Below are 72,089 nucleotides of genomic sequence, written 5' to 3' on the forward strand. Positions count from 1 at the left end.
AACCCTCCAATGAACCTTCACTGAAGCAATGTTCTTCGACCTTAACTTTCGGACCTGCCTATCTAAAATGGCCACTGACTCCTCAACATAAGATAAATCCTTGTCCAACTAGACTGAGTTGATATCCAACACATGAGACGGATCGATGTGATACTTTTGGAGTGTAGAAACATGGAACACTGTATGATCTGCAGCTAGACTAGGTGGTAGTGCAAGCTTGTAGGCCACCTCTCTAATCCTCTCAAGAATCTCGAAAGGTCCGATATACCCAGGGCTCAGCTTGCCCTTCTTCCCGAACCTCATAACACCCTTCATGGGTGAAACCTGAAGCAAGACCTGCTCCCCAACCATGAATGCAACGTCGCGAACCTTCCGATCCGCATAACTCTTCTGTCTAGATTGGGCTGTGCGAAGTCGATTTTGAATCAATTTAACCTTTTCCAAAGCATCCTGAACCAAGTCTGTACCCAATAGCCTAGCCTCACCCGGCTTGAACCAACCCACCGAAGACCAGCACCGCCTCACATACAAAGCCTCATACGGAGCCATCTGAATGCTCGACTGGTGGTTGTTGTTGTAGGCAAACTCCGCAAGCGGCAAGAACCGATCCCAAGAACCCCCAAACTTTATCACACACGCACGAAGCATATCCTCCAGTATCTAAATAGTGTGCTCGAACTGTCCATCTGTCTGAGGGTGAAATGGTGTACTCAACTGCACCTACGTGCCTAACTCACGTTGTACGGACCTCAAGAACTGTGATGTAAACTGTGTACGTCAGAGATGATGAAGACCGGCACGCCATGAAGTATGACAATCTCGCAAATATAAACCTGAGTCACCTGCTCTAAAGAGTAAGTAGTCACCACTGGAATGAAATGAGCTGACTTGGTCAACCTATCCACAATCACCCAAACTGCATCGAACTTTCTCTGAGTCCATGGGAGCCCAACAATAAACTCCATACTAACCCACTCCCATTTTCACTCGGAATCTCTAGCCTCTAAAGCAATCCACCTGGCCACTAATGCTCATACTTCACCTGCTGCAATTTAGGCACCGAGCTACATACTCCACAATGTCCTTCTTCATTCTCCTCCACCAATAGTGCAGCCTCAAGTCCTGATACATCTTGGCGGCACCCAAATGAATGGAGTACCTCAAACTGTGAGCCTCCTGAAGAATCAGCTCACGTAAACCGTCTACATTGGGCACACATAACCTGACCTGCATCTGTAACACACCGTCATCCCCAATAGTGACCTCCTTGGCATCGCTGTGCTGAACCGTATCCTTGAGGACAAGCAGATGGGGATCGTCATATTGACGCTCTCTGATACGATCATAAAGAGAAGACCGAGAAAACACACAAGCCAAAACTCAACTCGGCTCCGAAATATCCAATCTAATAAACTGGTTGGCCAAGGCCTAAACATACAAGGCTAATGGCCTCTCTGTTGCTGGTAGATATGCTAAACTGCCCAAGCTCTCCGCCTTGCGACTCAAGGTATCGGCCACCACATTGGCCTTCCCGGGATGATATAGAATGGTGATATCATAGTCCTTAAGCAACTCTAACCACCTCTACTGCTGGAAGTTAAGATTCTTCTGTTTGAACAGATGTTGTAGACTCCGGTGGTCGGTATAGACCTCACAAGGGATACCGTACAAATAGTGCTGCCAAATCTTCAAGGCATGAACAATAGCTGTTATAGTCAAAGTTGTCTTGAGATTATGAAAGCTCTTCTCACACTCCTCAGTCCACCTGAACGGAGTACCCTTCTGGGTCAATCGGGTCATAGGTGCATAAATAGATGAGAAACCCTCTACAAATCGACGGTAATACCCTGTTAAACCAAGGAAACTCCGGATCTCAATAGCTGAGGATGGTCTGGTCCAATTCTGTAGTGCTTCAATCTTCTTCGTGTCCACCTTAATTCACTCACTCGACACTATGTGACCCAGAAATGCCACTAAATCAAGCTAGAATTCACACTTTGAAAATTTTGCATATAACTTATTTTCTCTCAAAGTCTGAAGCGCAGTCCTCAGGTGCTGCTCATGATCCTCCTGGCTCCTGGAGTACACCAAGATGTCGTCAATAAACACAATGATGAATGAGCCAAGATAGGGCTGGAATACATTGTTCATCAAATGCATAAATGATGCTGGGGCATTGGTCCGCCCAAATGACATCACAAGGAACTCGTAATGACCATACTGAGTTCTGAAGGCAGTCTTTAGAATATCTGGCTCCCGAATCTTTAACTGATGATAGCTTGAACGCAATTCAATCTTGGAGAACACTCTGGCACCCTGTAGCTGATCAAATAGGTCATCAATGCATGGCAATGGATATATGTTCTTCACTGTAACCTTGTTCAACTAGCGGTAGTTGATACACATGCGCATAGAACCATCCTTCTTCTTCACAAACAAGACCGGAGCACCCCAAGGTGATACGCTAGGCCGAATGAAAACCTTATCAAGCAACTCCTGCAATTGCTCCTTTAACTCCTTCAACTCTGCTGGGGCCATACAATATGGTGGAATAGAAATAGGCTGAGTGTTCGATAACAAATCAATACCAAAATCGATAACCCTGTCGGGCAGCATTCCCGGAAGATCCGCCGCAAATACATCTAGATAATCCCTCACTACCGGAACTGAATCAACGATAGAAGTATCAACACTGACATCCCTCATATATGGTAGATACGCATCACATCCCTTTCCAACCATCCGTTTTTCCTTAAGGAAAGACTCCACCATGCTAGGAACATTATCTAAAGTACCTCTCCACTCTAACTACGGTAAACCTGGCATAGCCAACGTCACCGTCTTGGCGTGACAATCAAGAATAGCATGATAGGGCGACAACCAGTCAATGCCTAAAATAATATCAAAATCTAACATACTGAGCAACAATATATCGGATCTGGTCTTAAAACTACCAAGAACAACTAAACACAACTGATACATACGGTCAACAATAAGAGAATATCCCATAGGTGTGGACACATAGATAAGAGAACTCAAAGAATCACGAGATACACCCAAATATGGAGAAAAGTAAGATGATACACAGATATAAGTGGAGCCTGGTTCAAATTAGACTGATGCATCTCTATGACAAACCAGAACAATACATGTGATAACTCATTCGGATGCAACTGCCTCCGTCCTAGCAGGAAGAGCATAGTATTTGGCCTAGCCTCTCCCTCTAGGGAGACCTCTACCTGCCCGACCTCAATCTTGAGCTGGCTGTGCAGGTGGAGTGGCAACTGGTGTGGTAACCATGTCCTGAGGACCCTATGGAATACGTGGGGCCTGAGTAGTCTGTGGAGGTACACCCTTCCTGAGTCTGGGGAAATCGACGAACTCGCTCTCTAACAGTAGCAAACAAGGTTGGTGCATGCCTAGGAAAATCACTGAACAGAACTGCATACTCCGATACGGTCGTAGAACCTTGGAACAACTGCTCAAACTTTGCGAGCCATGCATCCCTAAGACTCTGGAATAAACTCCCTCAAGAACATCTCTGAGAACTGATCCCAGGTGAGTGAAACTGCCTTGGCCGGGCTACCTAACTCATACGCCCGCCACCACTGATAAGCTTCTCCCTTAAGCTGGAACGTACTGAAAGCAACCCCACTCAACTCCACAATACCCATAGTACGGGGGATACGGTGGTACTCCTCAAGAAATCCCTAGGCATCCTTTAAAGCCAACCCGTTGAAAGTAGGATGGTGGTACTTCTTGTACCTCTCGAGCTTGAGATACTCCCCCTCAGAAGTTGTCGCCCTAACCTCGGTCTGAAATAGGGCAACCGACTGCACTGGTATGACCTTTGAGACCGGGTCAACCTGGACCTGCTGCTCTGGTGTATGGGCGGTGGGAGTCTGCAAGTGGGATCAACCCTGCCTAAGCTAAAGTGCCGAACATGCTCAGAAATTGGGCGAGACTCTCCTGAAGTTCAAGGGTAGTAACAGGCCTCTCAAGTGCCTGCTCTCTAACTGGAGCTACTGGTGGCTCCTCTATAGTAGCTCGTGCAGGTGCTCTGGCGGCACCATGTGGACGTCATCGGCCTCTACCCCATCCCCGGCCTCTCACAGAGTCTCGCGGATCGGTACGGAGACGTCTGTACTTATCTTCGGGAGGCTATGGAAATATAAGGAAAATGTTTCACTTTTTTGATTCCTTATCATGCGAATTTGTTGACTTCGGAATTCTAAATCTCTGTCTTTCTAGCAGGGGGTGCGGGTGTCCGGTCATCAGATCCAATTGTGCGTCTCCTCACCATCTTTGAGAGAATAGAAAGACAGAGATTTAGAATTCCGAAGTCAACAAATTCGCATGATAAGGAATCAAAAAAGTGAAACATTTTCCTTATATTTCCATAGCCTCCCGAAGATAAGTACAGACGTCTCCGTACCGATCCGCGAGACTCTACTAAACTTGCTTGTGACTCATAACGCCTATGAACCTAGAGCTCTGATACCAACTTTTCACGACCCCAATTTCCCTCCGTAAGATATCGTGACGGCACCTAGTCTCTAAGACAAGGTAAGCCTAAACAACATTCGAAAATAACTGAAACAATAATTTAAAATCTCAAAACCCAACATCTAATATAAGGAAAAGTCTTCACAATCCAATGTATATACCATTGCCCAAAACCCGACGAAATACAAGTCACAAGCTCTATGCCAATATCAAAGTCATCCATATCCAACTGTATCTAGTAAAGAAGGAAAATATAGAAATGGATAGAAGGTGACTCTAAGGCTTGCGGACGCGGGCAGGTATACCTTGAAGTCCCCAAATGCGAACTCAGCTTACTGGTGCCGGGACTGATAGGAAATACCTGGATCTGTATAAAAATATGTGCATAAGCGTAGCATGAGTACACCACAATGGTACCCAGTAAGTGCCAAGCCTAACCTCGGTAGAGTAGTGACGAGGTCATGTCAAGGCCCTACTGTAAATAATAAGAAACAGGACAAAATATTTAGCAATATAATAATAATGACAAGGAAATGAAACAAGCAAGGAGTAAACCAAGAGTTAGCTACACAAAATCAAGGCAAATAATACATCACATAAGGAAACAAAACAACCAAATACAAGTACAACAAATAGAGAAAGATCAACAAGGGTCACTATTGAGGTACCGCCTCGTAGTCCCAAATCACAAGAATAAATCACAATATGTCCTTATATCACCGCGGGAGCCTTTACATTAAGTTTTTAAAATTATTTTTCCGAAATAACATCCCGCGTTTTAGCCCACCTTATCACACCGCATGACTTCTAGTAGTTCCCCTACTAGCCACGCATATCAAGACCACCTTATCTCATCGCATGCGTTTCAACCCCAAAACCTTATACCACTGCATGCGTATCAATATCACAACGTACCACAGATCGCACCTCAAATGCCCAATATCATAACTTGCTAGAGAAACCAAACAATAACAGAAATTTCACAGTAAAAAGCCCATGGTTCAACCACAAAGTACACAAGAGTATCAACAATAACAACCGGAATGAACAACTCAGCAGAATTGTATTTCACAACTTAATACTTTACCTCAATGTGAATCATGGCCTTTATATCTCAATACCAATTTCAACAACAAGATATTCCATGATTTAACAACTTCAAGTAAAGAGTTCAACAATTAAATAATGAATACGAAATAAAGGAAACAAGAACCTCAACTAAACATGTAAGGCAATTAGCATGTAAGAGGATGAGACAAGTAGACATGTGAAAATAAACTAAGAATGATGAATATGACATGTTGAGATAACTCAATAAAGGCATGAAAGGAATCTACATAGCTAAAACCGGTAATTTCCACATTCAGCCCATGCACACCCTCGTCACCTTCTGTACACGGCTTCCACACATCACAATTATCACAAACAACACCAATCCTAAGGGGAGATTCCCCCACACAAGGTTAGGCAAGTCACTTACCTCAAATCACGCTAAATCAATCCACTAGTACGCCTTTCCCTCGATTATCCAACTCCAAACGGCTTGAATCTAGCCAAAACAACTTCATACTATAAATATAAATTATAGAAAACTAATTCGAATAATAAAATTATGATTTTTTGCAAAGAATTAAAAAGTCAACCCGGGCCCGCGCCTCGGAACCCGGCCAAAATTACAAAATCCAAACTCCCATTCGATAACGAGTCCAACCATACAAGAATTACTCAAATCCGACCTCAAATCGTCTTTCAATTCCCCAAATTTTAGCCTAAGAAGTTTCACAAATTTTTCCCAAATTACCAACTCCAAAACACTAATTTAATGATGAAATTAACAAAAGATTCCTGTCAATTGACCAAAACCGAGTTAGGATTCCTTACCCCAATGATCTCTCTGAAAAACCCTCGAATAATCGCCTCCCACCGAGCTCTCTAAGTCCAAAAATGGATTATGAAGATTAACCCTCGTACAAGGCCTTTCTGCCCAGTGATCCTCGCTTCTGCACCGCACCTGCGGAAAACCCATCGTAGGGGCGGATTCCACTTAAGTCCAGGAGTTCTGCTTCTGCGGAGAAGGATACCACACCTGCGGTCCTGCCCCCAAGCCCCTCCTCCAATTCCGCTTCTGCGGAGCAAATGGCCGTACCTACGGAGGCGCACCTGCGCCTAGATTTTCGCACCTGCGAGCCCAGCCCTGGGCTCTCCTTTCGCTTCTGCGCTTCACCTTCCACACCCGCAATTTTGCACTTGCGGTCAAACCGTCCACATGTACGATGACACCAGCAGGCCTGGGACTTCAGTAATGATGCTAAGTCCAAAATTGATCCAAATTCGATCTGAACAACACTCGGGGACCCCGAGACCCCATCCGAATATACCAACAAGTCCCAAAACACATAACAGACCTATTGGAGGCCAAAAATCACATCAAACAACATCGATTCTACGGATCGCATCCCAAATTCAAGCCTATGAAACTATAAACTTCCGAATTCCGAAACCAATGCCTACTCATACTAAAACAACTCTAATTGACTCCAATTTTTGCACAAAAGTCATAAATGACATTACAGAACTATTCCAACTTTCAGAACTGGAATCCTACCCCGATATCAATAAAGTCAACTCCCGGTCAAACTTTCCAAAATCTTCCATTTTTCTATTTCGCCAATTCATGCTGAAACGACCTACGGACCTTCAAATCAACATCCGGACACGCTCCTAGGACCAAAATAATCATACGGAGCTATTGGAGCCACCAAAACTCCATTTCAGAGTCGTCTTCACACAAATCAACCTACGGTCAACTTATACAAGTTAAACCTCCAACTTAGGGACTATGTGTCCCATTTCACTCCGAAACTCACCCGAAACCAAAACCAAAAACCCCGGCAAGTTACATAACTACCATATAGCATAGAGGAGGAAATAAATAGAGGATCAGGTCTAAAACACTCAAAACGACCGGCTGGATTGTTACATCATTGTTGCCCAAGGTTGTTGGATTAATTCCTCCCATGATAGAACTGAACAACTATTCTGTAATACAGGTAATAGAAATTATAGAATTTCGTAGAACTCAACAAATAACAGTAAACCATACTGTTGCTTATGTATTGATGTTGAAAACAATGCAGAAATGCATAAGAGAGATGGGAGAGTATGCAGATTTCGATGGTTAGAAAGTGAGGCTAAACCTTTGAATTTATAGCCAAACAGTTGGGTTGAATAGGTGTGAAGGTACCTGTTCACATGAGGTACCATTTCGGCAAAAAACATTTATGTTTGGTCGCAAATTTAAATTCAAAAACGACCATAATAGAATTAGGAAATTATCCGCGAAATAAAATCCGCGCAAAAATATCAGGAAAAAGAAAAAAAAATAATGAAAAATGGGAAATAAATTTGGTCCAAAAACTTATCAATCAATAATATCAATTGATTGATATGATATTTGATCCGAAGCCTAAGCCGAGCCGAGCGAGTGACGTCGACGACGGCGCGAGGCACCACTTCTTCTCAACTCTTTAAGAGCTAGAAGATGTGCTTCTCTATATAAGCACAAAGACTTTCTTTCCATTTTACGATGAGGGATAAAATGCATTAGTAAAGAAAACAACTTCAAACTTTTCGTTTCCCTCCAAATCTTTTCCCTCCATTTCTCATTCACACATTTTATCTAATTAGATAAAAACCCAAAAGATGATCAATCCCTAAATCCGTTTAGGAAAGTATTATCGAAAGGGTTTTTGCTTTCTTACTTCCTGCTAGACTAGAAGTCAGTTTCTTGTTTGCTTTCAGCCCAAGAAACACTTTAAATTTGGAAATTCACAACTTTTGATTATCTTATTAACGATAAGATAAAAAGTTTAAAGTTAAATTGTTTCTAAATAACGAAGTGTGATATTATTTTTCTAGAGTCCATAACTCAAACTTTCACTCAGCTATCTGAAATTACATACTAAAGTCATCTTTCTTTCACTTGTAACAAAAAAGTCATTTAACCATTTTGATTGTCAAATATCTATTTTACCGTCTAAATTATTAACTTTTTTTACTTATTAATATTATAATTTTTTCTCTTTTTTATTTATATTGTGAACTTACCTATAGACAAATAAATTCTATTTATAAAGTAAAAAAGTAAAAATAGTATTTAAGCATATATAATGTTGGAATAATAAAATATTGAGCATAGTAAATGTTGGCCTAAGTGTAGTTTGTATTGATGATTGACAAAGGAACTCAAGTATGAACCAGGTCCATACACAGTGTACATAGACACGGGAAGATTCAAGCACAAGGCATGTACGTGAAGGAGATAAGCTTAAGTGGTTATATCTGATATCTCCTGAATGAAAAGGTTGCATAAGTGATAAGGAGAAGAACTCCTTACTCGAAGAGAACTCTATCCTAGATAAGGGAGGAGTTAGAAGTTGAACATAACTAGAACTTATCCACCAAGGAAGAGTAAAGCATTAGAACTCTAGTTATTTCCTATTCTACTAATTCTATATATTGCAGGATATTCTCATTTTATAGTGACGCACAAACGCTGAAGTTAAACGTGACTTGAGAGCAAAATAGCAAGGCATTTTGCAAGCAATTCCTGTGTGATTCAAGTGTGTGAACCTGAAGCTACATGAACCAGATAGAAGAACCAGTTCTAAGTGTCTGTCTTTTATTCTAGTTTCATTGTAGTAGGGCTTTTGAGTTGTACCTTTCAGCTTTATCTAGAAGCAATTGTACAAGGTACTCTAAGTGTTGTATTCAAGTTAGAGTTAACATGAAGTTGTCGCAACAGCTAGAGGTTGGTTGCCACAAAGGGTTATAGGTAATCCTTAGGTTTATAAAGAGTTTTGTAAATACTGTTTTTGGCTCAGTGATTTAGTGAAGTATTGGGAAAAATCCTACTGGGTAGTAGGTCGTGGTTTTTTCACCTTTTGAGCCAGGTGTTTTCAACGTAAAAATACTTGTGTTCTTTACTTTCCGCATTTATTATTCCGCAATAGTAGTATAAGGAATACATATAAGAACCAGGTTCTTTTATAATCTGTGCACGCGAAAAATTGTACACCACACAAATCACCCCCCCCCCCCTGTGTGGTATTGAAGTACAAAATAACATTTGGTATCAGAGCGGGTTATCCTTGAAGAGGCTAACACCTTAGGAGAAGATCAAGATGAGTGCACCACCTGGAAACTGAAAAGGACAATCCACTGCTAGGCCACCACTCTTTAATGGCTAGTACTACTCTTGGTGGAAGAATAGAATGCGAGATCACATTCAAGGAGAGGATTATGAGCTATGGGACATTGTCACTGATGGTCCATTGGCTACATTGAAGAAAAATGCTAAAGGAGTAGATATTCCAAAGACAAGAGCGGATTGCACTGCCGAGGGCTTGAAGAAATGGGAGAAGAATATTAAAGCCAAGAAATGGCTTGTTTGTGGGCTTGGTCTAGATGAGTACAGCAGAATCTAAGGATGTGCAACTGCTAAGAAAATTTGGGACACACTACAGGTGGCTCATGAAGGAACTAGTCAAGTAAAGAGATCTAGAGGAACTCTAATGTACTATCAGTATGAGAACTTTGCTATGAAGGATGGAGAGACTAATCAAGAGATGTACACAAGGTTCACTACACTGACAAATGAACTAAAATCTCTTGGAAGGATTATTCCTGAAGAAAAGAGGGTTGAGAAGATACTTACTAGGGTATTGCCAATCACTTAGGAAAGCAAGATCACTTCCATCCAATAATCAATGAACATTGCTGCTCTCCCACTAGATGAATTGATTGGAAATCTCACGGCCTATGAACTTAGGAGACAAACTATGAAGATGGATGTACCTAAGAAGGAATGAAGCTTGGCACTCAGAATCACTGAAGGTTCTAATCATGAAGATGATGAAATGCCTATGATCACCAAAGACTTCAAGAAGTACCTAAGTAGAGGAAAGGGTTCTTCAAGAAGTGGAAGCTACAGCAAGGCAAAAGCTTCGGAGAAGAAAACCAATGATGGCTGCTACATGTGTGGAAAGCCGGATCATCACATCAAAAACTGTCCTTTGTGAAAAATTGAATGGAAGAAGGAAATAGCTTAACGAAGGAACAGGAAGAAGGAACAAGTTCAACCCAAGAAAAGCAACAACAAAGGATTAACCAAGGCTATGGTCGCTGCTTGGGGAGAAAGCTTAGATGAAAGCTCAGATGATGATGATGAGGATGAACAAGCACTTATGGCCATTGGAGAATCTGATGAAGAAACTGAGGTAAGTGTCCTTCATCTCAAAGACAATATTAAATTTTTATCTAAAGAAAGGTTATCTAAGTTACTACTAGAGCTAATTGATGAATCTGAGGATGTAAATAACGACAAGGAACAGCTGTCTAAAGAATGTGTGATTTGAAGGCTAAGTACAAAAACCTGGAACTTAGGGTTAGTGAAACTATAAGCAAAAATATTGTGTTGAAGAACTAGGTTCATGCACTTGACTCAACTGTCCTAGAGCTTAGATCTGAGAATCTAAAATTGAAACTAGGAACATGCAAAAAGACAATTAATTACACACAACTCACTTTAGAAGGAAATGTAGGAAAAATGAAAGATGAGTTGTACAAGAAAGATGAACATGTAAGAACTCTTAAAGAGGATCTAAGGAAGGTCAAGCATGAGCTAGATAGAACTTGTAAATGGAATAGGTCCTCTGATGCACTTTCATGGCTACAAGAACACCAAAGTAGCAACAGAAGAGGACTTGTCTTTGGGAACCCTGAACCTAAGTGGGATCCCAAAAGCAAGTATCTTACACTTCCTGAGAACAAGATTTGCACACATTGTGGTAACACTGGTCACTATAAAAAGTGAATGCACTGTAAAAGAGAAGGAAAGTCAAAAGAACAAACATTTTGTTCAAGGGAAAAATAGGCTGCCAAGTTGGGCTAAAAAGAATTTGATTCACCCTTTTGCCTATAGAAAGGGACCCAAACTAGTTTGGGTTCCTAAGTCTAACCCATGATTTCCTTTTGCAGGTCCAAGTGAAGGGAATCATCCAAATATGGTACATAGATAGCGGCTGCTCAAAGCATATGACAGGAAGCAAGAACCGGTTCCTTTCACTTGAGGACCTTAAAGGAGGTGATGTCTCATTTGGGAATGGGAAGAAAGGTGAGATTATTGGGGTTGAAAAGGTAGGTAAGACTGATTCTCACTCTATTGAGAATATCTACTTGATAGATGGACTGAAGTACAGTTTAATAAATGTATCACAACTATGTGGTAGAGGTAACATGGTAGCATTCATCTCTACAAAATGCTTTGTGATTAATCTTACCACTGACAAGATAGTTTTGCAGGGAAAAAGAGTGAACAACATATATGTTGTGGATCTATCCACACTTTCAGATAATAAACTCACTTGCTTAAGTGTGTTGGATAATGATCCCCTCATTTGGCACAAGAGACTTGGACATGCCAGTCTAAGTCAACTCAACAAACTAGTCTCCAAGGACTTTAAGTTCAAGGAAGATAAAGTTTGTGAGGCTTGTGCAAGAGGGAAGCGGTAAGATCCTCTTTCAAAAGCGCGAAAATGGTAAGCACCACTAGGACGATGGAACTGGTCCATATGGATCTTTGTGGACCAATGAGAACATTGAGCAGAGGTGGTAAGAAATATGTTATGGTGCTTGTTGATGATTACTCTAGGTTTACTTGGACAGTGTTTTTAACGTCTAAAGATAAAGCATTTTACATGTTCACTTCTTTTGTTAGAAAAACTCATAAACAACTAGGTAATCAACTTGCATCAATTAGGTCTGATCATAGTACTGAATTTGAGAATGCTAAATTTGCTAAACTTTGTGATGAGCATGGCATAAATCATAATTTTTCTTCTCCTAATACTATACAACAAAATTGAGTAGTTGAAAGAAAGAATAGGACATTGGAAGAAATGGCTAGGACTATGCTTCTTTCTAGTACACTGCCCCATAGCTTCTGGGCAGAAGCTGTGAACACTGCATACTACATCATAAATAGGTTCATGACTAGACCTCTTGTTGAGAAGACTCCCTATGAGTTACTTAAAGGGATAAAGACAAATATATCCCATCTTAGGGCATTTGGATGCAAGTGCTTAGTGCACAATATTGGTAAAGACTCCCTAGGTAAGTTTGATCCCAGAAGTGTTGAGGGAGTATTCTTGGGATATTAGTCACATAGTAAAGCTTATAAGATTTATAACAAAAGAACTATGTGTGTAGAAGAAGGTGTACATATGATTTTTGATAAAACTAATATTCTTCAGGAACATGATAATGAAGCAATTGAGCTGGTAAGAAACTCAAATAAAACCACTGCCCATACTGAAGTTGCACCAGAGGAAGGAACAGGTGATGGAACAGGTCCTTCCACCCAGGGCAACTTGACAGGGGAGCTGAACAAAGAGGAACTGATCCTCAAACCTCGAGGGAACCTATCTATGAACCTGTTCCTTAGCAACAAAACATTGAAGGAACATCTCGGGGAAACCAGCTGGTTGTAAAACCTTACAAGTATCAAAGTTCTCATCCTATTGAGAACTTAATTACTGATCCAACCTCTATAATCAAAACCATATCTTCTTTGAAGAATCTTTATGCTTTTGATGCTTTTTTATCTCTTATTGAACCTAAAAATATTGTTGAGGCTTTTCAGGATGCAAACTGGGTGAATGCAATGCAAGATGAACTCAACCAATTTGAAAGAAGTCAAGTTTGATATCTAGTACCAAGACCCAAGGACAGATCAGTAATTGGCACAAAATGGATCTTCTGAAACAAACTTGACGAAGATGGAACAGTTACAAGGAACAAGGCAAGATTGGTGGTTTAAGGATATAGTCAAGAGGAGAGCATAGACTATGTCACGACCCAATTTTTTCTATAGGCCGTGATGGCGCCCAACGTCGCTGCTAGGCAAGCCAATGATGAACTAACCATGCGGTTACTCTTTTATTAAGTTTCCAAGTAATTAAATTTCATTTATTAAGAGATTAAGGAGTAGAAAATTTAATAAAATAAAATGAAGGCAACTGAGTGGGCAAATATAGTGACATAAGTACTCCAAAACTATAAAGTCTACTAGTATTTGTGCTAAGACCTGGCGTCACAAGTGTATGAGGAACTAGTAGAATATACAAAACTCTAACTACTGTCTGAAATAAAGTAGACAGAAAATAGATACAAAAGAGAAACTTTAGGTGCTGCAGAACGGCTCAGGAAGCAACTCACCACTAGGCCTCGGGGTAACGGGGGTGCGCGTCGATATGACTGCCAGATGCACCTATCTCATATCCTGCACGATTAGTGCAAAAGTGTAGCGTGAGTGCATAACCAGCATGTACCCAGTAAGTATCTAGTCTAATCTTGAAGTAGTTGTGATGAGGGGTCGACATCGATACTTACTATGGGCTAACAATAAAATACAGGAATTCTAAATAAGCATGGGTTATGTAAATAATAAATATAACTCAATAACAAGCAGTGAGTAATAATTCTTTCACTAATAATAAATTCGAAGTCAATTTTTGTCGTTAAATAATTATAACCGCTCAAGCCATAAAATAATATCAAGTATAATTAAGCTCCGAGTATTATCACGCACGATTTATGCCGAGGTCATACGACCCGATCCAGAATAATGTGTACAATGCCAATGGTCGAGCGGCACGAACCATAGATGCATTTATTCTACTGCCGAGGCGTTCGGCCCGCTCCACAAGAAGAGAGGATATTTTATGAACATCTGATTTAAAAGCTATTACAAGGCTAATACACAAAGAAGCATAATTTCTATTAACGGTCAAGTAACCCGCCAAAACTCAAGTAAGTGAAATTCGGTCTTTTACAATTCCTCTATCAAGTTCCAATATAATTTAGGCACTTTAATTAACAAGTAGGGTGCAAACATTATAAATATTTCATGATTTCGGTCCTAAACTACCCGGACATAAGCATAATTAGTAGCTATGCACGGACTCTCGTCACCTCGTCTCAAAGCTCACTTTCCGGCCCACAATTCGCTCTAAAGACTCAACTCGGTGCCGAACAATCCGAAACTAGCCAAATGTTATGCAAATTAATTAATACATGTTCAAAAGTTCAAAATTTAACTAATAGAGTAATTACCCAACCCAAATTGGAAGATTCCTAAAATTTGTCCCTAGGCCCACGTGCCCGGATTCCGGAAATTTTTGAAGATAAATGTTACCCATAACCTCATGAAATCAAATATATAATTTTCACCCAATTCCATAACCATTTTCGTGGCTAAATCCCATTTTTATCCAAAACCTAGATTTTCCAACTAAACCTATAATTTTCACAATTTTACATGTTAAAATTTACCCATAATCTATGTTTTAAACTCATATTGCATAGAAATCACTTACCTAAAAATGCTAGGTGAAAATCTCTCTTCAAAGAGCTCTCACTATATTCGACCAACAAGTGAGAGCAATGAAGAAATGAGCCTAAGTCTTGACTTAAATGGACCCCTTCTGCCTAGTGGTTTTTCCACACTTGCGGAAGGATCTCCGCTTCTGCGGAACCGCTTCTGCAGTCAACTGTTCGCATCTGCGGAACACGCACGACCCATAACCTCTCACACCTGCGTCCAAGTCCCGCATCTGCGAGCCCTCTTCTGCGGCTCGCCTCGCGCACCTGCTACCATGGTCAGGCTGCCTCTCTCTGCATCTGCGGACCCATTCATCACAGAAGCGAGTTTGCTTTTGCGGCCATTCCACCGCAGGTGCGAACGCACTAGATGACAGGCACCAACAGCTCTTCTCCAAAGAGCAAACAAGCTTTGTCGACCCCCCGAATCCTATATGAGGTCCCCGAGGCCTCGACCAAACATACCAATAAGTTTGTGAACATAAAACAAACTCGCTCGCACCCTAAAAATGTGGAAAACAACATTAAAACTGAGAATCACAACCCAAAACCAAATGGAATCAACTTATGAACTTCAAGTTCTTCAAACTTACTCCGAACGCACCAAATCATACTTAATCTACTCGGAATGATACCAAATTTTGCGTGCAAGTATTAAATCACCATACAGAGCTATTCCCAGGCTCGGAATTCCAAACGGATCTCGATAACTCCAAAACCTACTCCAACCCAAATTTAAAGAACTTTAAAACCTTCAATGCGCCAACTTTCCACGTTATTTGCCGAAACGCTCCCAGGTCATCCAAAACCAGATCTGAACATACGCCCAAGTCCAAAATCATCATACAAATCTATTGGAACTGTTAAATCCCGGTTCTATGGTCGTTTACTAGAAATGTTGACCCAAGTCAAACTTAACCTTTTCAAGTTAATATTAAGGAACTAAGTGTTCCGATTTCAACCTGAACACTTCCAAACCCGAACTAACCATCCTTGCAGGTCATAAAATAGTAAAAGCATGTATGGAGAGTCTTATTTAGGGGAACGGGGATCTAGAAAGCAAAATGACCCATCGGGTCGTTACAGACTATGATGAGACTTTTGCTCCAGTTACAAGATTGGAAGCAATTAGACTCCTTATAGCCTTTGCTGCTTACATGGAATTCACTCTCCATCATATGGATATCAAGGGTGCCTTCCTCAATGGCTATCTAAAGGAGGAAGTATTTGTCAAGCAACCTCCGGGCTTTGAAAGAAAGGAATGTCCTGATCATATGTACAAGCTTGACAAGGCACTTTATGGGCTTAAGAAAGCTCCAAGAGCATGGTATGAAAGATTATCATAATTCTTGCTTGAGCATGGCTACAAGAGAGGTAAAATTGACAATACTTTATTCTTGAAAGAAAAAGGTAAAGATATCTTGGTAGTTCAGATATATGTTGATGATATAATCTTTGGAGCAACTACTGATAAGTTAAGTAAAGAATTTGCTAAACTAATGGGGAGTGAATTTGAAATGAATATGATGAGTGAGCTTAATTTCTTTTTAGGCTTACAAATTAAACAAAATTCAAATGGAACTATGATCCATCAGCATAAGTATGTAAAAGAGTTGCTTAAAAGGTTTAAAATGGAAGATTCCAAAGAAATTGACACTCATATAGCAACAACCACAAAATTGGATGTAGATGAACCTAGTTCATCTGTTGATCAGAAGTTGTATAGGGGAATGATTGGCTCTTTGTTATATCTCACTGCTAGCAGACCTGATATTGTTTTCAGTGTAGGCCTTTGTGCTAGATTTCAGACAAATCCAAAGGAGTCTCACTTGACTGCTGTCAAAAGGATCTTGATATACCTAAAAGGCACCATTGACCCTTGCTTATGGTATCCAAAAGGTAGTAATTTTAACTTAGTGGAATATAATGATGCTGATTATGTAGGTTTTCTTGTGGATAGAAAAATCACCTCAGGTATGGCATATTTTTTCGGCTCATGTCTTGTGTCTTGTGCCACCAAAAAGCAAAATTTTGTGGCCTTATCTACTGTTGAAGCTGAGTGTGTTGTTGTTGCCTCATGTTGTGCTCAATTATTGTGGATCAAACAGCAATTAATGGACTTTGGAATTGATGTAGGTTGTATCCCCATAACACCGGTGCAATTAGTATGACCAAGAACCCGGTTCATCATAAAAGAACTAAGCACATAGATGTTAGGCACCACTTTTTGAGGGACAACTATGAAAAGGGTTTGATTATTGTGGAATTTTGTGCTACTAACAAGCAAATAACTGACATCTTCACAAAAGCTCTAAGTAGAGATCACTTTGAAAGGAACAAGTTAGAATTAGGGATGATTAAGATCACCTAAAAGGAACCAGTTCTAACTCAAAAATTGGCTAGAAAATTTGTGAATCTTGTACATAATTAGATTAGATTTTGCTTAGTCTCATACTTTCACTAGTATACTCTAGTGCCATGTGCTAAAATATCTCATTAATCTCTAATAATATTATCTTTATTTTCTTGGAAAATTCATACTTGCACAAGAGATTTCTCAGTGAAGAACCTGGTTAATCAAGATTACATAATATGTACTCTCCACTCTACATATTTTGAAATAATTATATTTGGATCATGATCAAAAGGAGAGTCCCATTCAATCTTAACCTCTTTAAGCTTATCCGTTACGAAATGAACTAGTTTCACCCAAAGAGAGTCCCAAAACGTAATAAGTGCCTAGATTCTAGGGAGAGTCCTCAACGTCTTTTTAAACTGACTCCCAGTTTGATTAGTCTTCTGAGCTTATGAAAAATCTGTCGTTACCCAATTAAATTCTCCCTCTTTATATTGATTTGGCCTTAGCTGTTTCTTCACTTCTAAATTTCCAACCACCAAATAATTTTCTCTATCTTCTCTCATCTTCTAAACACACACATACTCATACTCTAACCATCAATGGCTAACATCTCTGAAAATTTCTCATCACCACCCAAAAAATCCATACCCACACCCTCAACCACACATATCCTTAAGAAAGGAATATTCAAGATGCTTGCTCGCAAAGTAGTCACTGGAGGAGAACAAATCAACAAAATCAATGAGCAACTGAGGGCAAGTCAGGAAGATGAACCCCAAAATTCTGAAGATTCCTTCAAGTCTGCAACTGAGGGAGAAGAAATTGTTTCATCTGAAACACAACATGTAACTTCTGGTCCAAAAATTACATCTGAGACAATCTTTGAGGTTGCTAAAAATATGGAAAATAGGTTTGTTTTGGTAGGAACTATGGTTGGGGTTGAAACAACTGAGTCTGGAAAACTGGACGGTAAAAATAAAAAGAAAAAAGAAAAAAGAAAAAGAGAGTGAGGGTTCTCAAGGTGATGTGAGGGGAATAGGAAAAGGAGTGGCTGAATCTTCACCCACTCCTATAGGTTTAACTGAAGAAACATGAGCTATGATAGTATAGAGTGAGGAATCTGCTGGAGGGGAAGAAAGTTTGAGAGAAAAGGGGGTAGTGGGTCTGGAAAAGTTGCTGAGGGGTTGGTTAGGTTGGGAAAGAATGTTCAAGAACCTGTTCCATCAGTACAGGAACCCTTTGAACACCTACTGAAACATGTGTCTGACAGCTATAATCCAAAAAGGAAGAAGAGTTGAGGAGTTAAAATTCCTAGAACTGCTAGGGTAAACAAGAAGAGAAAGGTTGCCTCGTCTATCCCTGTAGAGACCCATCCCATAATAGGAAGAGCTACAAGGAGTCAGAAGAAGTAGAGTGAGGCTGAACTTGAGAAGGCCTTAAAAGAAAGTAAAAGAAAAGTTGCTACAAAGGGAAAGAAGAAAGTGAGTGAGCCTGTTGAGGCAGTTAAAATTGAGGAGATGGACCTGGTCCTTCATGATGAAGAGGAGGCAGAAGAGGTAGAGGTTATGACTCCAAAGGCAAAGAAAATAAAGACTTCCAAAAAGATGTCTCCTTTGAAGACAAAGTCTACAGAGCCTTCTACATTAGCAAAATAAATCAGGTCTGCCATGAAGTCTAGAAAAGTGAAAGTAGTGGAGGAAGAAGTAAGTGAAGAAGAAGAAGAGAAATCTGATGAAGAGCAGAACAAGATGGTTAAGTTTGGGAAAAGAACCATCTTGAAGGGTAGACTCCTCGGGAACTTAGAGGAGGAAGGTATGATGATGCTGCTGGAAAAACTACAAATGCAAGGTTGGAAGAACATGGTCCTTCAGATGGATGGAAAGCTTGGCAGAACTGAGATTGTGGAGTTCATGGTAAATTGTGAGATAAAAAAAAAAGGCAGAGTCACCAGTGTGGTAAAGGGGGTGACTGTGAGCTTTGATGACGAGGAATTGGGAGAAATCCTAGGAGTACCTGTTGAAGGGTACAATGATTACAAAAAGTTAAAATGGCCAAGCCTAGAAAACCTCCCTACCACACTTGCCATTACAAGGAAGTTTGGTGCCAATGAAGAAGAGCTTCAGCCCAAGGCTGTATACAAAAATGAGATGAAGCCACCCCATAAAATGTTGTTTGAATTTGTTAACAAGGTTATGCTGCCCGGGCAGGAAAGAAGGCACATTGCCACATTCATGGACCTTGTCCTTATGGAATGTCTGGACAGTGGGAGGCAAATCAATTGGCCTGGGTTTATCATCCAGTTTCTTGATAGGGTTATAACTGGAACCAAAACTCATGTCATACCCTATGGTTTCATTCTCACTGTTGTACTTGCTCACTTCAAGGTACCCCTAAAGAAATGGAAAGCGGGTAATAACAAGGACCACTTTGGGGAAAACACTTTGACTGCATGTGACTATGAAGTCCACACTACTCCCAAAGAACCTAGTTCATCTAAGAAGGTACCTGTGAACAGTAAAGTGCGAGCTTTGGTGGAGGAGAATGGGGCTAAGGATGCAAAGATTGAGAGGCTGAAGAAGAGGCTGGCTGAAGTAGAAACTGAGAGGGATGCTCTCAAGACTGAGATTGCAAAGGAGAAGGAGAAGAATGATGGCATTCTTCATGATATGCTGAAGCTACTTCAGGCCAGAAACCAAGAACCTGGTCCTTCCCAGCCTTGAAACCTTCCTAGCCTAGTTAGACAAACCAGTGACCCGGATAGGATTTTTTTTTCCTCTTTTTGCTCATGATTCAGTATCTTTATCTTTCTTTATGCTTTGTGGATGACTAGTATCAATGTTAATCAATTGTTTTTGTACTCTAGCTATTTGTTGATGCTTCTTAGATAACTAATATCATTAGATTGATATATGATGCTTGACTTCATGATTTCATTTGAAGTAGCCCTAGTGGCCATGAGTAATATCTATTAAAATCTGGTTATCTAACATTCTAATGCAACTTTTTGATGATGCCAAAAGGGGGAAGATATCTTGTGCTTTTTACTTGGAGTGTGATGTTTATAACCTAATGAACCTGGTCCTTGATGATTCGTGACTTTAAAATGAAAAGTGTTCTAACATTGTGTTGATGTTGAGCTGAGTTGAAATATGGCTTATGCTTATGAAAAGCGCAGAGTTTGTCATCATTAAAAAGGAGAAATTTGTTGGCCTAAGTGAAGTTTGTTTTGACGATTGACAAAGGAACTCAAGTATGAACCAGGTCCATACACAGTGTATATAAACACGGATAAATTCAAGCACAAGGCATGCACGTGAAGGAGATAAGCTTAAGTGGTTATATCTGATATCTCCTGAACGAAAAGGTTGCATAAGTGATAAGAAGAAGGACTCCTTACTCGAAGAGAACTCTATCCTAGATAAGAGAGGAGTTAGAAGTTAAAAATAACTAGAACTCTTCCACCAAGGAAGAGTAAAGCATTAGAACTTTAGTTATTTCCTATTTTCCTAACTCTATATATTGCATGATGTTCTCATTTTACAGTGACGCACAAACGCTGAAGTTAAACGTGAGTTGAGAGCAAAATAGCAAGGTATTTTGCAAGTAATTTCTGTGTGATTCAAGTGTGCGACCTGAAGCTACATGAACCAAATAGAAGAACCAATTCCAAGTGTCTATCTTTTATACTAGTTTCATTGTAGTGGGGCTTTTGAGTTATACCTTTCAACTTTATCTAGAAGCAATTGTACTAGGTACTCTGAGTGTTGTATTCAAGTTAGAGTTAACTTGAAATTGTCGCAATAATTAGAGGTTGGTTGCCACAAAGGGTTAGAGGTAATCCTTAGGTTTACAAAGAGTTTTGTAAATGTTATTTTTGGCTCAGTGATTTAGTGAAGTGTTGGGGAAAATCCTACTGGGTAGTAGGTCGTGATTTTTTCACCTTTTGAGCCAGATATTTTCCACGTAAAAATATTTGTGTTCTTTACTTTCGGCATTTTTTATTCCGCAACAGTAGTATAAGGAACACATAGAAGAACCAGGTCCTTTTATAATCTGTGCATGCAAAAAATTGGACACCACACAAATCACTCTCCCTCCCTCCCCCTCCTGTGTGGTATTGAAGTACAAAACATCAGTAAAACTTTTAATTAGAACAATTTATTCGTTATAATAATTTTGATATTAACAACAAAAACTCAAAAGAAGTTTTACACATTTGAGAATGAAAGAAAATAAAAGTTTTAAAAATATATATTTCATGCATGTAATATAAAAATTAATTATTTAAATAGAGGTATATTTTATAATATACATTATATATTTTTGAAAATTATGCTCAATTATTTTATTATTATGATATTATATATTCTAGAAAACTAATTTTTTTAAGCTCAATTAGCCCCTTTTGATTTTGAAATACAATATAAAAAGGGAATTGATAATTCTCTGCCAGATTTCTTATCTCGTGAATATTTACAGGATGGAACCCCCCTGGGGTAGGGGAAGAGGTAGAGGTTGGGGAAGATCATCCCCACAGTCCAAAGGAAGGTCATCACCTTCGGGATCGTCATACGGATCCTCATCAAACTCCCCAGTTATACAAATGGGAAGAAGGAGTTTAGTCAATGAGAGGATATCTCTCAGAGAAGAATCATCGATTGGACCATCCGTCCATCTGGAAGATATTCCAGAAGATAGTCCGTTATACGCACATTTGCAGGCATATTTGATTGCTCAAAAACAGAAAGATACTTCTGTTAAGCAAAGTAATACTTTTGCTTCCATTACTAAAGATGACAATGATGATATCAAGTCATACGAGAAAGTGCCAAAAAGAGAAATGATATTTCTCTTAGAAAACTCTGACATTCAGAGAAAAGAAGAACCGTGGAAGATATTCCAAAGGTATTTGATAAATGTGTTATATTATCCGGGTGAGTCATACAAAACCCATTCCTACTATGAAACGATACTAACTAGTACTGGAAGTGCAGATTTTCAGCACTTTTCTGGGTATAGCACAGACGAGAACGTTTATAACTTCTCGAAGATTATAATTAAACAGATTATATCTGTTGAAGATTGGGGTATATCCACAATGAAGGAAAGGCAGATAAGCCTTAACAAAAATAAAATGAATTTTACTTATTGGGATTATATCCAAGCTTTTGATAAAGTATTATACTACAATAATGATAGACACAAACATACTTGGTTTATAAAAGTATGTGCAAAGATATTTGCAACAACTGTTCCTAATTGGTTTCTAAACTGGTGGTCATACCACGGTCCAACAATAAAAGTTTTACCAGATCCATTTCTCATGTTATACAAAGAATGGATAAAAATTTCTCCTTTTATTAACGATTTATATCACGCAGATCATATCTGCTACCCAGAAAAAATTAACCAAATATATTTCTTTCTGGAATTTTCTATCCCTTGGATACACAAATGGAATCCGGAAGTCGGATTCACTGAAGAACAAGTCCCCTGCTTATATAGGACTTTTTACAACAATTTTTGGGACAAGTTAATGAAGAAGGATCCCAAAACAAAGACCTTATATGGTCAAGAGCTCTTGGATTCAATCGAGATGAAGATCCAAGAATATTCTAGTAAACCTCAGAAAGAGGTAATTGATGACAGTTCAGTGAGGCATATTGCCAGAAGGATCTCCTTTCAAGAAGGAGATAAAACAGAGATGATTAACAGTTACTTGGAAGAGGTTAAAAGAAATTTACTGTCTTCCATTAATCAATATGAAAAGTCAGATACGTCAATGCAAAGTGAAACAAGCAACGATGATATTGCTGAAGATTCTCAGCCCATTGAAGCAGAAAGGATATTATCTGAAGAAGACTTACATGATGCAGAAGAATTCATCTGCAAAATGAAAAAAGCGGAAAAGAAACCAGCACAGTAAAACAGCTGGACCCCACTCAAACAGTGAAGCCGCCGGACCTACAGCATAGTGAAGCCACCGGACCCACTCGAACAGTAGATACACTGTTCATCAACAGTAAATACACTGTTTTCAACAGTAGAAACACTGTTACAGGGACCCACAGGGACCCACTTTTACTGTTCATAGATTCTTCTTCTTTTTCTATTTATAGAAGTCATTCGTTCATTTTTAAGAGGCAGACGTTGAGACTCCCTCTCTCTAGAATTCTCTCTCTCTCTCTCTAAGAGTAAGTAAAGAGTTAGTTTAAAGTTTGTAGATTGTAATAGAAGATCAAGTAAATAAAAGTTTTTCGGTTCTTCATCTTCAGGGCCTTGCTTCTTGGCCACAAGGTACATATTTCTGTTTTTTTTTAGTTAGCTTTTCTTCTAGTCTCTCCTCTCTGGCCGTGACAATGTCCGGCTAAGAGACATCATATCTATGTTGAATATCTAACTTCTCTCCTATATACACCATGAAAGCGACGCATCTATTAAAATATAAATGAGTTTTATATATAGAGTTTTGACTTGGTGTCAAGATGGTTGGTACAGTCTGATATAACACTGCTCTTATTGGCTTTGCCTTAGTGGCTTCATCTAGCCAGCCGTGAACCTCAGCCCGATAAAGGAAGTTAAAAGGGCATCTTCTTTCACGGTTAGAACTGCTAGACACATGGGCTCAATAAAAGTATGTATTATATTATGACAGACCCCTTGCTTGAGTAAAGGTTTTTAACCTTCCATACAGTCATTAAACTATATATAAATTTCAAGTATATTTCAATTCTTATATCCTTACTGATTGTGCGGATTACCGCCAGTCTTTAAATATAAGGATACTGAATTAGCTAGATTAAGAATTCTCAAATATGTTACATTAGAAATCTTTAACTGGTGGAAACCTTCCAGGCATATAAAAGCCAGATGTGAGGTGTGAAACAAGTCCAGTTCCCAGTCAAACGGTGATTTTTGTTTTAATTTAATTGAGAAGGCATGGCGGATTACCGCCCGCCACTTGATCCTGTTAAATGGTATCAGAGCCTAGGCACTTTCATGGTATATATAAGATAGATATGAAATATTCGACATAGATATGTTTCTGAAATATGGATTTAGGAGAAACTAGTATGAAAAATACTAGATTGGAAGAGGTAGATATACCTCAAAACCTTGATTTGTTAAACAAATGGACTATTCCTAAAGTCCCTATTAGAACAATCAATGATTATGGATGGTTTGATAAACTCTCTTCTAAACAACTTGTTAAAACAACTGAGCAATCTTTAGCTTTAAATTCGTCTGAACAGACTATTCGTTTGTTAAACAAGCATGATGCAGATGTTTATAAACACCAGTATAATTATTTGCATATTGGTATGGTTCAAATTGCTTTTAAGCCTTTAACCCTTAAAGGGTTACCAGAAACATTTTTGGCTGCTCTCAGAGATGCCAGAAATTTGAATTTTAGACAGTCTCTGATGGGTTCTATTGAATCTACTGTCGCCTATGGCCCAGTATATTTTAATACTCAACCCAATTTGCAATTATCTTTATCTGATGTTAATATACTTGATGCATTAACATTAAATGTGAAAACGCATGGTTATAATTATGCGCCTGGTTCTGAACTGATATGTTTATCGTATAGAATTTATTTTAAATTACTATCTACGTTAAACCCCAGATGTAAATTATATGATACATCTGATCAGACTATTCTAGTGGAAACGAATTTTGCAAAGTCTAAGGTCACCACGAGGAGACCTATTAAGTGGGAAGAAATTAATTTTCCAACCACATGGACTTTGGATTCGGTTATATCCCCCAGTCAGATAACTGATGTTGTTAGTAATACTGAGTATTCTCATATTACTCAAAATCCGGATGGTAGGATTTGCATTCAGTTTGACGATAATAGTTTCACTTATAGTAGACAGTCATTTTCTAATAATAGACTGTTGCCTACTATTAGTTCTAGTTATAACAGACATTCCTTTACTAGTCGTAGACTGTTGCCTGATATTCAACACATTTCTCCTGCTGAACCAGTCTATGGACCAGCTAGAAATCGTGCTGCATCTCTACACACAATTTCTACCAAAGTAGGTGATAAACTTGTTGAAAGGGTTAAGATTAACCCCAAGACAAATATTGTTCAGGATAATGATAATATTTCTGATAAGGATATTCCTTCTGCGTCCGAGATGGATTTTGACCCCAACGATACTTAATGATTCCACACCAAATTGATTTTAGTCCAGGGTCACAAGCTAGAGGTTATATTCAAAAAGAATTTTTCACTGATAAATGGAACCAGTTTAAAACTTGGTTTTTTGATACTTATAGTAAAGATGATTTAAATAATATTTTCCAAGAGTTTTATGAAACTTGTGCTTTACATAATCAAATTATGTATTTTGTTCCTTGGTTTATAACCACATATTTACCACTTTTTATAAAAGTTTTGGAAAGATCTTATAAAGACGGGAATGGCAATATTACTAAAGCCATTTACCCTCCTCAATCATCTTTTGTTTTACCTAATAATACAGGTATTACTTTTACTGCATTTCAAAAATTTATTGATGAAGATGTTGCCGCAGTCAGCATCACAGAAATTAATAAACTAATTTCTCAAAATAATTATTTGAGTTTATATGTTAAAGTTTTGGGTGAAAACGTTAGTTTTCTTAATAAAAAACTTGATGATTAACCAGTCTTGATTAAGGATATGAATAGTAAAAAGACTTTGACTGATATTGCCTCTTCTTCAGGAAGCAAATCAGAACCTCAAATTGTTCTTACTCATATTCAAAGACCCCCCGATATTCAGGATATTAAATTTAAATCTTTTGGTGACTTAGAAGAACTTCTTGATAAAAAGTTATCCGGTTTGAATATCAAACCCATTGATTTATCAAATGATTTTGCTGATAAATTAGATTCTACTTTTGACTATAAAAAGGATATTTTGTTAGAGTTTAATAAACTCAGAACTTACCCCAAAAAGAATAGTAAGTTTGCAGATAGCAGTTATGCTGATAAACCTAGAATGCAGACTTATTATTACAATCGTCCTACTCCTCAAGATGTTTTAATAGAGGAACGTGATTGGAATCAGACTAATACGTCTTACAGTGGTTCCGAAATTTACGAATGGAACCTTGATGGTTTGACTGATAGGGAGTTAACTATTCTAGTCCATAGAATGCTTATGTATGCAACTATCTGTAAAAGTGTGAAGAATACAGATAGGAATATTTGCAGAATGATTGTTGCAGGTTTTACTGGCCAACTTCGTGGCTGGTGGGACAATTATTTGAGTGTCGATGAAAGGGCAATGGTTATTAATGCCAAAGCCATTGAGGATGGAATTGATAACTTAGGCATGGCTCTAGTAGCAAATAGAGAAGATGTTGTTTACACTCTTATTCTTACTATATTAGAACACTTCAATGGTAGATTTATCAACCAAAATGAGACTGTCCGTACCCTCCTTAATAGCCTTAGATGTAAGACTTTAAGTGAGTTTAGGTGGTATAAAGACACCTTTATGAGTAGAGTGATGGAACTACCAGAAAATAAGTTTGAACATTGGAAAGCTAAGTTCATAGATGGCCTTCCCTCTTTATTTGCCGAAAGAGTTAGAAAGGTTTTAAGAGGTAGTTATGGAGAAATTCCTTACGCAGACTATACCTATGGTAAATTAATAGGAATTTGCACACAGGAAGGGTTAAACCTGTGCAATGAATTAAGATTGTCCAGACAGCTTAAGATGGATAAGCTTAAAGAAAGAAACCAGTTAGGGGACTTTTGCACCCAGTTCGGTTTACCCGAGACTTCTACTCATAGGAAGAAGAAACATAAGTATCATAGATACCCCAACCAAGACAGTCCTTATAGGAAAAAGAGATCTAGATATAGATCCAAAGAAGAAAGAGAAGCCAAGAAAGCACATCGCAAGTCTACTAGATTTACCAAAAATAGGTCTAAGTGAGATCTTGCTGACATTAAGTGTTATAAGTGTGGTAAATTTGGCCATATAGCTCCAAATTGTAAGCTTCAAAAGCTGAAAACCTTAGGACTAGATGATGAACTACGTGATAAGATTTATAGTTTGTTATACACTTCTGGATCGGAATCTGATTATTATTCTAAATCAGAATCCGAAGCTGAAATTGATTTGCTTGATTTATCTGATAGTGATAAAAATATTGATAATACTTGTACAACTTGCAAAGGTGATATATGTACTTGTGATGATGAATTTTATAAATTACAATCACAGTTTCAAGATCTAAACATGAAAACTATTACTTCTGATAATGTAATAGAACTTTTAAAAGAAGTTACTGATGAAAAACTTCGTAAAAAAATTATTAATTTGGCTGCTAGTTCAAGTTCTAATTCAAGTTCTGGTTTTGCAAAACCTTTTGAAAAAGAATTTGAATATTCCCCGCCTTATTCTTTACTAGAGGTTAACAACCGTTTGTTAAACAAAAATGCAACTCCAGCAAGAGATTCTTCTTTCAATGATTTAAAAATTGAAGTTGAAAACTTAAAACGAGAGATCAAATCTCTTAAACAAAATCAAATGATTTGTGATCATAGGATTACTCAGATTGAGAAAATCAATTTTCCAGCTGAGAAATCTAATGATAAAAACAAAGGTATTTTTGAAAATGATATTGAAGAAAAACCTATTAGTTTTAATTCTAAACATGATATGTTTTTAGGAATGATGCAAATTATTACTGCTCATAAATGGTACATCAAATGTACTATTCTCATTGATAATAGTTTCTCTATTACAAACATTGCCATGATTGATAGTGGAGCAGATGTTAGCTGCATTCAAGAAGGTTTAGTACCTACGAAATATTTTCAAAAAACTACTCATATGATTAGATCTGCATCTGGACATGCTTTAGATATAAAGTATAAACTTCCTAATACGGGTATTTGTCAGAATAAAGTCTGTATTTCTCACTTCTTTTTCTTGATAAAAAACCAGTTATACCCTCCAATTATACTTGGAACACCGTTTATTAACGCCGTTTATCCTTTTACTAGCATAAACTCGAAAGGTTTTACTGCTACTTATAAGGATAAAGAGATAAGTTATACTTTTGTTACAGATCCAGTAACTAGAGATATTAATGCTTTAATTGATATGAAGCAAAAACATGTTGATTCTTTACAATTAGAATTGTTTAGTATGAATATATTTGATACTTTAAATTCTACTAAAATACAAGAAAAAATCAAATTGATTTCTGAGCAGATTGCTGTTGATATCTGTGCCGAACATCCTAGTGCTTTTTGGAATCGAAAAAAGCATATTGTCACTCTTCCATATGAAGATAATTTCACTGAGGATGATATTCCTACTAAATCTCGACCTTGTCAGATGAATGCAGAATTGGTAGAATTTTGCAAAAAAGAGATTGATAGTCTGCTATAAAAGGGTTTGATAAAACCCTCAAAATCTCCTTGGTCTTGTACAGCTTTTTATGTTAATAACGCGGCTGAAAAGGAACGTGGTGTTCCTAGATTAGTCATTAATTATAAGCCCTTGAATAAATATTTGAAATGGGTTAGGTATCCTATTCCTAATAAAAGAGATTTATTGTCTAGATTATATGACGCCAATATATTTTCAAAATTTGATTTAAAATCTGGTTATTGGCAGATTCAAATATTTAAAGAACATACTTATAGAACTGCTTTTAATGTTCCATTTGGGCAATATGAATGGAATGTTATGCCTTTTGGTTTAAAAAATACCCCTTTAGAATTCCAAAAAATTATGAATGATATTTTCAACCCTTATCTAGACTTCGTCATTGTATATATCGATGACATTTTGGTATTTTCCAAAACACTTGAAATGCATATTAAGCATTTAGATATTTTCAAAAGAATTGTTATACAAAATGGTTTGGTAATCTCAAAACAAAAAATGAGCTTATTTCAAACTAACATTCGATTCCTAGGACATTATATTTGTCAGGGAAAGATTACTCCTATTCAATGATCGATTGATTTTGCCTCAAAATTTCCCGATGTTATTACTGATAGAACTCAGTTACAAAGATTTTTGGGAAGTTTAAATTATATTTCACCTTTTTATAAAGATCTGTCACGTGATTTAGCCCCCTTATATGATAGGTTAAAAAAGAATTATAAAAACCCTTGGACTGATAGTCACACTACTTTGGTAACAAATATTAAGCAACGTGTTAAATCTTTATCTTGTTTAACCCTTGCTAATCCTACATGGCAAAAGATTATAGAGACTGATGCGTCTAATATTGGTTATGGAGGGATATTAAAACAGATAAATCCCAATGATAAACATGAATATCTTATTAGATTTTACTCTGGTAAATGGTCTGAAGCCCAGAGAAAATATGCTACTGTGGCACATGAAATGTTAACCATAGTAAAATGTGTTTTAAAATTTCAGGACGACTTATACAATCAAAAGTTTTTGATAAAAACTGACGCACAATATGTTAAATATATGTTTAATAAAAATTTTAAACATGATGCCTCAAAAATGATATTTGCAAGATGGCAAGCTCAATTAGCCCCTTTTGATTTTGAAATACAATATAAAAAGGGAATTGATAATTCTCTGCCAGATTTCTTATCTCGTGAATATTTACAGGATGGAACCCCCCTGGGGTAGGGGAAGAGGTAGAGGTTGGGGAAGATCATCCCCACAGTCCAAAGGAAGGTCATCACCTTCGGGATCGTCATACGGATCCTCATCAAACTCCCCAGTTATACAAATGGGAAGAAGGAGTTTAGTCAATGAGAGGATATCTCTCAGAGAAGAATCATCGATTGGACCATCCGTCCATCTGGAAGATATTCCAGAAGATAGTCCGTTATACGCACATTTGCAGGCATATTTGACTGCTCAAAAACAGAAAGATACTTCTGTTAAGAAAAGTAATACTTTTGCTTCTATTACTAAAGATGACAATGATGATATCAAGTCATACGAGAAAGTGCCAAAAAGAGAAATGATATTTCTCTTAGAAAACTCTGACATTCAGAGAAAAGAAGAACCGTGAAAGATATTCCAAAGGTATTTGATAAATGGGTTATATTATCCGGGTGAGTCATACAAAACCCGTTCCTACTATGAAACGATACTAACCAGTACTGGAAGTGTAGATTTTCAGCACTTTTCTGGGTATAGCACAGACGAGAATGTTTATAACTTCTCGAAGATTATAATTAAACAGATTATATCTGTTGAAGATTGGGGTATATCCACAATGAAGGAAAGGCAGATAAGCCTTAACAAAAATAAAATGAATTTTACTTATTGGGATTATATCCAAGCTTTTGATAAAGTATTATACTACAATAATGATAGACACAAACATACTTGGTTTATAAAAGTATGTGCAAAGATATTTGCAACAACTGTTCCTAATTGGTTTCTAAACTGGTGGTCATACCACGGTCCAACAATAAAAATTTTACCAGATCCATTTCTCATGTTATACAAAGAATGGATAAAAATTTCTCCTTTTATTAACGATTTATATCACGCAGATCATATCTGCTACCCAGAAAAAATTAACCAAATATATTTCTTTCTAGAATTTTCTATCCCTTGGATACACAAATGGAATCCGGAAGTCGGATTCACTGAAGAACAAGTCCCCTGCTTATATAGGACTTTTTACAACAATTTTTGGGACAAGTTAATGAAGAAGGATCCCAAAACAAAGACCTTATATGGTCAAGAGCTCTTGGATTCAATCGAGATGAAGATCCAAGAATATTCCAGTAAACCTCAGAAAGAGGTAATTGATGACAGTTCAGTGAGGCATATTGCCAGAAGGATCTCCTTTCAAGAAGGAGATAAAACAGAGATGATTAACAGTTACTTGGAAGAGGTTAAAAGAAATTTACTGTCTTCCATTAATCAATATGAAAAGTCAGATACGTCAATGCAAAGTGAAACAAGCAACGATGATATTGCTGAAGATTCTCAGCCCATTGAAGCAGAAAGGATATTATCTGAAGAAGACTTACATGATGCAGAAGAATTCATCCGCAAAATGAAAAAAGCGAAAAAGAAACCAGCACAGTAAAACAGCTGGACCCCACTCAAACAGTGAAGCCGCCGGACCTACAGCATAGTGAAGCCGCCGGACCCACTCGAACAGTAGATACACTGTTCATCAACAGTAATACACTGTTTCAACAGTAGAAACACTGTTACAGGGACCCACGGGGACCCACTTTTACTGTTCATAGATTCCTTTTCTTTTTCTATTTATAGAAGTCATTCGTTCATTTTTAAGGGGCAGACGTTGAGACTCCCTCTCTCTAGAATTCTCTCTCTCTCTCTCTCTCTCTCTCTCTAAGAGTAAGTAAAGAGTTAGTTTAAAGTTTGTAGATTGTAATAGAAGATCAAGTAAATAAAAGTTTTTTGGTTCTTCATCTTCAGGGCCTTGCTTCTTGGCCACAAGGTACATATTTCTGTCTTTTCTTAGTTAGCTTTTCTTCTAGTCTCTCCTCTCTGGCCGTGACAATGTCCGGCTAAAAGACATCATATCTATGTTGAATATCTAACTTCTCTCCTATATACACCATGAAAGCGACGGCATCTATTAAAATATAAATGAGTTTTATATATAGAGTTTTGACTTGGTGTCAAGATGGTTGGTACAGTCTGATATAACACTGCTCTTATTGGCTTTGCCTTAGTGGCTCCGTCTAGCCAGCCGTGAACCTCAGCCCGATAAAGGAAGTTAAAAGGGCATCTTCTTTCACGGTTAGAACTGCTAGACACATGGGCTCAATAAAAGTATGTATTATATTATGACAGACCCCTTGCTTGAGTAAAGGTTTTTAACCTTCCATACAGTCATTAAACTATATATAAATTTCAAGTATATTTCAATTCTTATATCCTTACTGATTGTGCGGATTACCGCCAGTCTTTAAATATAAGGATACTGAATTAGCTAGATTAAGAATTCTCAAATATGTTACGTTAGAAATCTTTAACTGGTGGAAACCTTCCAGGCATATAAAAGCCAGATGTGAGGTGTGAAACAAATTCAGTTCCCGGTCAAACGGTGATTTCTGTTTTAATTTAATTGAGAAGGCATGGCGGATTACCGCCCGCCACTTGATCCTGTAATACTGAGTATTCTCATATTACTCAAAATCCGGATGGTAGGATTTGCATTCAGTTTGATGATAATAGTTCCACTTATAGTAGACAGTCATTTTCTAATAATAGATTGTTGCCTACTGTTAGTTCTAGTTATAATAGACATTCCTTTACTAGTCGTAGACTGTTGCCTGATATTCAACACATTTCTCCTATTGAGCCAGTCTATGGACCAGCTAGAAATCGTGCTGAATCTTTACACACAATTTCTATTAAAGTAGGTAATAAGCCAGTCGAAAGGGTTAAAATTAACCCCAAGACAAATATTGTTCAGGATAATGATAATATTTCTGATAAGGATATTCCTTCTGCATCCGAAATGGATTTTGACCCCAATGATACTTAATGATTCCACACCAAATTGATTTTAGTCCAGGGTCACAAGCTAGAGGTTATATTCAAAAAGAATTTTTCTCTGATAAATGGAACCAGTTTAAAACTTGGTTTTTTGATACTTATAGTAAAGAGGATTTAAATAATATTTTTCAAGAGTTTTATGAAACTTGTGCTTTACATAATCAAATTATGTATTTTGTTCCTTGGTTTATAACCACATATTTACCACTTTTTATAAAAGTTTTAGAAAAATCTTATAAAGACGGGAATGGCAATATTACTAAAGTCATTTACCCTCCTCAATCATCTTTTGTTTTACCTAATAATACAGGTATTACTTTTACTGCATTTCAAAAATTTATTGATGAAGATGTTGCCGCAGTCAGCATCACAGAAATTAATAAACTAATTTCTCAAAATAATTATTTGAGTTTATATGTTAAAGTTTTGGGTGAAAACGTTAGTTTTCTTAATAAAAAACTTGATGATTAACCAGTCTTGATTAAGGATATGAATAGTAAAAAGACTTTGACTGATATTGCCTCTTCTTCAGGAAGCAAATCAGAACCTCAAATTGTTCTTACTCATATTCAAAGACCCCCTGATATTCAGGATTTTAAATTTAAATCTTTTGGTGACTTAGAAGAACTTCTTGATAAAAAGTTATCCGGTTTGAATATCAAACCCATTGATTTATCAAATGATTTTGCTGATAAATTAGATTCTACTTTTGACTATAAAAAGGATATTTTGTCAGAGTTTAATAAACTCAGAAGTTACCCCAAAAAGAATAGTAAGTTTGCAGATAGCAGATATGCTGATAAACCTAGAATGTAGACTTATTATTACAATCGTCCTACTCCTCAAGATGTTTTAATAGAGGAACGTGATTGGAATCAGACTAATACGTCTTATAGTGGTTCCAAAATCTATGAATGGAATCTTGATGGTTTGACTGATAGGCAATTAACTATTCTTGTACATAGAATGCTTATGTATGCAACTATCTGTAAAAGCATGAAAAATACAGATAGGAATATTTGCAGAATGATTGTTGCAGGTTTTACTGGCCAACTGCGTGGCTGGTGGGACAATTATTTGACTATAGAAGAAAGAGCAATGGTTATTAATGCTCAAGCCACTGACGAAGGAGTTGATAACTTAGGCATGGCCCTAGTGGCAAATAGGGAAGATGCCGTTTATACCCTTATTCTTACTATATTAGAACACTTTAATGGTAGATTTACCAACCAGAACGAGACTGTTCGTACTCTCCTTAATAGCCTTAGATGTAAGACTTTAAGTGAGTTTAGATGGTATAAAGACACTTTTATGAGTAGAGTGATGGAACTACCAGAAAATAAGCTTGAACATTGGAAAGCTAAGTTTATAGATGGCCTTCCTTCTTTATTTGCTGAAAGAGTTAGAAAAATTTTAAGAGGTAGTTATGGTGAAATTCCATACAGAGACTATACCTATGGTAAGTTGATAGGAATTTGCACACAGGAAGGGTTAAACCTGTGCAATGAATTAAGATTGTCCAGACAGCTTAAAATGGATAAGCTTAAGGAAAGAAACCAATTAGGAGACTTTTGCACCCAGTTCGGTTTACCCGAGACTTCTACTCATAGGAAGAAGAAACATAAGTATCATAGATACCCCAACCAAGACAGTCCTTATAGGAGGAAGAGATCTAGATATAGATCCAAAGAAGAACGAGAAGCTAAGAAAGCCCATCGTAAGGCTACTAGATTTACCAAAAATAGGTCTAAGAGAGACCTAGCTGACATTAAGTATTATAAGTGTGGTAAATTTGGCCATATAGCTCCGAATTGTAAGCTTCAAAAGCTGAAAACCTTAGGACTAGACGATGAGTTACGTGATAAGGTTTATGATTTGTTATACACTTCTGGATCAGAATCGGATTATTATTCTAAGTCAGAATCCGAAGCTGAAATAGATTTACTTGATTTATCTGATAGTGATAAAAATATTGATAATACTTGTACAACTTGCAAAGGTGATACATGTGCTTGTGATGATGAATTTTATAAATTACAATCACAATTTAAAAATTTAAATATGAAAACTATTACATCTGATAATGTAATAGAACTTTTAAAAGAAGTTACTGATGAAAAACTTCGTAAAAAAATTATTAATTTGGCTGCTAGTTCAAGTTCTAATTCAAGTTCTAAATTTGCAAAACCTTTTGAAAAAGAATTTGAATATTCTCCGCCTTATTCTTTACTGGAGGTTAATAACCGTCTTTTAAATAAAAATGCAACTCCTGCAAGAAATTCTTCTTTCGATGATTTAAAAATTGAAGTTGAAAACTTGAAACGAGAGATTAAATCTCTTAAACAAAATCAAATGATTTGTGATCATAGGATTACTCAGATTGAGAAAATCAATTCTCCAGCTGAGAAATCTAATGATAAAAATATAGGTATTTTTGAAAATGATATTGAAGAAAAACCTATTAGTTTTAATCCTAAACATGATATGTTTTTAGGAATGATGCAAATTATTACTGCTCACAAATGGTATATTAAATGTACTATTCTCATTGATAATAATTTTTCTATTACAAACATTGCCATGATTGATAGTGGAGCAGATGTTAGCTGCATTCAAGAAGGTTTAATACCTACAAAATATTTTTAAAAAACTACTCATATGGTTAGATCTGCATCCGGACATGCTTTAGATATAAAGTATAAATTGCCTAATTCGGGTATTTGTCAGAATAAAGTTTGTATTCCTCACTTCTTTTTCTTGGTTAAAAATCAGTTATACCCTCCAATTATACTTGGAACACCGTTTATTAACGCTATTTATCCTTTTACCAGCATTGACTCGAAAGGTTTTACTGCTACTTATAAGGATAAAGAGATTAGTTATACTTTTGTTACGGATCCAGTAACTAGAGATATTAATGCTTTAATTGATATGAAGCAAAAACATGTTGATTCTTTACAATTAGAATTATTTAGTATGAATATATTTGATACTTTAAATTCTACTAAAGTATAGGAAAAAGTCAAATTGATTTCCGAGCAGATTGCTATTGATATTTGTGCTGAGCATCCTAGTGCTTTTTGGAATCGAAAAAAGCATATTGTCACTCTTCCATATGAAGACAATTTCTCTGAGCATGATATTCCTACTAAATCTAGACCTTGTCAGATGAACGCAGAATTAGTAGAATTTTGCAAAAAAGAGATTGATAGTTTGCTATCAAAGGGTCTGATAAAACCCTCAAAATCTCCTTGGTCATGTACAGCCTTTTATGTTAATAACGCAGCTGAAAAGGAACGTAGTGTTCCTAGATTAGTCATAAATTATAAGCCCTTGAATAAATATTTAAAGTGGGTTAGGTATCCTATTCCTAATAAAAGAGATTTATTGTCTAGATTATATGACGCCAATATATTTTCAAAATTTGATTTAAAATCTGGATATTGGCAGATTCAAATATTTAAAGAGCATACTTATAGGACTGCTTTTAAAGTTCCATTTGGGCAATATGAATGGAATGTTATGCCTTTTGGTTTGAAAGATGCCCCTTCAAAATTCCAAAAAATTATGAATGATATTTTCAACCCCTATCTAGACTTCGTCATTGTCTATATCGATGACATTTTGATATTTTCCAAAACACTTGAAATGCATATTAAGCATTTAGATATTTTTAAAAGAATTGTTATACAAAATGGTTTGGTAATCTCAAAACAAAAAATGAGTTTATTCCAAACTAACATTCGATTCTTAGGACATTATATTTGTCAGGGAAAGATTACTCCTATTCAAAGATCGATTGATTTTGCCTCAAAATTTTCCGATGTTATTACTGATAGAACTCAGTTACAAAGATTTTTGGGAAGTTTAAATTATATTTCGCCGTTTTATAAAGATCTATCACGTGATTTAGCCCCCTTATATGATAGACTAAAAAAGAATTATAAAAATCCTTGGACTGATAGTCACACTACTTTGGTCAAAAATATTAAGCAATGTGTTAAATCTTTACCTTGCTTAACCCTTGCTAATCCTGCATGGCAAAAGATTATAGAGACTGATGCGTCTAATATTGGTTACGGAAGGATTTTGAAACAGATAAATCCCAATGATAAACATGAATATCTGATTAGATTCTACTCTGGTAAATGGTCTGAAGCCCAAAGAAAATACGCTATCGTGGCACATGAAATGTCAACCATAGTAAAATGTGTTTTAAAATTTCAAGACGACTTATACAATCAAAAGTTTTTGATAAAACCTGACGCACAATCTGTTAAATATATGTTTAACAAAGATTTTAAACATGATGCCTCGAAAATGATATTTGCAAGGTGGCAAGCTCAATTAGCCCCTTTTGATTTTGAAATACAATATAAAAAGGGAATTGATAATTCTCTACCAGATTTCTTATCCCGTGAATATTTACAGGATGGAACCCCCCTGGGGTAGGGGAAGAGGTAGAGGTTGGGGAAGATCGTCCCCACAGTCCAGAGGAAGGTCATCACCTTCGGGATCGTCATACGGATCCTCATCAAACTCTCCAGTTATACAAATGGGAAGAAGAAGTTTAGTCAATGAGAGGATATCTCTCAGAGAAGAAGCATCAATCGGACCATCCGTCCATCTGGAAGATATTCCAGAAGATAGTCCGTTATACGCACATTTGCAAGCATATTTGACTGCTCAAAAACAGAAAGATACTTCTGTTAAGCAAAGTGATACTTTTGCTTCCATTTCTAAAGATGACAATGATGATATCAAGTCATACGAGAAAGTGTCAAAAAGAGAAATGATATTTCTCTTAGAAAACTCTGACATTCAGAGAAAAGAAGAACCATGGAAGATATTCCAAAGATATTTGATAAATGGGTTATACTATCCGGGTGAGTCATACAAAACCCGTTCCTACTATGAAACAATATTGACCAGTACTGGCAGTGCAGATTTTCAGTACTTTTCTGGGTATAGCACAGACGAAAACGTTTATAACTTCTCGAAGATTATAATTAAACAGATTATATCTGTTGAAGATTGGGGTATATCCACAATAAAAGAAAGGCAGATAAGCCTTAACAAAAATAAAATGAATTTTACCTATTGGGATTATATCCAAGCTTTTAATAAAGTGTTATACTACAATAATGATAGACACAAACATACTTGGTTTATAAAAGTATGTGCAAAGATATTTACAGCAACTGTTCCTAATTGGTTTCTAAACTGGTGGTCATACCACGGTCCAACAATAAAAATTTTACCAGATCCATTTCTCATGTTATACAAAGAATGGATAAAAATTTCTCCTTTTATAAATAATTTATATCACGCAGATCATATCTGCTATCCAGAAAAAATTAACCAAATTTATTTCTTTCTGGAATTTTCTATTCCTTGGATACACAAGTGGAATCCAGAAGTCGGATTTACTGAAGAACAAGTCCCATGCTTATACAGGACTTTTTACAACAATTTTTGGGATAAGCTAATGAAGAAGGATCCCAAAACAAAAATCTTATATGGTCAAGAACTCTTGGATTCAATCGAGATGACAATCCAAGAATATTCCAGCAAACCTCAGAAAGAGGTAATTGATGACAGTTCAGTAAGGCATATTGTCAGAAGGATCTCCTTTCAAGAAGGAGATAAAGCAGAGATGATTAATAAATACTTGGAAGAGGTCAAAAAAAAATTACTTCATTCCATCAATCAATATGAAAAATCAGATACGTCAATACAGAGTGAAACAAGCAACGATGATATAGCTGAAGATTCTCAGCCCATTAAAGCAGAAAGAATATTATCTGAAGAAGACTTAAATGAAACAGAAGAATTCATCCGCAAAATGAAAGAAGCGGAAAAGAGACCAGCACGGTGAAACAGCTGGACCCCACAAAACAGTGAAGCCGCCGGACCCACAGCAACAGTAAAGTCGCCGGACCCCACTCAAATACTAAATACACTGTTTCAACAGTAGATACACTATTTCAACAGTAGAAACACTGTAACAGGGACCCACGGGACCCACTTTTTACTGTTCATAGATTCCTTTTCTTTTTCTATTTATAGAATTCATTCGTTCATTCTTCAGAGGCAGACGTTGAGACTCCCTCTCTCTAGAATTCTCTCTCTCTCTCTCTCAGAGTAAGTAAAGAGTTAGTTTAAAGTTTGTAGATTGTAATAGAAGATCAAGTAAATAAAAGTTTTTCGGTTCTTCATCTTCAGGGCCTTGCTTCTTGGCCACAAGGTACATATTTCTGTCTTTTCTTAGTTAGCTTTTCTTCTAGTCTCTCCTCTCTGGCCGTGACGATGTCCGGCTAAGAGACATCATATCTATGTTGAATATCTAACTTCTCTCCTATATACACCATGAAAGCGACGGCATCTATTAAAATATAAATGAGTTTTATATATAGAGTTTTGACTTGGTGTCAAGATGGTTGGTACAGTCTGATATAACACTGCTCTTATTGGCTTTGCCTTAGTGGCTTCGTCTAGCCAGCCGTGAACCTCAGCCCGATAAAGGAAGTTAAAAGGGCATCTTCTTTCACGGTTAGAACTGCTAGACACATGGGCTCAATAAAAGTATGTATTATATTATGACAGACCCCTTGCTTGAGTAAAGGTTTTTAACCTTCCATACAGTCATTAAACTATATATAAAATTCAAGTATATTTCAATTCTTATATCCTTACTGATTGTGCGGATTACCGCCAGTCTTTAAATATAAGGATACTGAATTAGCTAGATTAAGAATTCTCAAATATGTTAAAATAGAAATCTTTAACTGGTGGAAACCTTAATAAGAAGAAGAAGAAGAAGAAGAAGAAGAAGAAGAAGAAGAAGAAGAAGAAAATAATTTAGAGGGTAAGATAGGTATTTGACAATCAAAAATTTGAGAAATTCGGTTGAGTAACCTTCTGAGTGTTATAGGCATAGTTAAGTGACTTTTCTGTTACAAACGAAAAAAAGATAACTTTATTAGATAGTTTCAGATATTTGAGTGATCATTTAAGTAATTGACTTCTTTTTTCTAATTGTATCCCAAGTGACAATTTTTAACTTCACGTTACCTTTTTTATTTTCCTTGTGATCTATATATACAAATAAATTTCTGTATTTCTAGTTTTATATTTTCTAGTTGTCTTAAATGAGATAGGATGAATGAAAATAAACAATGTCATCAAGATTCATTTATACTCTTTTTTAAAATCTTTCTTTTGTTCAGTTACCTCTATATATATATATATATATATATATATATATATATATATATATATATATATATATTCAATGTTAAACACCCATTAGCAATGCTCTTAAATGATGATGCTAGAATAAAGTTAAAAAAAGTTTTGAAGGTTAATATTTATTACTCATATTAGTATCTATGTCTTTGTTAGAAATTGCCTTGATTTTATTATCATATTTAAATTTTTCTTATTACTTAGAGGAATGGTAAAATATATCATAATTGATTAATTTACTTTTCCTAAAAAGAAATATATATCTATTTCATATTTGACAGATCTCTTTTTTAGAGGAAAAAGTTCTGAACCTCTATAAATTGAAGATCTCTCGTTCACACAACAATACTATATCATCCACAATACAGTCACTAAATGAGTCTTGTTTAGGGGAAGATTATTCTCTCAATAATTTTTATATTTTTTTTGTATTAATTTTCTCATAGGTCAATTGACCAGAGCATTTTAAATATTATGCCTCTATATATTAGTATGCTTCATTTGATCGTCTAATCTATCGTGTTAAAGATTTGTTTTGTTACTTACCCAAAAAAAGATTTGCTTTATTAACTTTTGTATTGTTCCTTGTTATTTCGATCACAACAGTCTTAACATGAAAATTTAAATTTTTCATGTTATAGTGATGTTTACTAATTTAATGTAACAAATGAGAGTTCGAAAAACTATAATTTTAATTCTATATAACTATTTAAGAAAAAATTTGTTATGGTGTAAATTTATTATAACCGATCTGGTCCACTACATAACATTTGTGTAATCCATTTGAATGTTATTTGGTCTAGCATTGAGATAAAGATTTTTCTTTCTGAAAATTAAAATTATATTATACACTATTTAGAAACTTCAGTTTAAGCACTAATACTAGTACTTTTTGAACTGAAAACTGGTAAGAAAAAGTTGAAAGAGAATTGCCGTCACAAAATAAAAATATTTAACCACGTAATGGAATTTAAATAGGTGAAAATGGAACGAGGGAACATTATTTCTTTCCTCTGTCACATCCATTTTTCACTCCTTATATGTCAGAATCATTCAAATCTTGTACATAAATATATTCAAGCTCCATAGCTAATTTGCGCTCGAATTTTTCAAACTTAAACATCTTAGTAACTAAAGAAGGTTGATTTAAAATTTCGTGTAAATGTAATCCTTTACCAATTCTCTACTTATTAATTACTATAACCAACTACTATCACCATTCACCGCCCACCACGACACAACCACCATCACTAGCGATCTCTACCACTAGCCATGCACCTCTTGTCACGATCCCATTTTTCCCCTCCGTAGGACGTTGTGATGGAACATAGTCTCTAAGACTAGGTAAGCCTAACAATTTGCGGAATCAATGAATAATAACCTGAACTCCAATCTCAACACATGATATATAAATATAAAACTGACATTCAATAATTACAACTCCCAAAACTCGGTGGAAACAAGTCACAAGCTTCTAAGAGCAAATACTAGATGTCTCTATATATCAGAGTATAAAGAAAATAAGGAAAAACAACATAGTAAGGATAGAGGGGGACTACGAGGTCTGTGGACGCTGGCAGATGTACCTTGAAGTCTCCACGTGCGGTCCAACTCACCAGTATCTGGTCTGGTGGGAAGAACCTGGATCTCCACAAAAAGATGTATAAAAGTGTAGTATGAGTACACCACAACAGTACCCAGTAAGTGCCAAGCCTAACCTCGGTAGAGTAGTAACGAAGTCAGGTCAGGGCCCTGTTGGTTTAAAAGAAAAGTAAGGCAGAAGATATAATAATATTTTGAAATGACTAAGAATTTAAATAATAAGAAGTTTCAGAAAAATATCAGCACAATAAATAAAAATAAACAACAGGGGCACTCCCGAGGTACCGCCTCGCAGTCCCAAATGTAAATATGCACGACAGGGGAGAGATCTCCCGAGTAACCGTCTCGTAGTCCCAAAGTAAATATGCAGTACATGGGGATCTCCCGAGTAAATTGCCTCGTAGTCCCAAAGTAAATATGCAGTACAGGGGGGATCTCTCGAGTAAACGTCTCGTAATCCCAAAGTAAATATGCAGTACAGGGGATCTCTCGAGGAACCGCCTTGTAGTCCCAAAGTAAATATACAGTACAGGGGGATCTCCCGAGGAACCGCCTCGTAGTCCCAAAGTAAATATGCAGCAGATAACCGAAGAAACAATGTATTTATGGCAAGAAAACTTATGGTTAAAGTTTTAATTTAAATCAAGGGAAGCAGGTAATTCAACTAAGCATGTTGCACAAATTTGCAAGTAAGGGTTAAGGCACGTAGACATACGATACTAGGCTAAACATGATTACTACATATGCTAAGGTAATGCAATTAAGGAATTTAAAAGAAGACAACTCAGCAAGAACCGAAATTTTCATAATTTAGCCTGTGTACGCATTCGTCATCTCGCGTACACGGCGCTCACATATCACAAAGTGTTACGACAGTATCAAATCCTAAGGGGATTTCCCCCACACAAAGGTAGACGAGTCACTTATCTCAAATCTCGCTCAACCAATCGATAAGGATGCCTTTCCCTCGATTTTTCTACTCCGTATGGCCCAAATCTAGGTTAAAGCAATTACATATCATGAATACAACTACGAGAAACTAATTTAAATAATAAATCTACAACTTTAGCAAAGAATCAAAAATTCGGCCCAAAATATCGACCCGGGCCCACGTCTCGGAACTGGGTAAAAGTCCCAAAATACGAACACTCACTCGACCATGAGTTCACCCATACTAAAATTACCAAAATCCGACACCAAATCGCCACTCAATTCCTCAAATCAAACTCTCCAAATTCCTAACCTCAAACTCCTAATTTCCACCTTAAATACACACTAACTAGGTGGAAAAATCAACGGAGAAACAAGAATATTGATCAAAAATAAATACAAGGGATTTACCTCAAGAAATCACTCGAAAAATGCTCTTAAGAATCGCCAAAACCCGAGCTCAAAATGTCCAAAATGATAAAGATCACGAACCCTTGATTTAATATAGTCTGCCCAGGCTTTTCGCTTTTGCGGAACAAAATCCGCTTCCGCATCTACGGAGTTCACTTAAACTACCAGATTCCGCACCTACGTGCAAATGTCCGCATCTGCGGATGCGCTTCTACGGTCACCCTTCCGCTTCTGTGAAAACCTTGGCCTCCCCAGCACCCTCACTCACTCCGCTTCTGCGATCACCCTTCCGCAAAAGTGGCTCCGCTTCTGCGGTCTTCACGTCGCATATGCGACCACTGGGCCTCCTATTCGCCCCCTCATCTGCGATTCAAAGCTTGCTTATGGGAGACCGCACCTGCGGCCAACCCCACCATAGGTACGAAAACACCAGAACAAGCCCAGCACCAGAAATCTTCTAAGTCCAATCCGTTAACCATCTGAAACTCACCCGAGGCCCCCGGAACCTCAACCAAACATACCAACAAGTCCCAAAATATCATACGGACTTAGTCGAGCCTTTAAATCATATCAAACAACGCTAAAAACGCGAATTGCACATCGATTCAAGCCTAATGAACTTTAAAACTTCAAACTTCTACATCTGACGCCGAAACCTATCAAATCAAGTCTGATTGACCTCAAATTTTGCACACAAGTCATAATTGACATTACGGACCTATTCCAACTTCCGAAATCAGAATCCGACCCCGATATCAAAAAGTCCACTCCCGGTCAAACATCCCAAAAAGCATCCCATTTTCTAACTTTCGCCAATTGTCGTTAAAATGACCTACGGACCTCCAATTTGACATCCGAACACGCTACTAAAACCAAAATCACCCTACGGAGTTATTGGAACCGTCAGAACTCCATTCCAGAGTCGTCTTCACACAGTTCGAACTACGGTCAAATCCTATGACTTAAACTCCCCTTTTAAGGACTATGTGTCCCATTTCACTTCGAAACCAAAGAAAAATCCTCCCGGCAAGTCACAAAATCCAAAAATAAAATAGAGGGAGCAATAAATAGGGGTTCGAGGCTAATTCTCTCCAAACGACCGGCCGGGTCGTTACATCCTCCCCCTCTTAAAATAAACGTTCGTCCTCAAACGAGTATAGAGACATACCTGAAGTGGTGAAAAGATGAGGATAACGGTTGCGCATATCATGCTCGGTCTCCCAAGTCGCCTCCTCGACCGGATGACCCCTCCACTGAACCTAGGGCTGATATACCTAGGGCTCAACTTGCCCTTCTTTCCAAACCTCATAACACCCTTCATGGGTGAAACCCGGAGCAAACCTCGCTCCCCAACCTTGAATGCAACGTCGCGAACCTTCTGATCCGCATAACTCTTCTGCCTGGATTGGGCTGTACGAAGTCGATTCTGAATCAATTTAACTTTCTCCAAGGCATCTTGAACTAAGTCTGCACCCAATAGCCTAGCCTCGCCAGACTCGAACCAATCCACTGGAGACCGGCACCATCTACCATACAAAGTCTCATACGACGCCATCTGAATGCTCGACTGATAACTGTTGTTGTAGGCAAACTCCGCAAGTGGCAAGAACTGATCCCAAGCACCCCCAAAATCAATCATACATGCACGAAGCATATCCTCCAATATCTAAATAGTGCACTCGGACTATCCGTCCGTTTGAGGGTAAAATATTGTACTCAACTCTACATGAGTACCCAACTCACGCTATACGGCTCTCCAGGACCGTGATGTAAACTGCGTACCCCGGTCAGAGATGATATATACCGGTACGCCATGAAGCCTGACAATCTCGCGAATGTAAACCTGAGCCAGCTGCTCCGAAGAGTAAGTAGTAACCACAGGAATGAAAGGAGCAAACTTGGTCAGTCTATCCACAATCACCCAAACTGCATCGAACTTCCTTTGAGTCCGTAGGAGCCCAACAACAAAATCCATAGTGATCCGCTCCCATTTCCACTTTGGAATCTCTAACTTCGGAAGCAATTCACCCGATCGTTGATGCTCATACTTCACCTGCTGACAATTTAGGCAACGAGCTACATATTCCACTATGTCCTTCTTAATTCTCCTCCACCAATAGTGCTGCCTTAAATCCTGATACATCTTTGCAGCACCTAGATGAATGGAGTACCGTGAACTGTGAGCCTCCTGGAGAATAAACTCACGCAAACTATCTACATTAGGCACACATAGCCTGTCATGCATCTGTAATACACCGTCATCTCCAATAGTGAACTCATTGGCATCATCGTGCTGAACTGTGTCCTTAAGGACGAGCAGATGTGGGCCACCATACTGACGCTCTCTGATACGATCATAAAGAGAAGACTGAGAAACCACATAAGCCAAAACTCTATTTGGCTCGGAAACATCCAATCTGACAAACTGGTTGGCCAAGGCCTGAACATCCAAGGCTAAAGGCCTCTCTGCTACTGGTAGATATGCTAAGCTGCCCAAACTCTCCGCCTTATGACTCAAGGCATCGGCCACCATATTGGCCTTCCCGGGATGATAGAGAATGGTGATGTCATAATCCTTAAGCAACTCCAACCATCTTTGCTGCCGCAAGTTAAGATCCTTCTATTTAAACAGATGTTGTAGACTCCGGTGATTGGTGAAAACTTCACAAGGAACACCATACAAATAGTGCCGCCAGATCTTCAAAGCATAAACAATAGCTTCTAACTCAAGGTCGTGGACATGATAGTTCTTCTCATGCACCTTCAATTGTCTAGACGCGTAGGAAATCACCCTACCGTCCTGCATCAACACCATGCCGAGACCAATGCGCGACGCATCATAATACACCGTATAAGACCCCGATCCAGTAGGCAACACTAACACTAGGGTTGTAGTCAAAGCAGTCTTGAGCTTTTGAAAGCTCTCCTCACAATCCTCGGTCCACCTGAACGGAGCACCCTTCTAGGTCAATCTGGTCATATGTGAGGAAATAGATGAGAAACCCTCTACAAATCGACGGTAATACCCCGCCAAGCCAAGAAAACTCTGAATCTCTGTAGTTGAGGATGGTCTAGGCCAACTTTGCACTGCCTCAATCTTCTTCGGATCTACCTTGATCCCCTTACTTGATACTACATGACTCAAAAATGTCACTGAGTCTAGCCAGAACTCACACTTCGAAAATTTTGCATATAACTTCTTCTCTCTCAAGGTCTGAAGCATGATCCTTAGGTGCTGCTCATGATCCTCCCGACTCCGGGAGTACACCTAAATGTCGTCAATAAACACAATGATGAAAGAGTCAAGATAGGGCTGAAATACATTGTTCATCAAGTGCATGAATGATGTTGGGGCGTTGTTCAGCCCAAAAGATATCACAAGGAACTCGTAATGACCATACCGAGTCCTGAAAGCAGTCTTTAGGATATCCGGCTCCCGAATCTTCAACTGACGAAAGCCTGAACGTAAGTCGATCTTACAGAACACTCTGGCACCCTGAAGCTGATCAAATAAGTCATCAATATGTGGCAATGGATTCCTGTTCTTCACTGTAACCTTGTTCAACTAGCGATAATCAATACACATCCGCATCGAATCATCCTTCTTCTTTACAAACAAGAGAGGAGCACCCCAAGGCGACACACTGGGCCAAATGAAGCCCTTATCGAGCAACTCTTGCAACTGTTCCTTTAACTCTTTCAACTCTGCTGGGGCCATCCGATAAGGTGGAATAGGAATGGGCTGAGTCCCCGTTAACAAATCAATGCCAAAGTCAATATCTTTGTCGGGCGGCATGCCCGGAAGATCCGCTGGGAATGCATCTGAATAGTCCCTCACTACCGGAACAAACTCGATGATAGGAGTATTAACACTAATATCTCTCACATAGGCCAGATACGCATCACACCCCTTCTCAACCATTCGATGAGTTTTAAGAAATGAAACAAACCTGCTAGGAACATGATCCAAGGTACCTCTCCACTCTAGTCGCGGTAGACCTGGTATAGCCAACATCACCATCTTGGAATGACAATCAAGGATAGCGTGATAGGGTGACAACCAGTCCATGCCCAAAATAACATCGAAATCCACCATATTGAGCAATAATAAATCGGCTCTGGTCTCAAAACCACTAAGAACAATCAAACACGACCGATACACACGGTCAATAACAATAGAATCACCAATGGGTGTAGATACATAAACAAGTGAACTCAGAGAATCACGGGATACACCCAAACACGAAGAAAAATAAGATGACACATAGGAATAAATGGAGCTTGGATCAAATAAGACTGATGTATCTCTATGATAGACCGGAACAGTACCTGTGATAATAGAATCTGATGCAACTGCCTCTGTCCTAGCAGGAAGGGCGTAATATCTAGCCTGGCCTCCCCCTCTAGAGCGACCTCTACCTTTCCGACCTCCACCTCTAGCTGGTTGTGTAGGTGGGGTGGTAGCTGGTGCTGTAATCATAGCCTGAGGACCCGGTGGAGCACGCGGTGCCTGAGAAATCTGTGGAGGTGCACCCCTCCTGAATCTGGGGCAATCCCTCACCAAATGACGAGTGTCGCCACACTCAAAACAAGATCTCGGATGATGTGGCTGTTGCGACTAGCTTGAGCCTGATCGAGTGGACTGACCACTGGAAGCCCCCCGTACATGAGGCACACTAGACACTGGCGGTGCATAGTAAGGATCATGGGGCCTAGCGGTGGGCCGGAGCACCGCTGGCGGCTGGAAGTGCTGAATGAACAGGGCGACCCATATAACCTCTGCCCTGACGAGCTGTAGCCGGGGCACGAGTACCACTGTAAGTACTAGACTCTCGAGACCTCTTGACCTCTCTATCCTCTCTATCCCGAGTCAGCATGCCCTCTAACCTCCTAGCAATCCCCACTACCTACTGATACACAATATCCATCTCCAACTCTCGGGGCATGCTCAATCTGATGCTGGGGTTGAGCCCCTCAATTAACCGACGAACCTGCTCTCGAACAATAGCAACCAAGGCTGGTGCATGCCTAGCCAAATCACTGAATCAGACCGCATACTCTGACAAGGTCATAGCACCCTGGCGCAACTGCTCAAACTCTACGCGCCAAGCATCTCTGAGACTCTAGGGAATATACTCCCTCAAGAACATAACTGAGAATTGAGTCCAAGTGAGTGAAGCTGCCTCAGTCGGACTATCCAACTCGTATGCGCGCCACCACTGATAGGCCATTCCTCTAAGCTAGAACGCAGTGAAAGAAACCCCGCTAGTCTCCCCAACACCCATAGTACGGAGGATACGGTGGAACTCCTCAAGAAAAACCTGGGCATCATGTGACACCGAGCCACTGAAAGTAGAAGGGTGGTACTTCGTGTACCTCTCGAGCCTGAGTTGTTCCACCTCAGAAGTTGCTGCCCTAACGTCGGGCTGAACTGGAGCTACTGGCTATATCGGTATGATCTCTGAAACCTAGTCGGCCTGAACCCGCTGCTCTGGGATACCGGCGACGGGAGTCTGTGCTCCTCCCCCGGCCTAAGATGTGGCAGGAATAAGGGGTATCAATCTTGCCTGAGCCAATATGCTGAACATGCTCAGAAACTGGGCTAGAGTCTCCTGGAGGGCTGGTGCGCTAACGGGCATCTCAGATGCCTCTCCTCCAACTAGAGCTACTGGTGGCTCATCTGTAGCAGCTCGTGCGGGTGCTCTGGCTGCACCACGTGGACGTCCTCGGCCTCTAACCCAGCCTCTCGCGGCTCTAGCAGGGGGCTCGAGTGTCTGGTTATCCGATCCAGTTGTACGTGTCCTCAACATCTGTAAGAGAATAGAAAGACAGAAGTTTAGAGCCCGAGGTCAAAATCTCGCACGATAAAGAAACAAAGAAAGTTAAACTTTTCCTAACAATTCCATAGCCTCCCGAAGATAAGTACAAATGTCTCTGTACCGACCCGCGAGACTCTACTAAACCTGCTCTGATACCAACTTGTCACGATCCCATTTTTCCTCCTCCGTAGGACATCGTGATGGCACCTAGTCTCTAAGACTAGGTAAGCCTAACAATTTGCGGAATCAATGAATAATAAACTGAACTCCAATCTCAACACATGATATATAAATATAAAACTGCCATTCAATAATTACAATTCCCAAAAACTGGTGGCAACAAGTCACAAGCTTCTAAGAGCAGATACTAGGTGTCTCTATACATCAGAGTCTAAAGAAAATAAGGAAAAACAATATAGTAAGGATAGAGGGGGACTCCGAGGTCTGCGGACGCTGGCAGATGTACCTTGAAGTCTCCACGTGCGGTCCAACTCTGGTATCTGGTCTGGTGGGAAGATCCTGAATTTGCACAAATAGATGTGCAGAAGTGTAGTATGAGTACACCACAACAGTACCCAGTAAGTGCCAAGCCTAACCTCGGTAGAGTAGTGACGAGGTCAGGTCAGGGCCCTACTGGTTTAAAAGAAAAGTAAGGCAGAAGATATAATAATATTTTAAAATGACTAAGAATTTAAACAATAAGAAGTTTCAGTAAAAATATCAGCACAATAAATAAAAGTAAACAATAGGGGCACTACCGAGGTACCGCCTCGTAGTTCCAAATGTAAATATGCACGACAGGAGGGGGGATCTCCGGAGTAAATGCTTCGTAGTCCTAAAGTAAATATGCAGTACAGTGGGATATCCCGAGTAAACGCCTCGTAGTCCCAAAGTAAATATGCAGTACAAGGGGGGATCTCCCGAATAAATGCCTCGTAGTTCCTAAGTAAATATGCAGTACATGGGGATCTCTCGAGAAACTGCCTCGTGATCCCAAAGTAAATATGTAGTATAGGGGGATCTCCCGAGGAACCGCCACGTAGTTCCAAAGTAAATATGCAGCAGATAATCGAAGGAACAATGAATTTATGGCAAGAAAACTTACAGTTAAAGTTTTAATTTAAATCAAGGGAAGCAGGTAATTCAACTAAGCATGTTGCACAAATTTTCAAGTAAGGGTTAAGGCACGTAGACATACGATACTAGGCTAAACATGATCACTACATATGCTAAGGTAACACAATTAAGGAATTTAAAAGAAGACAACTCAGCAAGAATCGAAATTTTTATAATTAGCCCGTGTACGCACTCGTCACCTCGCGTACACGACGCTCACATATCACAAAGTGTTACGACAGTACCAAATCCTAAGGGGATTTCCCCCACACAAAGTTAGACAAGTCACTTACCTCAAATCTCGCTCAATCAATCGATAAGGATGCCTTTTCCTCGATTTTGTGACTCTGAATGGCCCAAATCTAGCCAAAAGAAATTATATGTCATGAATACAACTACGAGAAACTAATTTAAATAATAAATCTACGACTTTAGCAAAGAATCGAAAATTCGGTCCAAAAAGTCAACCCGGGTCCACGTTTCGAAATCGGGTAAAAGTCCCAAAATACGAACACCTACTCGACCACGAGTTCACCCATACCAAAATTATCAAAATCCGACACCAAATCACCACTCAATTCTTCAAATCAAACTCTCCAAATCTCTAACCTCAAACTCCCAATTTTCACCTTAAATACACACTAACTAGGTAGGAAAATCAATGGGGGAAACAAGATTATTGATCAAATATAAACGGAAGGGACTTACCTCAAGAAATCACTCGAAAAATGCTCTCAAGAATCGCCAAATCCCGAGCTCAAAATGTCCAAAATGATAAAAATCACGAATCATTGATTTAATATAGTCTGCCCAGGCTTTTTGCTTTTGCGGAACAAAATCCGCTTCTGCGGTGAAGTCTCTGCAACTGCGAAGTTCACTTAAACTCCCAGATTCCGCACGTACGCGCAAATATCCACATCTGCGGATGCGCTTCTGCGATCATCTTTCCGCTTATGTGGAAACCTTGGCCTCCCCACCACCCTCACTCACTCCACTTCTGCGATCACCCTTCCGCAGAAGCGGCTCCGTCTTCACGTCGCATCTGCGACCACTGGGCCTCCTCCTCGCCCCCCGCATCTGCGACTCAAAGCTCGCTTATACGAGACCGCACCTGCGGCCAACCCCTCCGCAGGTGCAAAGACACCAGAACCAGCCCAGCACCAGAAATCTTCTAAGTCCAGAAATGATTCGTTAACCATCTGAAACTCACCCGAGGCCCCCGGGACCTCAACCAAACATACCAACAAGTCCCAAAACATCATACGGACTTAGTCGAGCCTTTAAATCACATCAAACAACGCTAAAAATACGAATTGCACATCGATTCAAGCCTAATGAACTTTAAAACTTCAAACTTCTACATCTGACGCCGAAACCTATCAAATCAAGTCTGATTGACCTCAAATTTTGCACACAAGTCATAATTGACATTACGGACCTATTTCAACTTCCGAAATCGGAATCCGACCCCGATATCAAAAAGTCCACTCCCGGTCAAACTTCCCAAAAACTATCCCATTTTCTAACTTTCGCCAATTGTCGTTAAAATGACCTACGGACCTCCAATTTGACATCCGAACACGCTCCTAAGACCAAAATCACCCTACGGAGTTAGGAACTGTCAGAACTCCATTCCAGAGTCGTCTTCACACAGTTCGAACTACAGTCAAATCCTATGACTTAAACTCCCCCTTTAAGGACTATGTGTTTCATTTCACCCCGAAATCAAAGACAAATCCTCCTAACAAGTCACAAAATCCAAAAATGAAATGGAGGGAGCAATAAATAGGGGTTCGGGGCTAATTCTCTCAAAATGACCGGTCGGGTCGTTATACCTCTACACAAGAGCGAAGCTACACTTCGGTAAAAATGGTCAATTGGTCATCTTTTGTCGGAAAATTACATTGCGTATATAGGTAAAATATAAGGTTATTTTAGAGGTACATAAAATATATCGAACAACGTTTGTCGAAATTTTTTTTTAGATTTTTTTTAAAGTTTGAACACTTGAGGAAATTCTTGACTTTGTCAGTGCCTCTATAAACTGTCACCGCCACTAATCACTTTTGCACCCTATCTCCTTCTTTCTCCATCTTACCCTATCTCCTTCTTTCTCCATCTTTGATTTTCTTTTAGATTACTTTTTCATTTTAGATGTATCATTAATAAATTAGTACCCCATTATTTGTTGCAAAGTGCACGTACTATAAAGATACTCATTAGATACGGAATACAATAATTTTTCTAGCCATTACTTATGTCCATAAATGTCCCATATTTTCTTAATTGAAGAGGAGGAAGTTAGGTCCATAATTGAACAGAATTTAATATTTGGGTACGAACCTAAAAAAGCTGTGCACTCGTTATTATTGCTAATATCATCAGTATTAAACAATACTTCTACTATGTCAGTCTCAATCTAACCACACTAGTCATTGAGAGTCTCACATGTGTACCATAAATAGTCAAATAATGTTATAAATATCTACGTACTTTTTATATAGCTAATCTGTTAGTAAAAAGAATAGTAGTATATGATTAGACCCATAAGCTGGGATTAGCGGTTTTCTTAATTTTTTTAATGGTGGAATCTGTATTAGCGGGGTTCATGCTGTACTTGAGATTCTCTTTAGTAAATTATTTTCTGTAAATAGTATGACACACTGTAATTGTTTTGGTCAGTTTGTTTTATTATCACTGATATATTCTATCTATCGTACACTAGGTTAAGTTTGGTTCTTTTAAAATTTTAGACATAGAATTAAATTTCAATCCTAAATTATTATTTATGAATATATGATATCACCCAAATTCAAATACCCGTATGGATTATGTTCAATCTTACAAATTCAAGAATTTCTGCAAAGGTGTTCAAATTTAAAAACAGTGAAAATTATTTTCTGACAAAGGATGTTCAGTATATGTTATACACCTCTAGAATCTAATATTATATTTATATACACAGTATAATTTTTCGACAAAAGATGATCAATTAACTACCCTTCGGATAATGTACCTTTGCCCCGAATCTGACTAGTCAATCCGGTCATCCGATCAACAACAATAATAACAATATACCCAATATTTTGGCGACTTTAAAAAATTTATGCCTTATCAGAAATAGAATACATGAAAGCAAAATGATGTTTATTATATTATGGGCCTTTCTTTTTCTTACTTTTTCTTTTAAGGGGACAGATGTAACATAAGTTGATATATTACATTGCCAATTACGTGGCCAACTTGCTTAGGTTCTTTTCAGTTCTCATCTAACACAAGGAGTGTGCAGAGTAGTGGTGGTAAAATAAATTAAAAAAATTAATTATCCATCTATATTACTCATTAAAATTGGGTTGGATAATGAATATTTTAAAAATGTGTCAATTATAAATAAGATTCATATTATCCACTTAAAAAATAAATGATCAATGAGTTTAACTTCTACATTTACAAAAACACACATTGGGGTTCTTATTCTTCCAAAAGTAATCATATTCAAGAAATCATGGATCCATATTATCTGACGATTAACTCATATTTGGTCCGTATTAAATATATATCAAATCAGATAATTTGTCCGTTTTTTCATTACCCATTTTCGACTTGTCCCATATCTGACCTGATGTGCCCGTTTGCCGCCCCAAAATTCTTACTATAAATTCTACTGTAACAATTTGGGTATGTATGCATGTAGGACCAAAAAAAACTTAGTCACCTAGGAGGAACCTTCATCGTTATAGTCGACCATTGACAATGTTAAATCTACCTCGTAAAATATATACAATTAAATACTTTGTAGTAGTAGTATAGTCGTTACGTGGGACCCCCGAAAAAGGACATTTTGTCTAGTGGGACCCATAACGTACAATGTGGGTGCAGTTTTTAGTGGGACCCAGGTAACACAATACTCTCTGACCTTGACCCCACAGCTGACACTGACACAGTCTCTCATGTTTCATGGGTGTCAAATGTCACAGGGAGGGACAAAAGCATTTTCTTGAATTGCTTTGTATAATTTGTAGTAGTGAAGTAAACATCAAAAAGAGAGGGGGCCAAATGTGTTGAATCTGTCTCTTTCATTTCTTTTATAGAATAGAATAGTAGAGTAGTAGAATATTATGGTAGGATTGGGTGAAATGGTGGGGTTGAAGTTTCAGTACTAGTTGGTTAGACTTTTTGCTTTCTTAGCTTAGCAGAGAAAGTGAAAGAAAGAGAGAGAGAGAGAGAGAGAGAGAGAGAGTAAAAGTGTTGGAAAAGGGTAAAAGCTAAAGGCTTTTGGGTTTTTTCTCTCTTTTGTGTTATTCATCTTCTTTGGGCTTCTTCTTTAATGGGTTCTTGTTAAAAAGTTGAAATCTTTACATCTAAGTTTCACACTGGTATTCACACTTTGCTCATCTCAGGTTTGTCTCTGTCTTTTTGTGTTCTATATTATTGTACATGCTCCTTGTTTGGTGTATATTCATTAGGGTGTGAAATGGAGTTTTGATGTGTTTTTCATTCATTTCTTGAGCTTAATTTCTTGGCTATGTCTGTGTGGACAGGTTGTCTTTTGGAAACAGATCTCTATAAGTTAGGGGTAAGGTCTGCTTACACAATACCTCCCCATACCCCATTTAATTGTCGGACAGGTTGTTGTTTGTTTTGTTACTGTTGTGGTTTGTTTTTTCAGATCTGTCTTGTTACTGTTACATTTACTGTTTGATTCCCTCTCAGCTCTCTTTTATCTACCTTGCATGTATTTTTAAGCTCTGTTATTTGTTCTAATTACATGGGTGTTCTTGTCTTGAAACTTTGGGAGTGTTACAAGTTTTCTTTGGTGATGAGACTTTATTGGTTCACCATTTTCTCTTCATTGTCCTTTTTCAGTTCCTGGTAGCATGTGACATAATATTAAATTATCTAATAAGGCAAAGTTTTCTGATAAGCATTACAACTTATATAAATGACAACTTGGATTCTTTTGCAATGTGTTTGTGTTAATGTGTTTATGAGCTCTTGAGTTATTTGTGATTGTGTTCTGTAATTCTTCAGCTTGAATCTGCTTTTGATTGCTTAAATAAATTCAATTTGACTGTTGTTTGAAGGGAAAACCTACCAAATTTGTTCAGCTCATTTACGACTCATTGTACTTTACCGAAAAGAGTGCAATAGGAGTGTGCTTATTTGTTATATTTTGTAGAATGTTAAAAGGGGAAATACCTCGTGATGAAAAAGTTTTCTTATTCAGTTATTTTGTTTTCTTGTCCATTCAACTTGTTCCAAACTCCAAACTACATTCTTGATTGCACATTACGGTCGTGCTTCACTACTTTAGTAGTCAATCTTGCTATAGAACTCTTGACAACGTGACAAGATGTCCTGTCTGTCGTGATTCTCACCACTTAGCAATGTGCAATCAAAAGTCTCATTTTTTATGGCAGTGCTGCCGTGCTTTTGTTATATCATTTCTAGGACCCAATCTTGATAAAGAATCTAAAAAATGTACCACATGGTCTCTGTCTGTTGTGATTATCACTACTGAAACTTGTCCAGAAAGAATAGTCCATGTCTGTTGTTGTAATTATCACCACTTTTAGGAGTAAAGAATTACGTAAGGGAGGGGATGACATTGTGGCACACCTTTTTGATACTCTTGAATTGTTAGGCTATTCAGTTGTTGAGGAATGAGAAACAATCTTTCAACATTTTCTTGCTGCTGAACATCGTAAAATGTTTGGGGTGATTGAGTTACAAACATTTGTTTTGGAGGACAAGGAGTGTGGGTAAAATCAGGTTTGGTTCTGCCCAAATTGCTGAAGGTAGCACCTCATCTTTCTGATGATATGTTACTATGTTAAGAAAAGATGGTTCTGATTAAAATGCTGAACTGTTTATCTTGCTTTTTAGAGACAGCAGTCGTTTTGCACATCTTAGTGAATTATTCGCCACCTTAAAATGTTGAATGTCTACTTCTAGAAGGGCATCTAGAAGTATCTTTCCTGAGCCGGGGTAGACGGGGGTCTACCGAAAACAGGCTCTCTACTGTCTCAAGGTAGGAGTAACGTCTGCAAACATACTACCCTCCCCAGACCCTACCTGCGGGATTACACTGGATTTGTTGTTGTTGTTATTGTTCATAAATTGCAATAAGGATGGTTTCCTTAATTTGTTTCTAACATTTTCGTGACAACCCTCTGGGAAAATATGCCTCTAGAGTTTTTAACATTTGTGGTAGCTGCATTATCATAGTCATATCAGTCAGAAATTGAGTCCCAATACTTACAATAATTTTTTCACTTGCTCTTGATGTTTACTATTTTGAGCTATGGGTCAACTTCTGCTCATCAGCATCTTAAATTTATATATTTTGTCTCGTTTAATCACCACTTCACTCACACATCTTAGTTTTGCAGGCTTCAACGCAATACAGTTGTGTTATTTGAATCCAGCAAGCTGCTATATGGGCTCTGTGTTGTTGTCTCGATAGAATTCTTCGACTCCTCTAGGATTAATTCCCGAAGATGGTGAGATGTCAGCAAGCTTTATTCGTAGAAATATTGATTACAGTGAACAATCAGATAGCAGTTTTGAACTCAAATACTTGATTGAGCTTTTCATTTCTGGTCTTTGAAAGTTCTGCTGAGGGCACATTGTGCTTGCGAGGAGTATCCACATCGAAACCAACATTGTTGACAGTGGAATTTCCTTTGAGCTAATCAAAAAGGGTAAACTTTATAGTCGGAATATAAAGCATCAAAAGTTGTGAAAATGAATGGATGTGATAAAATTATTTCCTTACCTGGCAAAAAGTGCCCAAAGAATGAAGCATCTTTTTCCAAACAAGATTTTGCAAACAGTACAAGGGAACAATTTAGTAATCTTTTAGAACAGCAAAACATATCTGCAAAGAGTGATATCAGCTCAGAGGTAGAACGAGACAACAATGAAGGAGATGGCAGGAGAGCACTCCTAAATTCTGGAGAAAATGGATTAAGTTCCATTACACAAACGGAGTCTTCATGTTCTAACTCAGATGTAACTCATCAAGTTAATTCCTCAAGTCAGGAAACATCAACAGAAGCCAAAACATTCATGCAACAGAATGGAAGTGCTTCCGCACCGATTAGTTTCATTTCTAGTATGGAAGATCCAGTGACAAGCAGTGAAGCTTCAGGTTTGGCTGCACAAAATTCTGTCGGTAATGTTAAAGCTAACACTAAGGCATTGGTGGGGATGATTAAGAACCAAAATTCCTTACGTCTATCGGCATGCAGTCATCAGTTGCGGAAAAATCATCGTGATAAGGTTAGTGGAGGTGTTGATTGTTCTGGTAACCATAACTGCTCAGCTGAAACAAACAAAGAAAGCCATTCACGTCATATCTATTCCAAGGGGGAAGAAGAAGTTTTGCTGCATCTTCAATCAGAAAATAGATCGTCCTCATTGGAATCTGAAGAGATGGGGGATCCTGCAAAAAAGCTCGAGTTTAATGGTGGCCTGAAATCACCTGCTTGTCCACTCACAAAGTGTGAAATAGCTCAGCGACAGACTTCAGTAGTCAATATGCTTGATTTGAATGAGGACGTCAACCAAAATGATTTGGATGATGATGCGAAGCAATCAAATGGTCAAAATATAGTGATACGAGTAGTAGCTAAATATGGAGTTCCTTTACCTCCCTTGTCTACGACTGTGAGTTCATTGAAATTTGAAGGCAGGCTAGGCTGGAGGGGTACTGCTGCGACCAGTGCTTTTCGCCCTGCTGCTTCTTTATCCAAGAGTTCAGATTGGGACACGAAAAGAATTATGGAGTTTGACCTTAATGTTGCTGCTGCTTCAGAAGACGAATTGCCAAGTGAAAATAGGATTACATCAACTTTTAGAAGTTATTCTTCAAATCAAAGTTCAAAACAAGCAGAAAAGATGTTTAACTTTGACCTCAATTTGCTTGGCAATAATGCGGATGAGAAAAGTTCTTTTCCTGTGAAATCAGAAAAGTTGTCTTCATTTTCCCTGAATTTGAATGAAGATCCACAATTTCAGAAGAGAGTAATAGAATCTGCAGCTTGTCCAGTCTTTTCCAGAGACGATCAAGACCTCAAGTTTGTTAGCTTAGGTACCTGGAGAGACGTGAAGAACTTGGGCCAGCCATTTTTAGTGGCTACACCTAATATGCAGCACACAGTGCAAAACATGGTGCCACCACAGTCAAAGCTACCATACGCGGTCCAGATGTTACCATCTCATAGTAGTTATCCCTCCAACAATGGTCCCTTATATATTGCCCCATGCGCAAGAGATACACATGAAGGGGTCACATTTCCTCAGGTACTCAATATGTCAACCTTTCCTGGGGGTCCGTATCTCATCCACAGTCAACGTCCAGGTGGCGCTATTAACAATCGAACAAGACTTGATGTAAATAGTGGACAAGTTTATTTGATGAATGGTTTAAGGAAGGATAATATTGCCCCACACTTCTTTCCTATACAAAGTACAGAAGAGCAAAGGAAAGTTTACCAGCAACCGCCTATGCCTATGAAGAGGAGGGAACCCGAGGGTGGATATGATTCTTTCCAGTCTGCTACTGCTTATAAACATACAAATTAATGCTTCTCTGATTCTTATCATCCATTTCACTTGGAAGTGCAAGCAAATCTGTCGTTTGTGTTATATGCCAATTAATCTTAACCAAAATACAGGACATGCATGGAACTACTCATAGGTGGCTTTCTTATAGCCCCAGTTTTTCCCACAGGGCACAAAGAACCTTAGTGTTATCTTTTTTTGCTTCAGATTAATTTTTCAGTTCTGCAACTGGATTACCTTAGTGTTATTGTACTTGAGACAATTTCATATTCTTGAAACTATGAAATTGATGGTGATACAAGCAACATCATTTGAAATCTTTACTGGCATCTGGATCTTCAGGCTTTTTGCATGCATTTTAGTCTCATGGTATTTCTGTTGATGGGCCTTCAAAAGCCTGGTAAACAAAACATCTTGCGTTCACGCAGTCGGGGAAGGACTACACCCCTTTAGTAGACAGCCTACCCTAATGCAAGCATCAGTAGCTGATTCCACGGCTTGAACCAGTGACTTGTAGATCATACGGAGGTAACTTTACAGTTGATGGGCCTTCAAAAGCATTTCTTTAAATACTATACTCCCTCCGATTCATAATAAGTGACTATTTTACCTTTTTTGTTTTAGTCCAAAATAAATGTCCATTTACGTAATCAAGAAGGAATTAATTTTATTTATCCAAAATTTGCCTATATTTACATATTCCAATGTGTCACGGTAATAATTAATTAAGGTTAATTTAGTGAATACATCTTTTTTTTTTAGGAGTTCGTATTTCTTTAATAGGTGTACCAAAGGTAAAATGGTCACTTATTGTGGAGCGGAGGGACTACCCTTTAACTTGCCCTTATTTAGTGAGGTAATATTTGTTGCTACATAGGGTAAGTCTGAAAATTTGTGAGGTCTTCCTAATCTGCAGAGAAAATAGTTTATAGTTTGTGTTGCTTGTGTAGTTTATGTCCAAATGATGGGGTAAACATATTTGCTTGCAATATATGTGTATGAATACAAACCGTCATTGGGTTAAATAATGAGCTATTTATGTTTCTTGAAATTGAATTCTAGCATACGTTATTATGAAAATGGATTTCAAACAAAATAACGACAAACACCATTAACAATTCCAAGAACTCAAATAATTATTACTAAATACTTTAGCATATTATCACTTATCTGAAAAACACACAGCCTTCCCTCGATTTTTTAAAAAATCCTCTTCTTTTTTTATTTTTGGTTTTTAAAGTAAAAAAAAAAAACATAAAATGCTATTGGTCCAAAAGTTAAAGGCTTCAAAGTAAAATGCGAAATTATTTAGTTTTCTTTTGGATCGTAATGTATATACTACTACAATTTTCCCAACCCTACCTCACTTTTCATAAGATAAAGTTATTATACACTGATCTTCAAAATTCTTTTTGCAAGTGATGAGTCCATCTTTAAACTAAAAACTAGAATAATGAACCAAAAAGTAAGAAAACTTCATCCATTCTTGCCCATCAACTTTTCTTCTTCTTTAATTTTCTTTTTCTACAGCGCCACTAGTGCATTTTGCTCCTATCAATATAAGTTGGTTAGATTTAAAATTTTTGTTGTCGTTACTTTTTTGTTGTACAGTATTTTTATTATAGTTTTTTGTTGCTCTTATATTTTTTAAATCTATTTTGAAAAATAATTTTTTTTGAGTCGAAAGTTTATCGAAAACAGTTTTATTACCCCATAAAAAATAGGGATAAAGTCAGTGTATTATTCCACCTTTCCCATGTCAGCCAAATTGTAGTATTTTAAAAGAATTTATATAATTGTTTGACAAATATCTTTACATGAAAAGGTAAAAGACAAGTGGTCTTACTGCCAAAATGTGGCAGCCAACCTTTAAGCCTTCATATAAATGGCACATTCCTTTGGAAAAGTGGCAAATGAAGATAGACACGTTGCAATCATTCCCAAGGATAGAAACATGCACTTAGGGGTGGCAAACGGACGGGTCGGGTCAGATATGAGCGGGTCAAAATATGTAATTTTAAAAATAGATAAATTATCTTACCCGATCCGTATCTGAGACGGATAAAAAACGGGTTATCCGGCGAATAATATGGATATCCATATTATCTATGGCTTCTTGAATATGATCACTTTTGAGAGAATTCCTAGTCTTCCAAACTTGAGGAACCCCCAATCTGAGGCTTTACAAATGTAAAAGTTAAACACATTAGTTATCCATTGGTTATCCATTTGGTTAACCATGTTCTAAATGGATAATATGGTTCTTATCAATATTCGACTCGATTTTAAAAAGTTTATTATCCAGCCTATTTTTTAATGGATAATATGGGTGAATAACTATTTTCTTTTAACTATTTTGTCATATCTACGTGCACTTATGGCTATAAATAGCCTCCATTAGCCATTCATTCTCATCATCAGAAATCCTTCTCATACGTCCCTCTTCTTCCTTCTAGTTCCTTTTCTATAATATTTAATTAGCATTACACACTAGTTGTTCTTCCTTTTTTTCCTAGTAGCTAGATTTGTAATTTTATATTATGTTGATTCCTGTATCCTCTAAATAAAATAGAGGTAAGTTTGTTTAATCCTGGGGAGACATTTTACATTGATAAAATAGTTTCTTAGAGCCCGTTTGGACATAAGAAAAATTTTACTTTTTTTCGATATTAGTGTTTGGCCATAAATTTTTAAATTTTCACTTGAAGATGGATTTTGAAATTTTTCGAAAATTTGAAAAACTCCAAAAAAACTGTTTTTCAAAATTTTCATTCAAATCATTCACAAAACTTCAAAAATAACCCAAAATTATATTCATGTCCAAACACAACTCTAGTTTTCAAATATCGTTTTCATTTGAAAAAAAATTTACTTTTTTCTGAATTTTACAATTCTTATGTCCAAACGCCCATTTAATCCTAGGGAGACATTTCACGCTGCTGAAATAGTTTCTTAGGACAGTGCCCAGCACGACTCAAGCCAATTCGTATATTTTCGCTCACAAATATTATTGCAATATATATTGTTGTCATTTCCCTACATCCCACACCTAACTTGTGGTATCACACTCTGGATATGTTATTGTTGTTGTTCGAATTTAGGAGGGTTTAGGTGGAAACCATGATTTTTGTCCTATTCACTTTAGTTGGTAGAATAATAGGATTATCTCTTTAATTATGATTATAGTTTCGTTCGCCGGTTAATCTCGGTGAGTACCTTATAGCCTGTTTAGTCAAGCTTCTCAAGAGGGAAAAAATATTTTTTTTCCTCAAAAGTACTTTTTCCCCTAACTTGAGATGTTTGGCCAAGCTTTTTTGGGAAAAAAAGTGATTTTGGGAAGAAGCAGAAACAGTTTCTGAGAAACAGAAAAAAGTAATTTCTTCCCACAAGCAGAAGCAGAAGCAGTTTTGACTTTTCTTCTTACCAAAAATACCCTTAACAAAATATAGTATATACCAAAATAACCGTTGAACCTAATACTTAGAATATTAATGTATAAATATTTCTTATTATTTTTAGGATAGATTTCTAATATATAGTGACTTTAGGGGTGAATGCTTTTATATTTGTTGAATGATTTTTAATATATTTAACTTATATTAAAAGAATTAAGTACTTTTAAATTTTGTTTTCATATTTTACTTAAATAAAATGAAAAGATTTAATTATTACCTATAACAATAAATTTTTAAGATTATTTATTTACTTATAATATTAATTATTAAGCAAATCTATTCATGTCCTTATTCGTAATTTGATACTTAAAAGCATTTTCTGAAAAACTTGGCCAAACATAAATTATTGCTAAAAAGTGCTTTTCAAAGTGATTAGCCAAACACAAACCGCTTCTCTGCAAAAGTACTTTTTTCAAAAGCACTTTCGAAAAAAGCACTTCTCAAAATAAGTTGTTTTCTCCGGCTTGGCCAAAGAGGCTATTAGTGTGCCAAGTTTTTGTCGAAGGTGCTGCTCAAGTAAGCCGTCAATCTTGAAATCTCATCAATATTATCATCAGTGACTATAATATTACGCACATTTACTATGGTCTGCCTCAGCATATTCAATCGTTAAAAGATAAATCTCTTAGGATAAACAGAATTTTGCTAAATCTCTCTGGTCGGCTTACTAAATTTTGCTTTTTTATTACCTTTAGGGATGGTTTGGTCACCGAGAATAAGATTATAAACCCTGGAGTGTATTTCAACTAATATTTAATTTCATGTTTAGTATGGGAATTAACCTAATATCAAAACAAACTTTACATCAAGAAGGAGGTATTAACTATTATATCCTATATTGGAGGGGGATAACAATCCCAAAATTATAATCTTGATTGTTAATACCGGGATATCCCACTTTGAAAGACAAACGACCCCTTAAAGAATTGATAGGTTATACGTATCCCTATTATATTTTGATGATCTAATAAACTTATTGATAAGAACCAGATAAGGAACCTGTTACACATGCTCAAGTACTTAAAGAACAGCAAGTTTCAGTTCGGGGACGTGGTTCAACTCTTCAGAGTCAAAGGAACAACAGAGGGAACCTATGGCCATCAGTTCCCGTTGGTGACTGTACAAGTCAACTCCCCACAGCTGTAAAGTTGATACCTGCACATGCAACAGTGCAGCAGTCAACTTTATGGGGAATGTCCTTTACCTAACTTGCTTACATCATTCAGGTGATGTCACAAATAAGTTATTTACATCAAGCAAAGGTAAAACAAAATATTTGCACATTCAAGAATTTATGAAGCATTTTCTCTCAAGTCTGTGCCAATCTTGCAAGTGATTCTCAAGGGCATCAAAAACAAAGAACAATATAACGAAGGACCAGTTTCATGTATTGAGTCATTACATGTCCTTAGTTGTGGTGCACCTTTGTTAAAGTTCTTTATTTGTAATTCCTACTTAGCTTAGTTAGAATCATTGTATAGGAAATCTTTGTAAATCATAAACCCTTGTGTTTGTGTCTTGGCTAGAGTTAATCGAGTTGTAAAATCTTTATAATAGAGTTATTACAAGTGGCTTGTAATAGAGTTGTTACAAGTTAGTGAGTGATTAAGAGGTTAATTCCTAGGTTACAATAGGTTGTAATCTAAAGTTTGCTCAGTAATGAAGTTGAAATCCTACAAGGGTAGGTCGTAATTTTTAATCCCTTGAGCTGGGAGTTTTTCACGTAAAACTTCTTTGTCTCATTTACCTACTGTAGTGTGCGTGTGTTCTGTGGGAACTAATAGAGAATCTGATTCTCTATATAGTTTGGTGGACCCTTAAATCCTATCAATTGGTATCAAAGCAGGTTCTTTCTATCAGGCTAACACCTAAAAAGGATCCTCAAGGCTGCTTCACCAAACTTCGAAGAATGTCAATCTACCTACAGGCCACCAAGATTTAATGGTCAATACTATGGATGGTGGAAAACTAGGATGCACGACTTTATCATGGCTGAAGACTCAGAGCTCTGGGATGTCATCTGCGATGGACCCTTCATCCCCACAAAAACCATTGGCGACCCAGCTGTAACAATCCCCAAAACAAGAAAGGAGTTCAATGATGCTGACCGCAAGGCCATAGAAAAGAACTTTCGTGCAAAGAAAATTCTTGTCTGTGGTATCGGTCCTGATGAATACAACAGGATCTCAGCATGCCAATCTGCTAAGGAGATCTGGGAGGCTCTTCAAACAGCCCATGAGGGAACAACACAAGTTAAGAAATCAAAGATTGACATTCTTACCACAGAATATGAGCTTTTCAGAATAAAAGATGATGAATCTATCCAGGACATGCATACTCGGTTCACATCTATTATCAATGAGTTTCACTCTCTCGGAGAAATTATTCCAAGAAACAAACTTGTCAGAAAAATACTTAGTGTACTGCCTAGTTCCTGGGAAAGCAAAGTGAACGCTATCAAAGAGGCAAAAGACTTGCAGAAGCTGACCATTGATGAACTTGTTGGCAATCTGAAAATGTATGAAATGAAGAAAAATAAGGAAAATGAAAGAAGAGAGCCCAAAAGAGAGAAGAACCTGGTCCTCAAGACAGACAACAATGAATCAAGTGGTGAGGATGCTGATATGGCTTACTTGACAAAGAGATTTCAGAAGATGGTCTGCAAAAATAGAGGTATTCCAAAGAAGGACAGCTCTAGCAAGCCAAGATGCTATGACTTATGTCATAAGTGTGGGAAGTGAGGGCACTTCATCAAAGATTGTCCTATCTTCAAGCAAGATCAGTACAAACACAACTCAGACAAAGCAGCTAAGAGGAACCAGGTTCCTGACAAACGATTCAAAAAAATGATGTTGCCGACAATGTTGTGAAACAAGCTCTTGCTGTATGGGGAGACTCCTCAAGTGAATCTAGTGAAGATGATGATAAAGGTGACATCTCCATGATGGCAGTAGAAACTGAAGCAACTGAATATGACTCTATCTTTGCCCTGATGGCACAATCTGATGATGATGAAGATGACGATGAAGATGAGGTAAACTTTCTAGATATTCAAAGAAATTTGAAATCATATTCTCAAAAGAAGCTTATATCTTTGGCTAATGGTTTAATTGATGCTTATCACAGTCTCATTAATGATAAAAATATGCTAACCACGGAACTAGGAGAAATAGAACACGAGAGAGATGATCTAGTGGTAGTTATGGTTGATCAAAGAGAGACCATTGAGAGTCTAAAAAGGGAAAAAGATACTTTGACCGAGAGAATTGCAAAAATAGAGCATGAGAGAGATGACCTATTAGTAGTATTCGTGGACCTAAAGAAAATAATTAAGGAACTAAAAAGGGAAGGTAGGTATGAGATTACCCAAAAGGTAAAGGAAGTTGCAAGTGAGGCACATCTTAGGCTTGAAGATGAGATAAAATCAGTGAAATCTAGTCTATGTGTGGAACTTGAGAGAAACAGACAGCTTCAGGAAGATCTAGGCAGAGTTAAGAATGATCTAGAAAAATCACTCAAGTGGACCTGGTCCTCTGATGCTATCACTGCCTTGTATAAAAACAATGGGGGAAACAGGCAAGGGATAGGGTTCCAAAGGGAAAAGACTCCTTACAACCCTCATAGCAATTATGTTACTGTACCTGATAACTGGCTTTGCACTCACTGTGGCAACACTGGCACTTTAAGGAAACCTGTAAGGCCAAGTTTCAGTCTCAACAGAAAAACAAACTTTTTGCTAAAAAGGTAACTATTGTTAGAGAACCTGGTCCCTTATATAAAACTCGTGTGATGCCTGTTTGGACCAAGAAGGTCCTGATTCATCCCTTTTCTCATTACAAGGGACCCAAACTTGTTTGGGTTCCTAAGTCTAACCTTTGATTTCCTTGTGCAGGGAGCAGTGAAAGGGAGCAGCCAATAATGATAAATGGATAGTAGTTGCTCGAAGCACATGACTAGAAGCATAAATAATTTCCTTTCACTCAAATCCCTGCAAGGAGGGAGTGTATCCTTTGAAAATGGCAAAAAAGGATACATTTTGGGAATTGGAAGAATTGGGAAGTCTCTTTCTCACTCAATTGAAAATGTGTACTACGTGAATGGATTGAAGTACAACCTGTTAAGTGTCTCCCAAATCTGTGACAAGGGAAACAAGAGTGGTGATCTCAGCTGTCTAAGTGTTGTTGATGATGATGCTGAACTATGGCACAGAAGGATGGGTCATGCAAGTTTCACGTTGCTGAACAAGTTGGTCAAAAAGGACCTGGTTCGTGGCCTGCCCAACTCAAGCTTCAAGGATCATAAAGTGTGCGATGCAATGTGTTGAGGAAAGTATATATGTGATCTTTGATGAATCTCACCACTCATGTGGGAAGGATTCACATGATAAGATTAATCAAGAAGGAGAATAGTCAATTATCCCTAGTGAAGTCATTGACATGGCAAATGGAAAAACTGACATGATGAGTCAGGTCAAGGATTCAAATGACAATGGCACAAATGAATCTCCAGCTGACATAGAGGAACTTGGTTCCTCAATCACAACAACTGAAGTTGAAAATAGAGTTGCTGATGTAGATCAAGGGACCCCACATGCAGAGAGAGAATCACATTCAGAAATACCTGGACCATCCCACAACAAGATTCGGGTGTCTAACTGAAAATACAAAAGTTCACATCCTCTTGAAAATGTGATCACTCCTCTTGATTTAGGAATTCAAACCAGATCAAAGGCAACAAACGCGCTTTTCTTCTCAGCTTTTCTCTCTCAAATTGAGCCCAAGAATATCAAAGAAGCATTAAAAGATGCCGATTGGATTACAGCTATGCAAGAAGAACTCCATCAATTTGAGAGGAACAGTATATGGCACCTGGTTCCACGACCTGCTGACAGAACTGTTATAGGAACCAGGAGGGTATTCAGAAATAAACTTGATGAGTTTGGAAACACAACAAGGAACAATGGAAGGCTAGTAGTTTAGGGCTATAATCAGGAAGAAAGGATTGACTATGATGAAACTTTTGCTCCAGTTGCTCGAATGGAGGCCATCAGAATTCTTATTGCCTTTGCATCTCATATGGAATTCAAATTGTTCCAAATGGATGTCAAAAGTGCTTTTCTGAATGGCTTTCTAAAAGAAGAAGTCTTCGTCAAGCAACCACCTGGTTTCAAGTGCCATGAGCATTCCGAGCACGTGTTTAAACTTGACAAGGCATTATATGGACTGAAGCAGGCTCCTCGTGCATGGCATGAAAGGTTGTCCAAGTTTATGTTGACTACATCATCTTTAGTGCAACAAATGATTCTCTGTGTGAAGAGTTTGCAACGCTTATGGGAAGCGAGTTTGGAATGAGCATGATGGAAGAATTGAATTTCTTCTTAGGTTTGCAAGTCAAGCAAACTTCTAAGGGCACAATGATAAGTCAGCAGAAGTATATCAAAGAGCTTCTGAAGAGATTTGAGATGGAGAGTTAAAAGATCATTGATACACCTATTGCCACTGCCACTCGCCTAGATATGGAGGAACCCGGTTCTCCTGTAAACGAGACTATGTATAGAGGCATTATTGGGTCACTTCTATATCTCACAGCAAGTAGACCAGACATTGTTTTCTTTGTGGGACTCTGTGCCATGTTTCAATCCAATCCAAAGGAGTCTTATCTAAAGGTTGCAAAGAGAATTTTGAGGTATCTCAAAGGAACGCAGGACCTGGTTCTCTACTATTCCTCATAAGATAACTTTGACTTAATAGGGTATGTTGATGCTGACTATGTTAGTTATCTGGTGGATAGGAAAAGCACTTCTGAAGCTGAGTATGTGGCGGTTGCCTCTTGCTGTGCTAAACTACTGTAGATCAAGCAGCACCTAGAAAATTTCGAGACAATGTTGAGAAAGGGCTCATCTGCATGAAGTTTTGCAGCACAGAAGATCAAATTGCAGATATTTTCACCAAAGCACTAAGCAGAGAGCACTTTAAAAAGAATCGCTTGGCACTAGGGTTGATGAAGTCTAGCTAGGGACCTGGTCCCTCGATGATTGGCTATGAAATAAATGTATAGGTAAAATAGCTAAAAAGTGTTTTCTGGCAAAGTCTAACTCACCTCTATACCGTTACAGGTAGACAAGCATGACGATTACAGAGTAGATAAGTAGTTAATGCATTGTACGTTGGTCAAAGGATGAGGCTTACATTTTCAAACTCTGCCAGGGAACCTGGTTCCTTTGACACATGTTAGTAGCTCTTTTGTACTCTAATGCACAATTTTTAAACGGCTGAAACGGTGCCACGTCATTATATTATCAGTTTCTTTTTGCTTCTTGAATCAAAGTGTCTCACCCTTTATGAAGCGACCCGACTACCCAAAATTGACATTCAATCGGTCTCTAACTCCTCTCAAATAAATCCATTCACAGTCACTTTCAGAATTGTTCATATCACGAATCCAAAATTCCTTTTTTTTCCTTTTTCAAACTCTCTTCTTCAACTAACTACACTCCATCATGTCTGACAATCAGGAAACACAAAATGTTCCAAGCATTATCTCCACTGTGTCCTCATTCATTGAAACACCAATGATAGAGCTCACACTCCCTGTTCCGACTAGTCCAAACCCTAAGCTAGAGTCACAACCACCCTCTGCTTCCTCTCAAACCCAGTCAAGTTCTGGTTCTCATCGGAGTCGCAAAACATCGACTCCCAGGAAATTTGTGATTGTGACCTCTACTTCTGCCTCACCGGAAAAGATGGTTGACGAAGACACAGTGGATGAAGAAGAAAATCAATAAATTTTTACTCTACCAGTGGAAAAAAGTTCTGCTAAAGAACAAGGTGTGGGTCATACCAGTGATGAATCGACAGTGGAAGCCCCGGTCTTGGATCCTACAGGGGGAAGATAATGGTACAGAGGCCGAGGGAAGGAAACTGGTGCATGTCAAAAATCTGGCACCAGACAGTACTACTAGGGAACTCCCTGAGGGGCCTGATCCCTCTACACAAGAGGAGCACTATACTCCTACTTGGGATGAAACTCCCCGTTCTTCTAAAGAACCCCAGGTAAGTACTGATCTCGCTCCCTCTCCTTATTTCTATGCTGAGCCATTGGCCATTGTTTCTCCCGAGATGCGATCTCTGTCTGAGGAGGAAAACGAAGGGAGTGAAGATGACTATGATAATATGGCTCTTGCGAGCTTCATCAGGACTAGGAGTAGTCAGGAAACTCCCCAAGAGTCAACTTCGAAGAGACCTATCACTAGGTTGCAGAAGAAGGAAGAATTTGAGTCAGTTTTAAGGAAAAGCAAAAAGGAAAAGAAGAAGAGGAGATTGGTGAAAGATGGAAAGGTTGTAAATGAGAAGGTAGTGCCTCCTACACTAGTCGTTGATGTTGATGATGAGGTAGAAGAGGAACCTGGTTCCTTGGTTCGTAAGTCCTCATAAGAAACCTATTGTTCCAAAGTCCAGAAGGGAGTCATATGTGAGTGAAATGGACTTGAGAAAGGTTGAGGATGAAAGATCTTGTGAAAAGGTAGTTGAGGAATCTGGGGAACAAGTGACAGAAGAATCAGTTGAAAAAGTGTCTGCGAAAAAGGTGTCTGGGAAATCTGCTAAGAAAGGAAAGAGTGCTCGCACATCAGTAAAAATGAAGGGTGATGCTAGTGAGGAACCTGGTTCCTTCAAAAAGACCAAGATTGATAATACCCAGGATGCTAGCAAGGAAAAATTGAAATATCAAAAGGTGTTGTGGGGCCGTACATTTGCCCCTGATATTCTGGATATGGCTGGCATACGCCAATTGGTGGAGATCTGTGAATTCCAACAGTGGACACACCTGTTCATAGGTGACTGTCCCAAAGTTTATGAGGACGAAGTGCGCAGTCTTTATGCCGACATCTTTACAGTTAAGGATGATCATATTTGTGTGATGGTGAATGGTGTTGATCTTGTAATGTACTCTACTGTGCTGGGAACTATCTTGGGAGTGATTGCTGAGGGTTTGTCTTCTGTTCACGGAACCTGCTCTTCGAACTTTAGAAATGCTATCTTGAAGGATAAGGCAGTCCAGCAAGGGGAACGGGTACACAAGAAGGCCCTCCTTTCCATTGTACCAACTGCTATTTGAATTGGTGAACAAGGAATTGCTCCCTCGTGCAGAATGAAGATCCATTACATCTCGGGCAGACGTGATTCTCATGGAAGTACTAGATGAATACACAACTATCAACCTGCCTGGCATCATGATAGAACACATGCAGAAGGTGGCAGAGTTCAAGGATGGTAATCATGGGCTGCCTTACGGGCTCCCCTTCACTAAAGTTTTTGAGTTCTTCAAAGTCCCTTTGGGAAAATCCAAAGTGGGTACTCGTAAGCAAACCTTCTCCAAGACCACCCTCAAGGAATGTGAGTGCATTGATAAGGTTGGAGGGGTTGGTAGCACTTCTACTATCTCCCAGTTGATCAACGCCCAAAACAGTGCCACTGATGAGATAAGGAAGCTAAAGGCAAGGAATGCCATTCTTGAGGTCAGTAAAGTCAGCTTCAGAAGGAACCTGGTTCCCGCAGCTCTCACAACATAGAGGTTGTCCTTCTGACCAAAGAAAATGCCGACCTCAGGAAACAGGTTGAGGATCTGAAGGAGAAACTACTCAATGAGCAGATGTCAGCTAATGCTCGCATGAACATCCTTCTTAAAACCCTTGCCTCTTCATCTAAGTCTTCCCTCTCCAGTGCTCCCTAGAACGTGTTCCCTTTCCAGTATCAAATCCTACTGTTTGTCCTTTGTTTTAGTTCTGATGTTGTTTATGACTGGTACTTCTATTTTTGTTGTTTTTATTTTGTGGATGTGTTGGTAACAATGGAACTGCTCCATGCTTAATTTTCAAAAATTAATAGAAGTTTCATCCTTTTATTGTGTATGTGTTGCTCTTTTGTTTTGTTTTTAGTCATGATAGTGCACACATGTGGCATGAGTTAACCAAACTAGACTTCTTTTTGCTTATTGCTTGCTACTGATCTTTTTATGATGCCAAAAGGGGGAAAAATAATTGAGAGGGAACAAGTTGGGGAATAGATTCAGGGGGAATACAGGTTATATGTATGTGCTAGGGAACAGATTTAGAGGGAATACAGGTTGTGTATGTCATTCTGGCTCTTAAGGAAAACTTCAATTATAAGTTTGTCATCATCAAAAAGAGGAAAATTGATAGGTTATACGTATCCCTATTATGTTTTGATGATCTAACAAACTTATTGATAAGAACCAGATAAGGAACCTGTTACATATCCTCAAGTACTTAAAGAATAACAAGTTTCAGTTCGGGGACGTGGTTCAACTCTTCAGAGTCAAAGGAAAAACAGAGGGAATAGATGGCCACCAGTTCCCATTGGTGACTGTACAAGTCAACTCCCCACAACTGTAAAGTTGCTGCCTGCACACGCAACAGTGCAAAAATAGTGCAGCGGTCAACTTTATGGGGAATGCCCTTTACCTAACTTTCTTACATCATTCAAGTGATGTCACAAATGAATTATTTACATCAAGCAAAGGTAAAACAAAATATTTGCACATTCAAAAATTTATGAAGCATTTTCTCTCAAGTTTGTGCCAATCTTGCAAGTGATTCTCAAGGGTATCAAAAACTAAGAACAACATAACGAAGGACCAGTTTCATGTATTGAGTCATTACATGTCCTTAGTTATGTTGCTGTTAAAGTTCTTTACTTGTAATTCCTACTTAGCTTAGTTAGAAGTATTGTGTAGGAAATCTTTGTAAATCATAAACCCTTGTGTTTGTGTCTTGCCTAGAGTTAGTCGAGTTGTAAAGTTTTTGTAATAGAGTTATTACAAAGTGGTTTGTAATAGAGTTGTTACAAGTTAGTGAGGGATTAAGAGGTTAATTCATAGGTTACAATAGGTTGTAATCTAAAGTTTGCTCAGTAGTGAAGTTGAAATCCTACAAGGGTAGGTCGTGGTTTTTAATCCCGTGAGTTGGGAGTTTTTCACGTAAAACTTCTTTGTCTCATTTATCTACTGCAGTGTGCGTGTGTTCTGTGGGAACTAATAGAGAACCTGGTTCTCTATATAATTTGGTGGACCCTTAAATTCTATCAAGAATAAAATAGGCAGTC

At 38.0% G+C, this 72,089-nt stretch overlaps 2 pseudogenes; both read left to right on the plus strand.

Annotated features, from left to right (window-relative positions):
- Window positions 1-23,009: 23,009 nt before the first annotated feature.
- Window positions 23,010-30,242, plus strand: LOC142180161 (uncharacterized; annotated as a pseudogene).
- A 907-nt stretch (window positions 30,243-31,149) lies between these two features.
- On the plus strand, window positions 31,150-38,697 carry LOC142180162 (uncharacterized; annotated as a pseudogene).
- Window positions 38,698-72,089: the final 33,392 nt, after the last annotated feature.

The sequence above is a fragment of the Nicotiana tabacum genome, chromosome 4, assembly GCF_000715075.1.
Source record: "Nicotiana tabacum cultivar K326 chromosome 4, ASM71507v2, whole genome shotgun sequence".
Lineage (NCBI taxonomy): Eukaryota > Viridiplantae > Streptophyta > Magnoliopsida > Solanales > Solanaceae > Nicotiana > Nicotiana tabacum.